The sequence below is a fragment of the Nerophis lumbriciformis genome, linkage group LG14, assembly GCF_033978685.3.
Source record: "Nerophis lumbriciformis linkage group LG14, RoL_Nlum_v2.1, whole genome shotgun sequence".
NCBI lineage: Eukaryota > Metazoa > Chordata > Actinopteri > Syngnathiformes > Syngnathidae > Nerophis > Nerophis lumbriciformis.
This window is the reverse complement of record NC_084561.2, coordinates 42,129,699-42,201,787: the sequence shown is the minus strand read 5'-3', so window position 1 is coordinate 42,201,787 and position 72,089 is coordinate 42,129,699. Positions and strand designations below refer to the sequence as shown.

Here is a 72,089-nt window from a genome sequence, read left to right as displayed (position 1 = left end):
CAGGGAGGCGCTATAAGAGCATCAAAGCAAGGACAAATAGATTGAAAAACAGTTTCTATCCTGTTATTGCCCTAAACTCTACACCATGGGTGCTCACACTTTTTCTGCAGGCAAGCTACTTTTCAATTGATCAAGTCGTGGGGATCTACCTCATTCATATATATAATTTATATTTACTTATTTATGAAGCATATGTTTTTGTTAACAAGTTAAAGGTGTTTAATGATAATACAAGCATGTTTAACACATATAGTTAATATTGTTAAGAAATTAAAGGTGTTTAATGAAAATACAAGTTTGTTTAATACATATAGTTAATATTGTTAACAAGTTAAAGGTGATTAATGATAATACAAGCATGTTTAACACATATAGTTAATATTGTTAAGTTAAAGGTGTTTAAAGATAATGCAAACATGTTTAACACATATAGTTAATATTGTTAACAAGTTAAAGATGTTTAGTGATAATGCAAGCATGTTTAACACATATAGTTAATATTGTTAATAAATTAAAAGTGTTTAATGATAATACAAGAATGTTTAACACATAGTTAATATTGTTAACAAGTTAAAGGTGTTTAAAGATAATACAAGCATGTTTAACACTTATAGTTAATATTGGTAATAAGTTAAGGTGTTTAAAGATAATACAAGCATGTTTAACACATAGTTAATATTGTTAACAAGTTAAAGGTGTTTAAAGATGATACAAGCATGTTTAACACTTATAGTTAATATTGGTAATAAGTTAAAGGTGTTTAAAGATAATACAAGTATGTTTAACACATATAGATTCCTTTCTTTCATGAAGACAAGAATATAAGTTGGTGTATTACCTGATTGTGATGACTTGCATTGATAGGAATCAGACAGTAGTGCTGATAAGGTCCGCATTTTCGAATGGAGGAGAAAAAAAGTCCTCCTTTCTGTCCAATACCACATGAAAGTGGTTGGTTTTTGGCATTTTATTTATCCAGCTTCCGTACTCCTTTGTATACACTTTACAAGAAATACATTGTCGGCAAACTCCGTAGCTTGCTAGCTTGTGCACGCCAGCTTTCTGAGACTCTTATTTTGGTAGCGCAGGCAGGATGAAGAAGCGCTTTTATTGTGCAACTGTGCAGTCAGTCTTTGGAGCTTTGACGACAGGTACGGCGCCAGAGTCTGTTCAAATAAAGTGTTTCTCGCCTTCCAGTCGGTAATTTTAATGAGCTGGCAGCAGCCAGCGTCATCTCAGAAGACCCTCGGGTGCCGTGAATGTCAATCAAGTGACGTCATCGTGAAGATTTATGATCGCTCATGTTTAGGACTATTTTTTTAATGGCTGGCTGGCGGTCGACTGACACACCCTCCGAGATCGACCGGTAGCTCGCGATCGACGTAATGAGCACCCCTGCTCTACACGTACCTGAACACTCACCACTTTATTAACTTGCTTAGCTCTGATAGAGATCTGCTGTGCAAGATGTTTTTAACATTTTATTATGTTTTTAAATTTTACATTTTTTTTTATTATTGTTTGTTGTCTTAAGACTATTTTATGTAGGTTGTTTTAAAAGCACTGAGCTGGATTGCTGTCCAATTTTGTTGTTTCCATACAATGACAATAAAGGTATTCTGATTCCAAAATAAATAACAGCCCCACTTTGCATTAACTTGGTGTGCTTAGTTGAATAACTTTTATGGTAGTTGTATTGATAAAAATATGTGATATTTCGCTCTACTTTAATTTTCTGAACTTCTGCTTCTTGTTTTCTGACCACACAACCTCCGTAAGCTGCCGATTGACATCCCCCACAGTTACAACATTTAACAGTGACATTGCATCCACATTTTCCATAATCGTGTTCTCCTCCACACCGTCCACAACGTTGATTAGATCGACATACTCTCGCTATGTGTCCATATCTTTGACAATTATAACACCTCACATTAGGTGTGGCGAAATTATTCTCTGCATTTGACCCATCACCCTTTGATCACCCCCTGGGAGGTGAGGGGAGTAGTGAGCAGCAGCGGTGGCCACGCCCGGGAATCATTTTTTGGGTGATTTAACCCCCAATTCCAACCCTTGATGCTGAGTGCCAAGCAGGGAGGTAATGGGTCCCATTTTTATAGCCTTTGGTATGACTCGGCCGGGTTTGAATTCACGACCTACCGATCTCAGGGTGACAATCATTGGTACTTTAACTTTTTAACTTTAACCTTGTCGGCAGTGGAACATACGGTCGAACGTATCCTGTTATAATGCGCCTTGGCAATACTTCTTCCTCAAAACGCAACATCAATAACTCACTTTGTTATTTTTCGCTCTCTCAACGCAAACAGTTTCTTAATTTCAGTGACATGTCCCGCTTTGATTTCCTCTCTTATTTCTTCCAGTTTGGCTTGTACAGGGATGCCTGTCACCACCATAATAATAGATTTGATTTGTAAAAATCACTTTATATTGAGTAAACAATCTCAAAGTGCTACAGTGTATTAAAAAAAATAACAAAATAAATAAAAAGAAAATAGAGAAATAAATAAAAATAAAAACTAGAACAGCCAAATAGCTATAACTAGTATGCATACAGTGGGGCAAAAAAGTATTTAGTCAGCCACCAATTGTGCAAGTTCTCCCACTTAAAATGATGACAGAGGTCTGTAATTTTCATCATAGGTACACTTCAACTGTGAGAGACAGAATTTGAAAAAAAAATCCAGGAATTCACATTGTAGGATTTTTAAAGAATTTATTTGTAAATTATGGTGGAAAATAAGTATTTGGTCAATAACAAAAATTCAACTCAATACTTTGTTATTGCCAACAAAGGTTATATTACAGAGGTCAAACGATTACTATAGGTCTTTACCAGGTTTGCACACACAGTAGCTGGTATTTTGGCCCATTCCTCCATGCAGATCTTCTCGAGAGCAGTGATGTTTTGGGGCTGTCGCCGAGCAACACGGACTTTCAACTCCCTCCACAGATTTTCTATGGGGTTGAGGTCTGGAGACTGGCTAGGCCACTCCAGGACCTTCAAATGCTTCTTACGGAGCCACTCCTTCGTTGCCCGGGCGGTGTGTTTGGGATCATTGTCATGCTGGAAGACCCAGCCACGTTTCATCTTCAAAGCTCTCACTGATGGAAGGAGGTTTTGGCTCAAAATCTCACGATACATGGCCCCATTCATTCTTTCCTTAACACGGATCAGTCGGCCTGTCCCCTTAGCAGAAAAACAGCCCCAAAGCATGATGTTTCCACCCCCATGCTTCACAGTAGGTGTGGTGTTCTTGGGATGCAACTCAGTATTCTTCTTCCTCCAAACACGACGAGTTGAGTTTATACCAAAAAGTTCTATTTTGGTTTCATCTGACCACATGACATTCTCCCAATCCTCTGCTGTATCATCCATGTGCTCTCTGGCAAACTTCAGAGGGGCCTGGACATGCACTGGCTTAAGCAGGGGGACACGTCTGGCACTGCAGGATTTGATTCCCTGTCGGCGTAGTGTGTTACTGATGGTAACCTTTGTTACTTTGGTCCCAGCTCTCTGCAGGTCATTCACCAGGTCCCCCCGTGTAGTTCTGGGATTTTTGCTCACCGTTCTCATGATCATTTTGAACCCACGGGATGAGATCTTGCGTGGCGCCCCAGATCAAGGGAGATTATCAGTGGTCTTGTATGTCTTCCATTTTCTGATAATTGCTCCCACAGTTGATTTTTTCAGACCAAGCTGCTTGCCTATTGTAGATTCACTCTTCACAGTCTGGTGCAGGTCTACAATTATTTTCCTAGTGTCCTTTGACAGCTCTTTGGTCTTGGCCATAGTGGAGTTTGGAGTCTGACTGTTTGAGGCTGTGGACAGGTGTCTTTTATACAGATAACAAGTTCAAACAGGTGCCATTAATACAGGTAACAAGTGGAGGACAGAAGAGCTTCTTAAAGAAGAAATTACAGGTCTGTGAGAGCCAGAAATCTTCCTTGTTTGAAGTGACCAAATACTTATTTTCCACCATGATTTACAATTAAATTCTTTAAAATTCCTACAATGTGAATTTCTGGATTTTTTTTTCACATTCTGTCCCTCACAGTTGAAGTGTACATATGACGAAAATTACAGACCTCTGTCATCATTTTAAGTGGGAGAACTTGTTCAATCGGTGGCTGACTAAATACTTTTTTGCCCCACTGTATATCTAAAAAAAAAAAAAAAAGGCTTTTTTAAAAAGAAGGGCTTTTAAGCCCTTTTTAAAAGCATCTACAGTCTGTGGTGCCCTCAGGTGGTCAGGGAGAGCGTTCCACAGACTGGGAGCGACGGAGCAGAAAGCCCGGTCTCCCATTGTTTGTTCGTTGTTAGTTCCTCTCCTTTCACCCACAACCTTGCTTTCTATCACTTCCTTTCGAAAAAATGTTTTTAAGGTTCATCGCTCTATTTCATTTTTACATTTCATCAGCAGATTGCCATCTCCTATAACTTTCCCTGTTTAAACTTCTCCTGTTTCCTTCTTCACTCTCTTAGTCTTACTCACTGGGCTTAGTGCTAAAAAACTGACTTCAAATTTTAGGATGACTTTGTCCCTCGCAATCTTCTTCCTTGCATCTCCTTTCAAATTTTCCTCCTAAGCTCTCTTTTCACATTTTTTTCTTCTCTCGTTACTTCCGCCACCTTTTCTTCCACTCGCCAGTCTCGTCCAGTCCTTTCCCCCCTCTTCCAACCAACTCTGACATCGCCTCCACCCTGGTATCAGGTCGTGGGGTTTTCAGCTGATAACGCTTTTCAGCTGATTGGGCCAAATTAGATGCAGTTGTGAAACCTGCACAATGTAGAGGGAAAATGGGTGAGAAGAAGAGAGTTGGGGAGGGAGTGGAGGTGGCCAAGCAGGCTTCCACTCTGAACCTATTCCCATAAGGCTCCCACAAGGCCTAGGCCATACCAATTATATAGAATATCTGTCAGAATAATTGTATCTAAGTTATCACAAAACTTTGTGTTGCCATAAGTTCCCGGCGAGAAGACAAAAGCTGTCTTTGATCCTACCAAGAAGAAGGCTTGTAAAACTCCACTGTTTAGGATGGGAAGCAACATGAAGGTGTTCTGTTTCTTTGAACTGTTTGTAATCAAAAGCGGCGGCTGTTTACGACCCCCCCTCCCTTTAGAAACAGCTGTTGCCATGTAATCAGGGAAAGTCCAAATAAAAGAGGAGTCGTACAATCTTTCGTCAGAGCGTGGTGGAACTGTACAAAGTGTACAGTCCAGACGTTTCTCCTGAATTGAGCCAAATTGAATTCTGTCTGTTTAATTCCTTGCTTCTTGTCTTGTTTAATAGATGTCATCAGTGTTTGAACCTGACAATATCTCTATTTTGGACTGCGGTATATCAGACTTTGAGTGTATTTAATTCTCACTGCTTCTCAGCCAAACATGCAGACCGCAGCTTCTCCATATTCTCGTGGATAAATGTCCGCCGTTTATATCTCTATTTTGGACTGCGGTAAATCAGACTTTGAGTGTATTTAATTCTCACTGCTTCTCCGCCAAACACGCAGACCGCAGCTTCTCCATATTCTCGTGGATAAATGTCCGCCGTTTAGATATTCTTGATTCCGTCTTTTACTTTTCTAAGCCCTTGCTGTATTTACCAGGTCAGAGTTTTTGGAGAAGCAACACTTACAATCTAGTACTATAAGGCTGTGCTTCCACCTTTTCGTTGTCATACTTTTTGTTAGTAGAAAGCAATCTCGTTTTTTCAACAAAGCATCATGTCCATGCCTATTTATATAACAATTAACTTGTGTGGTTCTGTGTGAAGGTCCAGATGCGGTTCCTTGTGGACCAAATGAAAAGACCCGATTACATGGACGCGCTACAGAATTTCACATCTCCTCTCAACCCTGCGAACCAACTGGGCAGTCTGAGGTTAGGGGCGTGTGAATGGGTGTGAAAGGATAGAACACAATATAATAGAATACCTTGGATGTGTAGTGCGTCTAAGAGACAGGTACAACAAAGGGACACATAAATAATGCATGATTATTTCTGCACAGGTTAGATGAATGCAGGATCATGTCATCTGCAAAAAGACCATTGTGGCTCAACTGGGAAAATCCAGACATAATGTCTGAGTTGCTCTTTCAGAACAATGAGATTATCTTCAAAAACGGAGATGGTAAAAATACATGAGCTACATAATAAAACCAATAATACACACATATCCTAAAATATCGTAAATATGTAACAGCAGTTTAAGGGCTGGTATCATTTTTGTTATCAAACATTAATTATGACTGTCCTTGTGTTGTAGATCTGCGACAGGATATGCTGACTCTACAGATTATCAAAATCATGGAGAATATTTGGCAGAATCAGGGACTGGACCTACGGTACATGCTCTCTATCTTTGCCACTGTGTATACAGGTAAAAGCCAGTAAATTAGAATATTTTGAAAAACTTGATTTATTTCAGTAATTGCATTCAAAAGGTGTAACTTGTACATTATATTTATTCATTGCACACAGACTGATGCATTCAAATGTTTATTTCATTTAATTTTGATGATTTGAAGTGGCAACAAATGAAAATCCAAAATTCCGTGTGTCACAAAATTAGAATATTACTTAAGGCTAATACAAAAAAGGGATTTTTAGAAATGTTGGCCAACTGAAAAGTATGAAAATGAAAAATATGAGCATGTACAATACTCAATACTTGGTTGGAGCTCCTTTTGCCTCAATTACTGCGTTGGCGGGCCAATTTAGAACAGAAATACCATGGTCCGTCAACCAGGCACGGGTAGATTTTGCGCTGTGTGCAGGCGCCAAGTCCTGTTGGAACTTGAAATCTCCATCTCCATAGAGCAGGTCAGCAGCAGGAAGCATGAAGTGCTCTAAAACTTGCTGGTAGACGGCTGCGTTGACCCTGGATCTCAGGAAACAGAGTGGACCGACACCAGCAGATGACATGGCACCCCAAACCATCACTGATGGTGGAAACTTTACACTAGACTTCAGGCAACGTGGATCCTGTGCCTCTCCTGTCTTCCTCCAGACTCTGGGACCTCGATTTCCAAAGGAAATGCAAAATTTGCATGGTTGGGTGATGGTTTGGGGTGCCATGTCATCTGCTGGTGTCGGTCCACTCTGTTTCCTGAGATCCAGGGTCAACGCAGCCGTCTACCAGCAAGTTTTAGAGCACTTCATGCTTCCTGTTGCTGACCTGCTCTATGGAGATGGAGATTTCAAGTTCCAACAGGACTTGGCGCCTGCACACAGCGCAAAATCTACCCGTGCCTGGTTTACGGACCATGGTATTTCTGTTCTAAATTGGCCCGCCAACTCCCCTGACCTTAGCCCCATAGAAAATCTGTGGGGTATTGTGAAAAGGAAGATGCAGAATGCCAGACCCAAAAACGCAGAAGAGTTGAAGGCCACTATCAGAGCAACCTGGGCTCTCATAACACCTGAGCAGTGCCAGAAACTCATCGACTCCATGCCACGCCGCATTAACGCAGTAATTGAGGCAAAAGGAGCTCCAACCAAGTATTGAGTATTGTACATGCTCATATTTTTCATTTTCATACTTTTCAGTTGGCCAACATTTCTAAAATTCCCTTTTTTTGTATTAGCCTTAAGTAATATTCTAATTTTGTGACACACGGAATTTTGGATTTTCATTTGTTGCCACTTCAAATCATCAAAATTAAATGAAATAAACATTTGAATGCAGCAGTCTGTGTGCAATGAATAAATATAATGTACAAGTTACACCTTTTGAATGCAATTACTGAAATAAATCAAGTTTTTCAAAATATTCTAATTTACTGGCTTTTACCTGTATATCTCCCACTAAGAAATGATCTCATGTGTGGACTTGCGTGTTTGTTTTTGCCCCCAGCATGCTGCCATACGGCTGTCTGTCATTAGGAGACTGTGTGGGACTCATTGAAGTGGTTCGTAGCTCACACACTATCATGCAGATTCAGTGTAAAGGTGGCTTGAAAGGGGCTTTGCAGTTTAATTCAAACACTCTGCATCAGTGGCTCAAAGATAAGAACAAGGGCGAGATGTAAGTCCTTTCCACATTTTTAACCACATCATTTCACTGCACCATGTCCATCTCTGTGGCCTAATCATGCTTTGATGTTCCATTTTTTTTGTTATTTGTATGTAATTGATTGCAGGTATGATATGGCGGTGGATCTTTTCACAAGGTCATGTGCTGGCTACTGCGTAGCTACGTTTATTCTTGGTATTGGAGACAGGCACAACAGCAACATTATGGTCAAAGACGATGGACAGGTAACCACACACACAACTGTAATGTGTTACCATTTTTTTTTTTTCCCCCCAACTTTTTTTATTGGCATTTTCAAATAGACAGAAAAAAGTGCAAGTCGAAATAGTACAATTTTGAAGTCAGTAAATTATTCACACCCTTTCCCTTAAAACCCAAACCACCCACCCACCCACCATCCCACCCCACTCAGGTCCCACCAATGAGGGACAAATGGCACACTTATATAACAAGACAAAGACAGACACATTCTCACACACACACACACACCTATACGAGGCCAGAGACAGACAGACGGGCTGAAAAGGAGAGAGAGGGAGAAAAAAAAAAAAATATATATATATATATATAAAAAATATATAATAATAATAATAATAAAATAAAAATGTAATAATAATAATAATAATATATAGTAAAATAAAAATAGAATAAAATAATAATAATAAATAAAAGGGAGATTATTCCTCATCTGCATCTGGTCATAGGTCAAGAGAGTTGACATACAGCAAAAAAGGACTCCATGAGCTTTCAAATGCTTGAGCCGAGCCTTTTAGCGAAAACCTAAGTTTTTCCAGTTTTAGATTGTAGAGAAACTCTCTAATCCAACGGCCGTGTGATGGAGGGCGAGCCAGCTTCCAATTGAACAAGATCAATCGCCTGGCCAGCAAGGTCGTAAAAGCAACAACGCGTATTAGTGGTACCGGGCACATGTTATCGGGGCATACGCCAAAAATAGCTGATAATGGGTTGGGAGGAAAATTTTGACCGTATGCTTTTCCAATTGTGTCAAAAATGTCCTCCCAAAAGGAACATAGTTTAGAGCAGGACCAGAACATATGGACGTGATCAGCAGGAGATTGTTTGCATCTATTGCAGGTATTGCTAACAGTGGGGTAGATTTTGGATAGTTTTGAATTAGTGTAGTGAATTTTATGGATTACTTTGCATTGGATGAGACTATGACGGGCACATATTGAGGAGGAGTGAACCAATTTCAGGGCAGAGTTCCAGTGTTGATCGGATATGTTGGTATTAAGATCGCTCTCCCACGAGGCTCTTATCACTGATAGAGAGTTTGGAGCAACTGAACTTAAGGAGGTATATAACACGGAGATATTAATTTTGAAATTATTGATACCAGATTGAAATTTGCTCCCAAGTCAAATTCCTTGTGTGTTAATAAACATACTTGCTTGACAATAAATCTTATTGTGATTCTGATTAAATGTCTCCTATTGTACAATTTTTCAATGATTTTAAGTAGGCCTCTGAGGTCCCACAATGGTGAATTCAACGTTGATTGCCTAAACAATAACCTTGATGCTGGAATTCAGACAATTTTAAAGTTTGTACTAGGAACATGCTGTTTGTGTGTCTGTGGCTTTAAAGGCCTACTGAAATACGATTTTCTTATTTAAACGGGGATAGCAGGTCCATTCTATGTGTCATACTTGATCATTTCACGATATTGCCATATTTGATTGTTTTGAGGTTGTGGAGCTCCTCACATCTGCACATTGTTTACAATCATGGCCACCAGCAGCGAGAGCGATTCGGACCGAGAAAGCGACAATTTCCCCATTAATTTGAGCGAGGATGAAAGATTTGTGGATGAGGAAAGTGAGAGTGAAGGACTAGAGGGCAGTGGGAGCGATTCAGATAGGGAAGATGCTGTGAGAGGCGGGTGGGACCTGATATTCAGCTGGGAATGACTAAAACAGTAAATAAACACAAGACATATATATACTCTATTAGCCACAACACAACCAGGCTTATATTTAATATGCCACAAATTAATCCCGCATAACAAACACCTCCCCCCTCCCGTCCATATAACCCGCCAATACAACTCAAACACCTGCACAACACACTCAAGCCCACAGCCCAAAGTACTGTTCACCTCCCCAAAGTTCATACAGCACATATATTTCCTCAAAGTCCCCAAAGTTACGTACGTGACATGCACATAGCGGCACGCATGTACGGGCAAGCGATCAAATGTTTGGAAGCCGCAGCTGCATGCGTACTCACGGTACCGCGTCTGCGTATCCAACTCAAAATCCTCCTGGTAAGAGTCTCTGTTGTCCCAGTTCTCCACAGGCCAATGGTAAAGCTTGACTGTCATCTTTCGGGAATGTAAACAATGAAACACCGGCTGTGTTATCCGGCAAAACAGTCAGGGGGTGCATTCTACGGCGGGGGTGCGTTATCCAGCACAACACCTGCCGCAATACACCGCTTCCCACCTACAGCTTTCTTCTTTGCTGTCTCCATTGTTCATTGAACAAATTGCAAAAGATTCACCAACACAGATGTCCAGAATACTGTGGAATTTTGCGATGAAAACAGACGACTTAATAGCTGGCCACCATGCTGTCCCAAAATGTCCGCTACAATCTGTGACGTCACGCGCTGACGTCATCATACCGAGACGTTTTCAGCAGGATATTTCGCGTGAAATTTAAAATTGCACTTTAGTAAGCTAACCCGGCCGTATTGGTATGTGTTGCAATGTTAAGATTTCATCATTGATGTATAAACTATCAGACTGCGTGGTCGGTAGTAGTGGCTTTCAGTAGGCCTTTAATGCTCATGAGCTGTGTTTGTCCATGCCTGTCTCTGACAGTGTGTGGCTACATGAAGCACTGTTGTGTTCATAATCCACTTTTTACTACTGTATTTATTCAATGTAATAGTTGCCATGTATCTACAGAGCCCCTAAAGCAGGGGTGTCAAACTCAAATACAGAGTGGGCCAAAATTTAAAACTGAACAAAGCCGCGGGCCAAGGTTGAACAAATTAACCTTTTAATAGGGACCCAAACAAGTTTTGCATTGAATATTGAACAAGCAAGGCTTATATAACTTTATAGTGACATGCAAAATCCAGTTTCAAATAATAATAATTAAAAAATATCAATGGCATATCAAATACAATTTAAATAAAAATTGAATGCCTCTTTTCTATTTGCAGCCTTCTGAGGTAAATATCAACATTAACTTTTTCCACAGGCTAATAAATGTGAAAATAAAATAATAAATAACGGGCCTGAGTTTGACACCCATGCCCTAAAGCAGGGGTGCTCATTACTTCGATCGCGAGCTACCGGTCTATCTCGGAGGGTATGTCAGTCGATCACCAGCCAGGCATTAAAAAAAATAGTCCTAAAAATGAGCGATCATAAATCTTCACTATGACATCACTTTCGTCACTTTATTGACATTCACGGCACCCGAGGGTCTTCTGAGATGACGCTGGCTGCTGCCAGCTCATTAAAATTACCGACTGAAAGGCGAGAAACACTTTATTTCAACAGACTCTGGCGCTGTACCTGGCGTCAAAACTCCAAAGACCGACTGCACAGTTGCACAATAAAAGCTCTGCTTCATCCTGCCTGCGCTAACAAAATGAGTCTCAGAAAGCTGGTGTGCACAAGCTAGCAAGCTACGGAGTTTGCCGACAATGTATTTCTTGTAAAGTGTATACAAAGGAGTACGGAAGCTGGACAAATAAGATGCCAAAAACCAACCACTTTCATGTGGTATTGGACAGAAAGGAGGACTTTTTTTCTCCTCCATTCGAAAATGCGGACGTTTTTAGCACTACTGTCTGATTCTAATCAATGCAAAAGTCATCAGAATCAGGTAATACACCAACTTATATTCTTGTCTTCATGAAAGAAAGGAATCTATATGTGTTAAACATGCCTGTATTATCTTTAAACACCTTAACTTGTTAACAATATTAACTATATGTGTTAAACATGCTTGTATTATCTTTAAACACCTTAACTTGTTAACAATATTAACTATATGTGTTAAACATGCTTGCATTATCTTTAAACACCTTTAACTTATTAACAATATTAACTATATGTGTTAAACATGCTTGTATTATCATTAAACAGCTTTAACTTGTTAACAATATTAACTATATGTGTTAAACATGCTTGTATTATCTTTAAACACCTTTAACGTATTAATAATATTAACTATATGTATTAAACACGCTTGTATTATCATTAAACACCTTTAACTTGTTAACAATATTAACTATTATGTATTAAACATGCTTGCATTATCTTTAAACACCTTTAACTTGTTAACAATATTAACTATATGTATTAAACATACTTGTATTATCATTAAACACCTTTAATTTATTAACAATATTAACTATATGTATTAAACATTCTTGTATTATCATTAAACATCTTTAATTTATTAACAATATTAACTATGTGTTAAACATGATTGCATTATCATTAAACACCTTTAATTTATTAACTATATGTGTTAAACATGCTTGCATCGTTTAAATTTAGAGTTGGTATAAAATCTCGTGGTCATGTTGTGGTCAAAGATTTACTTTGTTGTCCCCCAGTTGTTCCATATAGACTTTGGACATTTCCTGGATCACAAGAAGAAGAAATTTGGCTATAAGAGAGAGCGAGTGCCCTTTGTATTGACCCAAGACTTCCTCATTGTCATCAGTAAGGGTTCCCAGGAGTGTGCCAAAACCAAAGAGTTTGAAAGGTACTCTTCCTTGTCACACCATTTTTAAATACAAACCAGTGAGCAATGAGCATGTTATTTTATTAATACTGTCTGGTCTTGCTGAGGGTGAAACATTGGCTTTGTAGTGTTACCTGATTGAATCATTAATGTGTCTTAACCCTCCAGGTTCCAGGAAATGTGTTATAAAGCTTACCTTGCAATCCGGCAGCATGCTAACCTGTTCATCAACCTATTCTCCATGATGCTGGGTTCCGGCATGCCTGAGTTGCAGTCATTTGATGACATTGCTTACATTAGGAAGACACTTGGACTGGAAAAAACTGAACAGGTATAATATTCATGATAACATTGTCTTTTGTCATTTGTCTTTTTTTTTGATTAATAATAAACATGCCAAATGTGATACAGCCCTGCTCCTGTACAATATACTGCAGCAAATTGACCTGAGTTGTTACCTTGCTAGTTGCCATCAAGTAATTAACGCCATTATGCCTCTATTTCTGGCTTCCTCCCACCTCCAAAGACATTAACTTGGGGATAGGTTGATTGGCATATACACACAAATATATCAACACTGAATTGGCCCTAGTGTGAATTAGGGATGTCCCGATCCAGGTTTTTGCACTTCCGATCCGATACCGATATTGTTTTTGCACTTCCGTTCCGATACCGATACTGACCGATACTGGCCTATCCGAGCATGTATTAAAGTTTAAAGTTATTTAGCATACTTAGTTGTCAGAATCATGTTGAAAAGGGTTTTAAGTACTCTTGATAACAACTAGCCAGCTGAATTAGGGGAGTTTGAATAATACACAATGGTTGGTAACAAGAAACTGACCTGTTTATTCAAGGATAAACACAAAATAGACAAAATTATACATGACAAACAGAAATGGCATCATTGAACTAGGGCTGGGCGATATGGCCTTTTTTTAATATTGCGATATTTTAAGGCCATATTGCGATACACGATATATATCTCGATATTTTGCCTCAGCCTTGAATGAACACTTGATGCATATAATCACATCAGTATGATGATTATATGTGTTTTAATTGATTGACTGAGACTTTTATTAGTGGGTTGCACAGTGAAGTACATATTCCGTACAATTGACCACTAAATGGTAACACCCCAATAAGTTTTTCAACTTGTTTAAGTCGGGGTCCACTTAAATTGATTCATGATACAGATATATACTATCAGATATATACTATCATCATAATACAGTCATCACACAAGATAATCACATTGAATTATTTACATTATTTATAATCCGGGGTGTGGAGGGGGGCGCCGGATGTAAGTGTCAAAAAGACAGCCATAAGACTTTGATATGAGAGTAAATCTAAAGTTAAAATATAGGGTAGAAATGCACCCATTTGCAGGAAATGTAGTCTTGATTTTCAAAATTGTCTTTCAAGGCTTGCGTGTCTACATTAAAACATTCTTCTTCATACTGCATTCATATATGCTACTTTTAAACTTTCATGCAGAGAAGGAAATCACAACTAAATAGATCACTAATTTTTTCAGACGGTGTTGATCTTGAAATTTTTGCCTCAGCATTTTGATGGTGTGGACGTGTGGCACCGAACGGAGATAAGCGTCTCGACAGACATTACAATATTTGAACAATGGTGACGAAAACGGTTTTCTCTGACGTGTCCGTGTGTCGAAAATTGTTGTGCGCTTATTTTTTTATTTGATTTTGTGCGTGGCATAGATTTGCCGTGCGCAGAGGACGTTTGAGCAGGCGCGCACCTTAGCGGCTGCGCTAGCATCACAGCTAACGTTAGCCATGCTGCTACCTCTCTGCTCGGGGAGGACGTATACGTATGTGACGTATGACGTGACAGTATGTGACGTATGACGTGACAGTATGTGACGTGTGTAAGAAGGTGCGCTCGCTGTCTGTGAGAGGGAGACACAGGAAAGAGTGAGAAGAGCCTGTCGTGTAATGCCAGCAGCTAAAAGCAACTGCGTGAGATTCCACAGACCTGTGGATGTGTTGAAGGTGTGCTGGAAAATGCGGAACGGAAATTACGGAGCAGCAGAAAATTGGAATGTATTATTTAAATCGGTGCGTTGAAAAACACGGACCCGAGTTCTTTTTTTAAACTGGATCTGGATCGGCATTTTCCCATGCCTTGCCGATACGCATTTTTTTGGCAAATATCGGCGGCCGATCCGATCCAAATATCGGATCGGGACATCCCTAGTGTGAATGTGAGTGTGAATGTTGTCTATCTGGGTTGGCCCTGTGATGAGGTGGTGACTTGTCCAGGGTGTACCCCGCCTTCCACCTGAGTGCAGCTGGGATAGGCTCCAGCACCCCGTGATAGAGACAAGCGGTAAAAAATGGATGGATGGATGGATGGATGCTTCAAGGTCGAAAAAAAAAAGCAGGACATCAATCAGATCCAGTGCATATTATCACCAAAAAAAACGAAAACTTTTATTAACCCAATTTCAGAAAATCATTGTACCGCCTGTTACTCCTGTCTCTCTGTTTTTGTTCCTGATGCAGGAGGCGTTGGACTATTTTATGAAACAAATGAATGACGCTCACCACGGGGGGTGGACCACTAAGATGGACTGGATTTTTCACACTATCAGACAACACGCACTAAACTGAGCCGCACACCAACCATTTCCATTCGCCGCTACGTGGTCCTCTCCTCGCTTGCAGGTTTGACGTGTCACTGAATTTTTTGGTCATACCGGTGTTCTCCAGTGTGTTGTTATCTGTGTTGGAGCCTCAATATACTGGAAGTTCCTTCATCGAGGCTGACCGAATGCATTCTTTGTTTTTGTTGATAGCTCTAGAACAGGGGTGTCAAACTCGAATACAGAGTGGGCCAACATTTTAAACTGAACAAAGCCACGGGCCAAGGTTGAACAAATTAACCTTTTAATAGGGACCCAAACAAGTTTTGCATTGAATATTGAACAAGCAAGGCTTACAGGTAAAAGCCAGTAAATTAGAATATTTTGAAAAACTTGATTTATTTCAGTAATTGCATTCAAAAGGTGTAACTTGTACATTATATTTATTCATTGCACACAGACTGATGCATTCAAATGTTTATTTCATTTAATTTTGATGATTTGAAGTGGCAACAAATGAAAATCCAAAATTCCAGGTCAGCAGCAGGAAGCATGAAGTGCTCTAACCATCACTGATGGTTTGGGTTGGTTTGGTTTGCATTTCCTTTGGAAATCGAGGTCCCAGAGTCTGGAGGAAGACAGGAGAGGCACAGGATCCACGTTGCCTGAAGTCTAGTGTAAAGTTTCCACCATCAGTGATGGTTTGGGGTGCCATGTCATCTGCTGGTGTCGGTCCACTCTGTTTCCTGAGATCCAGGGTCAACGCAGCCGTCTACCAGCAAGTTTTAGAGCACTTCATGCTTCCTGCTGCTGACCTGCTCTATGGAGATGGAGATTTCAAGTTCCAACAGGACTTGGCGCCTGCACACAGCGCAAAATCTACCCGTGCCTGGTTTACGGACCATGGTATTTCTGTTCTAAATTGGCCCGCCAACTCCCCTGACCTTAGCCCCATAGAAAATCTGTGGGGTATTGTGAAAAGGAAGATGCAGAATGCCAGACCCAAAAACGCAGAAGAGTTGAAGGCCACTATCAGAGCAACCTGGGCTCTCATAACACCTGAGCAGTGCCAGAAACTCATCGACTCCATGCCACGCCGCATTAACGCAGTAATTGAGGCAAAAGGAGCTCCAACCAAGTATTGAGTATTGTACATGCTCATATTTTTCATTTTCATACTTTTCAGTTGGCCAACATTTCTAAAAATCCCTTTTTTGTATTAGCCTTAAGTAATATTCTAATTTTGTGACACACGGAATTTTGGATTTTCATTTGTTGCCACTTCAAATCATCAAAATTAAATGAAATAAACATTTGAATGCATCAGTCTGTGTGCAATGAATAAATATAATGTACAAGTTACACCTTTTGAATGCAATTACTGAAATAAATCAAGTTTTTCAAAATATTCTAATTTACTGGCTTTTACCTGTATATAGGTATATAGATAATGTTGAGGTAAATATCAACATTAACTTTTTCCACAGGCTAATATATTTGAAAATAAACTGTGGACTGGACTTTCGCTGATGTGTTGGATCCACTATGGACTGGACTTTCACAATATTATGTCAGACCCACTCGACATCCATTGCTTTCTGTCTCCCCTAGAGGGGGGGGGGGGGGGGGGGGGGGGGGGGTTACCCACATCTGCGGTCCTCTCCAAAGTTTCTCATAGTCATTCACATCGACGTCCCACTGGGGTGAGTTTTCCTTGCCCTTATGTGGGCTCTGTACCGAGGATGTCGTTGTGGCTTGTGCAGCCCTTTGAGACACTTGTGATTTAGGGCTATATAAATAAACATTGATTGATTGATTGAAAATAACAATGAATAAACCAACCATTCAGGACTTTAAACTGCTCAGTTTGCAACACACTGATCTAATCTGGTGTGCCCAAGCCGGATACCTGGCATCTTTTCTTGGATGCTAGTTCATTAATGTCGGGGCTCAGGCTTTGAGCTGAGGCAACCTTCATTATCGAACTAAGGTGTTCATCAGTCATTATATTTCGCAGTCCACCCGGACCACAGTCTTGGGGGCGTGCCTTAAAGGCACTGCCTTTAACGTCCGCTTTTCATCCATTTTAACGACGTGCCGGCCCAGTCTCAAGATATGTGCGGCTTCTGTACGCACACTAGAGATGCGCGGTTTGCGGACACAACCGCGGAGTCCGCGGATTATCCGCGGATCGGGCGGATGAAATTAAAAAAAATAAGATTTTATCCGCTCGCGGGTCGGGTCGGGCGGATTAATTAGATATTTTTTTATTTTTTTATTTTTTTATTTTTTTTTGCGGGTGGCAGTTAAACCAATTCGGAAATATATATACATAGTTAAATGTTGTTACCCACATACGAAAAACGAGCAGGCACCTGCTGCATATGCCACAACAGAAGAAAAAAAAAAAAGAGATGGACACTTTTACGGAGCGGAGAAGGGACGCCTCGCCGGGGTCCGGGACCGAGGCCCCTTCCCCCGAGAGGGCCCCACCGGGAGCCGTAGCTGAGGCGATCCGCGAGAAGGGCCCGACGCACGTCCAGGGTCACTACCGCGCCCACCGCACCGACACCCCGCCTCGTCCGCTTTCGCCGCGGCCGGCGTCACGCGCAGCAGGTAAGCAGCTTACCTGCCCGCCACCCCCGTGGCCGGGGGCTCGTAACATGGGTCACTCCGCGCGCTCCGCCCGCGCAGCTTACCTGCTTGCCACCCCTGTTGCCGGGGGCGCGTAACAGGGGTCACTCCGCGCGCAGTGCGCTCACGAAAGGGGTGGGGCTCACCCTGGTTGATATAGAGAGCAGGACGGTGGCCATGGAATTTCATTTAAGGTTTGTGATAAACCATCAAACTCATTCGTTAAAAGGACTCTATAGTAATATAAAGCAAATTTTTCTGGACATTATCATGCAAGAAAAGTTTATTTTTGGGATCGCGATCACCGCGTAATGATTTTTAAAGGTTGCATTACATTATTAACTGTCCCATGTGATCAGCCAGTGCGATTGGAAGTCCATGCTCAATTATTGCCTCCGTAAATAAAACTTCGGCCTTTATCACATCCAAAGAATCTGTTTGGGCGACGAAAAACGTTGAAAGTTTTCCACTTGTATCGCTAGCAACGGCATTAGACTTGTGTTTTTTTGTCCCAACGTGGTCTTTTACATCGCTAATTCCTCCGTGTCCGATCGAAAAATCTTGTCTGCACAAGGTGCAATTCGCGTAGTTTTCACCCTTTTTTTTTTTTAATTAATATTAGATATATAACAACGGGCGGATGGCGGGCGGGTGCAGTTCTGATCAAACGTTACATCGGGTGGATGGCGGATGGTTGACGACTTTCTGACGCGGTTGCGGATGAAAGAAATTGCCTATCCGCGCATCTCTAACGCACACGCACGTGAATGCAACGCATACTTGATCAACAGTGATACAGGTTACACTGAGGGTGCCCGTATAAACAACTTTAACACTGTTAGAAATACACGCCACACTGTGAATCCACACCAAACAAGAATGACAAACACATTTCGGGAGAACATCCGCACCGTAACACAACAAACACAACAGAACAAATACCCAGAATCCTTTGCAGCACTAACTCTTCCGGGACGCTACAAAATACACCCCCGCTACCACCAGAACTCCCCCCCCCCACACACACACACACACACACTTTATGTGACTGGGCAAGCACTCGTCGGACTGAATGAAAAGCAGACGTGATGATTTTTGGGAGGGGCACTGAAATTTGGGAATCTCCCGGGAGGGTTGGCAAGTATGAGAATTAGCGGTGAATGCGGTGTTACCGCGGCACCGCCGCCGCATATAATCGGCGGGCCAGCTCTAGTGTTAATTTGATATCGCCTCAAGGGCCAAGGGAAATTACACGGCGGGCCAAATTTGGACGGCGGGCCAGAGTTTGACACCAATGCTCTAGAACATGGAGAATGGACATTGCTCCTTAAATGTGAGAGTAATCCATACTGTGTGTGTGCCTGTGTGTGTGTGTGCGTATTGTCCTGCTGCAAAAGGAGAGGCTTGGCAGGAAAACTTTTTCTAACCAGTGCCAAAAAGCTGGATGGCACAAAAAAATGATCAAAATCGGATAATGGTGTTTTACTTCAGTAGTGGGACCTGTGTGATGGCTGCCACTGCACATTGTTTTTAGTCTTCCGCCATGTTTGTGGTATAACAAGCTAAAGCGGGGACACGCCTTTGCCACTTTTAGTAACCTTTTGCATATGCAGAGCTCGTCATTTGCAACTTACCAGTATCCCCCCCCAGCCTTAAAGAGAAAGCACTGCATTTGTTGGTGGTGCACTCGAGTACTTTTGAACCAACTTTCAGGGTTATGTTGCGTCCTTAAAAGCCACCATTTGGAATTACTGGAACAATAATTATTATAACTTTCTGAAGGTTTTATGTATGTCTTTTTATTCATTGTTACTGTGGCAAGCCCTCTCTTGCTATTGTTTGTGTCACTTTCTGTTGATGGGTTCCAGACAAGTGACAAAGGCAATTTGTTTACAGTTTTCACTTCGGGGCAAACATTTCAATATAGCCACTGTTTAGTTTTTTATTTTCAAGTTTCTACAGACATTGACAAAGCAGTCACTGCAAACTTTAGCGTGTTCGGACTCGGCTCCACCCGAAGAGAGCGACAGGCTCAGCGCTGCGATTCTTTTTTGGTTGTTTTGTGTACTTGTGTTCCCTATGTGAAGGACTGATTAAGGAACTCTGTAATAACGTCCCTATTGGAATAATATCCACAGACGAAAGCAGCCCATGCATTTGGCAATTTAGCTCTGAATTTTACTTGACTACTTACTGTGACTGCACTTGTTTGCCCCCTAGAGTCCACAGAAACTGGACGTGAGACATTCATAGCGGGCCGTGCATTTTGTACCGGGGCCTTCAGTTGGGACTTGGATAATTTAATCCACCTTTTAACACTACTATCATGCCCCATTGATAATGTACAAAAATGCAGTAGAACAAAACAAGGCTTTTTTTAATCTATGGGACTGATGATACCATCATAACATAAGGAAAGGTGGTCATCCATCCATCTTCCGCATATCCGAGGTCGAGCCCAGACTTCCCTCCGAGGCGTTCCCAGGCCAGCCGGGAGACAGTCTTCCAAATGTGTCCTGGGTCTTCCCCGTGGCCTCCTACCAGTCGGACGTGCCCTAAACACCTCCCTAGGGAGGCGTTCGGGTGGCATCTGGCTACTCTCGATGTGGAGGAGCAGCAGCTTTAGTTTGAGCTCCTCCCGGAGGGCAGAGCTTCTCACCCTATCTCTAAAGGAGAACCCCGCCACCCGGCGGAGGAAGCTCATTTCAGCCACTTGGACCCGTGATCTTGTCCTTTCGGTCATAACCCAAAGCTCATGACCATAGGTGACGATGGGAACGTAGATCGACCGGTAAATTGAGAGCTTTGCCTTCCGGCTCAGCTCCTTCTTCACCACAAAGGATCGATACAGCGTCCGCATTACTGAAGACGCCGCACCGATCTGCCTGTCGATCTCACAATCCACTCTTCCCTCACTTGTGAACAAGACTCCGAGGTACTTCAACTCCTCCACTTGGGGTAGGGTCTCCTCCCCAACCCGGAGATGGCACTCCACCCTTTTCCGGGCGAGAACCATGGACTCAGACTTGGAGGTGCTGATTCTATTCCCAGTAGCTTCACACTCGGCTACGAACCAATCCAGTGAGAGCTAAAGATCCTAGCCAGATGAAGCCATCAGGACCACATCATCTGCAAAAAGCAGAGACCTAATCCTGCAGCCACCAAACCAGATCCCTTCAACGCCCTGACTGTGCCTAGAAATTCTGTCCATAAAAGTTATGAACAGAATTGGTGACAAAGGGCAGCCTTGGCGGAGTCCAACCCTCACTGGAAACGGGTCCGAATTACTGGCGGCAATGCGGACCAAGCTCTGATACTGATCATACAGGGAGCGGACCGCCACAATCAAACAGTCCGATACCCCATACTCTCTGAGCACTCCCCACAGGACTTCCCGAGGGACACGGTTGAATGCCTTCTCCAAGTCCACAAAGCACATGTGGCTCTCAATTACCAAATTATACACCTTAATTAAAATTAATTATGAACTATGTGAGCATATAGAAAATAGCAGAAGTAAGTTCTTACAACATACTAATTAAATATGAGTTCACACAGCTCTTTAATTTGTCCATGTTGGGAGTTAAAGGAAATATGTGGGTGAGAAGTGAATTCCGTATGTAGAAAGAGTGATGGAGATATGTGTTAGACCTTGGTACAGTGAGTCTGTAGGGGTGTGCAGTTGCAGAAGATTATGTCGTTCGAACATTGAAGGCCAATAGGGGGAGAATTCCAGACAGCTCAAGGGACGGTTTGAGGAAGAAGTGACTGTAGAAGGTGCAAAGGGATGCTCCAGTGGATAAATACCAACGTTGGTAGGGTCATCTATTCTTCGGAAGCGGAGGGCTTTCCTCTGTAGCCTGTCCAGAAGTCCAAGTCCAGTGGTACCATCTCCAGTTCATATCGGAAATGCATACTCCATTAAGAGCCTAGTGTAAGCTTTGTAGATGGTGACTCTTAGGGATGAATACAATGAATACTAAAGCAAGAAACCCAGTTTCTTGCTTTATCTTCCAATACTTTGTTGCTGAGTTACAATTCTGCTTGTAACTAAAAGCATTACAGTGTGTAACTTTCAACGCCAATCACTGGTGGAAACTGCCTGTAAATTTGGCGCTGGACCAAAAAGCACTCGGCGAGCGCAGACTTCCATCCTCTTTATTATTGGGTCGATGGTGCATCGACCCAATAATAGAGTTCTTTAAAAAAAAAAAAAATTAATCGAGACGGTGATTCAGATTGCTCCCAAAATCTAATCATTTGTTCTTTATCTAATTTCTGATATTTCCTGAAAGTTAAATAAAAAAAAGAGCAGAATTAAAGGCCTACTGAAATGCGATTTTCTTATTTAAACGGGGATAGCAGGTCCATTCTATGTGTCATACTTGATCATTTCGCGATATTGCCATAATTTTGCTGGAAGGATTTAGTAGAGAACATCGACTATAAAGTTCACAACTTTTGGTCGCTGATAAAAAAGCCTTGCCTGTACCGGAAGTAGCAGACTAGTAGCGTGACGTCACAGGTTGTGGAGCTCCTCACATCCGCACATTGTTTACAATCATGGCCACCAGCAGCGAGAGCGATTCGGACCGAGAAAGTGACGATTTCCCCATTAATTTGAGCGAGGATGAAAGATTTGTGGATGAGGAAAGTGAGAGTGAAGGACCAGAGGGCAGTGGGAGCGATTCAGATAGGGAAGATGCTGTGAGAGGCGGGTGGGACCTGATATTCAGCTGGGAATGACTAAAACAGTAAATAAACACAAGACATATATATACTCTATTAGCCACAACACAACCAGGCTTATATTTAATATGTCAGAAACTAATCCCGCATAACAAACACCTCCCCCCTCCCGTCCATATAACCCGCCAATACAACTCAAACACCTGCACAACACACTCAATCCCACAGCCCAAAGTACCGTTCACCTCCCCAAAGTTCATACAGCACATATATTTCCCCAAAGTTACGTACGTGACATGCACATAGCGGCACGCACGTACGGGCAAGCGATCAAATGTTTGGAAGCCGCAGCTGCATGCGTACTCACGGTACCGCGTCTGCGTATCCAACTCAAAGTCCTCCTGGTAAGAGTCTCTGTTGTCCCAGTTCTCCACAGGCCAATGGTAAAGCTTGACTGTCATCTTCCGGGAATGTAAACAATGAAACACCGGCTGTGTTATCCGGCACAAAAGTCAGGGGGTGCATTCTACGGCGGGGGTGCGTTATCCGGCACAACACCTGCCGCAATACACCGCCTCCCACCTACAGCTTTCTTCTTTGCTGTCTCCATTGTTCATTGAACAAATTGCAAAAGATTCACCAACACAGATGTCCAGAATACTGTGGAATTTTGCGATGAAATAGACGACTTAATAGCTGGACACCATGCTGTCCCAAAATGTCCTCTACAATCCGTGACGTCACGCGCAGGCGTCATCATACCGAGACGTTTTCAGCAGGATATTTCGCCAAAATTTAAAATTGCACTTTAGTAAGCTAACCCGGCCGTATTGGCATGTGTTGCAATGTTAAGATTTCATCATTGATGTATAAACTATCAGACTGCGTGGTCGGTAGTAGTGGCTTTCAGTAGGCCTTTAAATAAACAGAGTGAACCCTCTTGTCAGTCATCCACTCTCTGTGGGTGGAGGCGGGGAGGCTAACATACATAGAGCAGTTCAGTCTCGTAACATGGTAGAAATGATCTGACTCACCCCCATAATCTAAACACCTGTTCCTTGCCCTGTATCTGACATTTTCTGAAAGTTCATGAAAACACGCCAATTTTTGAGCTATGTTGCTATCTTAACCGACAGGCAGATAAGCCCCAGTGAATAATTAATAAGATAAAACGATTGAGTGATAAATGTTTCAGACATCTCAATTCATCTGGAACAGCTCAGAATCAATATCTATCTAATAACATGACACAAACTTCAATCAATCAATCAATCAATGTTTACTTATATAGCCCTAAATCACAAGTGTCTCAAAGGGCTGCACAAGCCACAACGACATCCTCGGTTCAGATCCCACATCAGGGCAAGGAAAAACTCAACCCAGTGGGATGACAATTAGAAACCTAGGAGATCATTCAAATTAAATTCATCATACTCACCAGAGATGCGAATTATCTAAAATTCGATTTAGCGGGTCGAACAGTTTTGCTCTGATCAACCAATCAGAGGATTGAAAAATGCAGCCATTCTCGTACGCCATTATTAGCTGGCTCACTGCGCCATTGCTAATAGTTTAGGCCAGCACTACTGATTCTGAAGGCCTTGGGTTGAGTAATTTGACGTGGCCGCACCGTTTTTTTGTCCAATCAGATTTCAGCTTCGAACACATACTGGTAGCAGTGCAGCCAGCAGACAAGCTACAAAATGAACATGTTACTGTAAACTGTTAGGATTCATGAGTAAGGTTGCAAAGGGGTGGAAAGTTTCCAGTAAATTAAGCTTGGGAAGTTTGGAAATATTGACCATTTTTTGATTATTCAAAGTTGGACACCGTCCATGGGAATTAATGGGAATATATGGGAATTAATGGGGAATTACAATAATGATATATTATTGGACACTTGTCTATATGCTGCTGCATCTTTGTGGCATTTTTGACGTAGCTCTTTGCACAGTATTTGCAAATGTACACATCCTTTATGCCTACATTGGTTGGGGTGAAATGTCTCCACACATCATACGTGGCATTATTCTGTTTGTATGTATTTATTCTTGTAAACCACTAATGCAATGTCACACACAGATATAAATAGTCAGCTAAACAATTGGAGAAGTCTTTAAAAATATTTGACTGATGGACAAATGAATAGAAATAGGCCAGTTGAATAAATGAACACTAAATCAGCATGCTAAATCAAACTAACCTACATTCTTGTAAGACAACAGAATGGCTAGCAGAACAGAAGGCAGAGAAAACTACACGTTTTGATTTAGTATTTGCTAGTTGAACTTTACAGATCACAAAAAAGGTCAATTCGCATCGCTAACATTGTTAGCATAAATGAATGGGATTTAACATGGAGAAAATTAGCATCACGGCTAACGGAGAAACATTTTCGGTTCATTATGAGACTGTGGTGGTACATAAACCTAGCTAGCTAGACATATTGGCCCCAAAATCAGCTTGAGTGGAAGTCTGCTGGAGTAGTCTACAGTCATACAGTAACAAGCAATTACACCTCTATTACACTTAAATACCATAGATCAAATATATTTACCCCAGTAATATCATCAACACTTACCTGACTGGCTTGAGCTCAAATACTAGTGTGGCCTCAATAGCCCTGCTGTAGTGTGTAGCATGCTGGGAATTATCTGTGCATGTGATGGAGGAATGCACAGTGCAGGGTTGAAATTCTACTGAATTTGCAAACCTCTAAAGGCTTAGTGGCCACATGCGTGGACAGCACCTTTTAGCTCTTATTTCCAAAATTGTGTACACTACTGAATTGGGGTCTTATGGACGCTTATGTGGACACTTATACTGCCATCTGATGGTGTCAGAAGAGTATAACATACAATGGAATTTGGAAAAAAAAATTGTAAAAATAAGAATTAGCATATTCCCGTTAATTCCCATGGAAAGTTTCCAAGTTTGAATAATCCCGGAATTTTGCAACCCTATTCATGATGAGTACAATTTCATGGGACAAGTGCTAGTATTTAAGTTGTAAATGTAGGTCAGTGCGTCTGATAGCGTTTATTAGACCGCGGCCTGCCACTTACATGCATCAGGTGGAAGTGTGTAAATGTTTTTTGTGTTGCAAAATGGAAAAGGGTAACAGTTCGAGTCTCATCTTTTTGTAACCTAATGAGACCCAGGGCAATGTCATGTCCTCCCGTTGATAAAAAAGGCCTTTTTGTAAAAGCGTAAAACGTTATTGCACACGGCTTCAGCAATGTTACTATCACTGTTGCCAACCGTAGCACTCAAAACATTGATTTAATTAGCCTCTTTTAACAGTGCCCTTACTATGTCTGTGTGGAAGTCGCTTCCTCGCAGTTCCACTGAAGACACGGCACAAGAGCCCAGCGTGCAGTTATTAACAAAGGTTTTAATGTACATAGTCTTTTTCCCCCAGAACGTGACTTTTCAGTCTCCGTCCGTATCCTCTCTCTTCTTCTGCTCCCGGCCGCTTACTGTTATAGACAACAGATGATTAGATTAACACGTACCACCTGTGAAATTTAATCACCCGTGTCTCGCCGTCAGCACTGCCACGCCCCCCCGTCTGATGGTGCTCTGTCCTCAGCGCCATGGACAGAGGCGGTGACTTTTGCTCCTGCAGGCATCGCTGGCTACATCTCCCCCCACGGAGTTTGTTGAATATTTTAAGTAGCTTTATTTTTATTAGTTACTATATTTACGCACACTTAACTAACTTTTGTCTCTCCTATAACAAAACAAAGCACTCATGCCTTTTAGTGGTGATCCACTTTAAAGAATCTTTGAGGTGTGCTAAGGACGCACATTGTATAAGACAACTATCGTTCGGGTATACATGGTCAACTTGTCAACACTCAAAACTGTCAGTCCAGTGGTTGATTGTACTGGAACTGTGATGATGGCTAGAATGTATTGAACTGCTACCACAGGCCTTTACTGTATGTGCACTCGTTATTTATGTCAGGTCTTAATGTTTTTTGATATTTTTTCCATGCCGCTCAAAATTCCTCACGCAGTTGGTCCAATTTAAAAAAAAAATATATATATATTTGTTGCAGACTTTGCAAGAAAGAAAACTGTGCACTTAAAAGTTGTTGAACACAATGCCTTTCCGTCCAAAAGTGCAGGTAGAAATCCCACTTTTTTTTTTTTTTTTTTGCATGCTTCTAAAGCCTCACTACATGCAAAATATTTAGTAGAAGGTCCAGACCAGGGGTCGGCAACCTTTACCAGTCAAAGAGCCATTTTGACCAGTTTCACAAATTAAAGATAACTATGGGAGCCACAAAATTTTTGGGAAATTTAAAATGAAATAACACTTGTTTTTTTTTGCTTTGTGCTATGTATAAACCAGGGCTCTCAGACACGCTGCCCATACCTTAATATGGAATTTGAATGCTGGTGCGGCACGCGGGTTAGCGCGCGGGTTTTATATGAATGGCGCTTGTCAGCGTCATGCGTGCCGTGTTGGTACAGCATATAGCACCCACTACAACCAGCGTGCCTGATCAGCCACACCTTGTCTGGGGCTTCCGCTTGCTCACGTAGGTGACAGCAAGGCATACTTGGTCAACAACCACACAGGTTACACTGACGGTGTTGGTATAAAAAAATAAAAATAAAAAATAAAAAAAACTTACTAATAATGCGCCACACTGTGAACCCACACTAAACAAGAATGATAAACACATTTCGGGAGAACATCTGCACCGTAACACAACATAAACACAACAGGACAAATACCCAGAATCCCATGCAGCCCTAACTCTTCCGGGCTACATTATACACCCCCGCTACCAAAACCCGCCCACCTCAACTGACGCACAGAGGTGGGGTTGATGTGTGAGGGAGCAGGGTTGGGGTGGGGGCGGGGTTTGGTGGTAGCAGTGGTGTATAATGTAGCCCGGAAGAGTCAGGGCTGCATGGGATTCTGGGTATTTATTCTGTTGTGTTTATGTTGTGTTAAGGTGCAGATGTTCTCTCGAAATGTGTTTGTCATTCTTGTTTGGTTTTGGTTCAAAGCGTGGTGCATTATTAGTAAGAGTGTTAAAGTTGTTTTATATGGTCACCGTCAGTGTAACCTGTGTGGCTGTTGACCAAGTATGCCTTGCTGTCACTTGCGTGTGCAAGCAGAAGATGCATTTAACAAGTGGCTGGGCTGGCACGCTGTTAATACAGATTGTAGAGGGTGCTAAATACTGTACCATCATGGTACGCTCTTATTGTTATTGTAAGAGTGAAAATCGGAGAATATTAATCCCGAGAGTTTTCTGCAAGACGCACTGAAATCCGGAAGTCTCCTGGGAAAATCGGGGGGGGGGGGTTGGCAAGTAAGCTGCTGAGCCGCATCAGAGTGATCAAAGAGCCGCGGGTTGCCGACCCCTGGTCCAGACCAACAACTTGTGTGTATTGTAGTCCTGAATGTCCTTGCCGTGTGTGCATGTGTTCTTATGTCTGCACGGGCTGCAGAACATCACTGGCAGGTCCCAGTGACAACCCACTATGAATTTCTACTTGTGTGTGTGTGTGCGTGTGTGTGTGTGTGTGTGTGTGTGTGTGTGTGTGTGTGTGTGTGTGTGTGTGTGTGTGTGTGTGTGTGTGTGTGTGTGTGTGTGTGTGTGTGTGTGTGTGTGTGTGTGTGTGTGTGTGTGTGTGTGTGTGGTCATTTGTCACTCACTCATTCCTTGCATAGTAATCTTGTTTAATTTAACAAGAGTAAGGAATTGTAAAATGAGAAAAATGCAAATGTGTTTTTTCGACCGACATTTTTTGCATTTCATGTTTCTACAAATTGATTTTAAACCCAATTGTGTGTATGGAGAAATGATGATTGCAAATACGGTCACATGGTCTAACACTGAGCACCCCCAAAACATAATGCAATCCAATGCAAATGCAAATACAGGATATGTGAAATGAACAATTCATGTTTAGGTGCTATGTTTTTGATTGTGTTTCTGTCTAATCGTTTAAACATATTTCCCTCTATTGGAGCTACTGTAATTGTGAGTGTGACTAAATGTGCTCTCGGGCCTTTCAATGGACTTTAAACTGAATGGATATTGAGGGTTGTGGAAATACACTAATTCCTGTTTAGATCAAAATATTGTTGATGTTTTATTACATATCATCCTTCTGAAATGACCCAGAGTAATATAGATGCAGTGATTTACATGTTGTCTTTGTTTTTATATACATGACAAAACCTTAGCCGTTACTATGAATGTGCAGTGCCCCAATGTATTGTTTTTTCACATCCTAGCTGCATGAGATTGTATAAAGGTTAAGTGTTTACCATGCAAAGCAGTTACAAAGATTCATAAACGAATGCCTTAATTTCCCCCCTCTTGACAGGTTCATCTTCTCATTAACATGTTTTATTTATAACTACTGTATAATGTAATGTTTTTTTCCTTGTTCAAGTTTGCACCCAGACTGACTGACTGACCATACGAGTGTTTTGTGAAGATGTACAAATACATTTTGGTAAACATTCACCTGGCTTTGTGTGTGCTTGTGTGCACGGTGCAATACTTCTGGCCCCTTCATGAAATATCTAACCTAATAAGGCTCAATGTAATCATCACATAGCCTTATTTACTTTGCACATTATATATGTCTATACATTTATAGTGCTAAATAGAAGTGCATACACAAAGTACATCCGTACATGACAAGGATAGTAAGAATTTAAAGGGGAACATTATCACAATTTCAGAAGAGTTAAAACCATTAAAAATCAGTTCCCAGTGGCTTATTTTATTTTTCGAAGTTTTTTTCAAAATTTTACCCATCACGCAATATCCCTAAAAAAAAAAGCTTCAAAGTGCCTGATTTTAACCATCGTTATATACACCCGTCCATTTTCCTGTGACGTCACACAGTGATGCCAACACAAACAAACAGCAAGGTATAGCGACATTAGCTCGGATTCAGACTCGGATTTCAGCGGCTTAACACTGTCTTATAAGATAATTACTAACAACTATGAACTAGGTTTACAGCATATGAAGTACATTTGGCAATAACATGCACTTTGAGAGTGCAGACAGCCCATTTCAGGCGCGCTAAGAACATATATTTTTCCACGATTTCAGCACTCAGGTTAATACCATACCTAAATAGACACAAAATACTGCATTACACAAGACTACCCGAATGTACCGTATTTTCCGCACCATAAGCCGCCCTGGGTTATAAGCCGCGCCTTCAATGAACGGCATATTTCAAAACTTTGTCCACCTATAAGCCGCCCCGTGTTATAAGCCGCATCTAACTGCGCTAAAGGAATGTCAAAAAAACAGTCGGATAGGTCAGTCAAACTTTAATAATATATTAAAAACCAGCGTGATGTGGGCGCGCATGGAGTCGTATATCAACATGGACGGAGCTGCGTGAAAAAAGCCACCCGGCCTCTTCGCGTAAACTTACCTTAACCACTCGCTCATCTTTTCTTCATCCATCCCTTCGAGTTAGCTTTTATGATGACGCCGGCTGGAAAGGTCTCTTTTGGCAAGGTCTTCCTTTTGAATATCACCATGGGTGGAAGTTTCTGGCCATTAGCATGGCAAGCTAAAACCACAGTGAAGGATGACTTCTCATTCCCTGTGGTGCGAATATTCACTGTACGTGCTCCCGTTGTATCCACAGTGCGGTTCACAGGAATATCAAAAGTCAGTGGAACCTCGTCCATGTTGATAATGTTCTCTGGCCGGATCTTTTTTTCAGCTATCTTGTTTTTACAATATGCACGGAAAGTAGCCAGCTTTTCTTGAAAGTCTTTAGGCAGTTGCTGTGAAATAGTAGTCCGTGTGCGGATGGAGAGATTGCGTCTTTTCATGAACCGGAAACCTGTCGCTTAGTAGGAGCCATTTTGTGGTCTTTACAGATGTATACACACAAAGGAAATGAAACGTAATATCCGCGCGCTTCTTCTTCTTCTACCGGGGCGGGTGGTTGCTTACAGTAGAAGAAGAAGCGCTTCCTGTTCTATGGGGGCGGGTGCTTACCTTGGCGGTTGCTTGCGTAGAAGAAGAAGCACTTCCTCTTCTACGGGGAAAAAAGATGGCGGCTGTTTACCGTAGTTGCGAGACCGAAACTTTATGAAAATGAATCTTAATATTAATCCATATATAAAGCGCACCGGGTTATAAGCCGCACTGTCAGCTTTTGAGTAAATTTGTGGTTTTTAGGTGCGGCTAATAGTGCGGAAAATACGGTACTCGAATGATTGGAAAAAATAAATGTTTTTAAGCTAAATTATTGGTAAACACAGTTTATGTATAATAATTTACGTAAAACAGCGAGTAATGAATAAAGTTTTCATCAATTAATATATTCTGTAGACATACCCTCATCCGCTCTCTTTTCCTGAAAGCTGATCTGTCCAGTTTTGGAGTTGATGTCAGCAGGCCAGGGAAGCTAGGGTCGACATTCTTCTCTTGATCATCTTCGGTGGCATAAGGGACCGTAGAAGCGGTGTGAGCCAAGACATCCAGGTGGTTTAGCTCGCTCGTCTGCGGTAACAAACTGCCGCCATTGCTTGCCGTGCTACCGAGGTCCTTTGTCCCTGAATTGCTCACACACTCCGGCAGATTCAATGGGGGTCTGGCGGCAGATTTCTTTGACTTTATCGTTGGAAATGCATCTGCTTTGAGTGTCGCAGGATATCCACACATTCTTGCCATCTCTGTCGTAGCATAGCTTTCGTCGGTAAAGTGTGCGGAACAAACGACTGACCATTTTGTCGGCTTTCCCCACACCCTCGTATTTTGAACAAATTTCGTCCAATTTCTTGCCACTTTCGCATCTTTGGGCCACTGGTGCAACTTGAATCCGTCCCTGTTCGTGTTGTTACACCCTCCGACAACACACCGACGAAAGTGAGAAAATGGCGGATTGTTTCCGACGTTGTGACGTCATCGCTCCGAGAGCAAATAATAGAAAGGCGTTTAATTCGCCAAAATTCACCCATTTAGAGTTCGGAAATCGGTTAAAAAAATATATGGTCTTTTTTCTGCAACATCAAGGTATATATTGACGCTTACATAGGTCTGGTGATAATGTTCCCCTTTAAATAGTCTTGATTGCTAAAACAAAGCAGGTGTGGGGAATAGCGCTTAGGGAAGAAATTAATCTGCTACAGGAAAACACCAACAAAACAGGAAAAGCCACCAAAAGACAAGAACTAAAACACTACACAGGAAAACAACAAAAAAACTAAGTCGCGGCGTGATGTGACAGGTGGTGACAGTACACCTACTTTGAGACAAGAGCTATAGTGATGCATGCTTGGTTATGGTTTGAATTCATATCCAACACTTGCGAGAACAACTTTTTACTGTCAATATCTGCTGAGTTTCATTTTTTAAATGTTTTCTGGTGGTGGTGTGCCTCCGCATTGTTTCAATGAAGCTCTCTGCGTACTGTACGTGGGCTAATTGGAAGGTCACATGAAGTTTGGAGCTCTGTAGCAACTGACTGTGCAGAAAGTCTTTGCACAATGCGCTTCAGCATCCGCTGACCCCTCTCTTGTCAGTTTACGTGGCCTACCACTTGGTGGCTGAGTTGCTGTTGTTCCCAAACTCTTCCATTTTCTTATAATAAAGCCCACAGTTGACTTTGGAATATTTAGGAGCGAGGAAATGTCACGACTGGATTTGTTGCACAGGTGGCATCCTATGACAGTTCCACGCTGGAAATCACTGAGAGCGGCCCATTCTTTCGCAAATGTTTGTAGAAACAGTCTCCATGTCTAAGTGCTTGATTTGATACACCGGGCCAAGTGATTAAGGACACCTGATTCTGATTATTTGGATGGGTGGCCAAATACTTTTGGCAATATAGTGTATGTTACTGCCCAATTTACTGAGCTTCCACTCCCCTACTCAACAGAAGTTTTTCCAAAAAGTGTGTATTTTACAATTTTTATAAACTACTGGTTTGGAAAAGTATCCACTAACCATGTCAAATGATACAACTTTTATGCATTCACATCGTTCTTTGACTAAATTAGAAACTGCCCTTTTTTTATCTTAGCTTGGACTATGGTGACACATTTGTAGGCACGTCATTAAATAAACTTGCATTTCGCAGTATTAAAGGGGAACATTATCACCAGACCTATGTAAGCGTCAATATATACCTTGATGTTGCAGAAAAAAGACCATATATTTTTTTAACCGATTTCCGAACTCTAAATGGGTGAATTTTGGCGAATTAAACGCCTTTCTATTATTCGCTCTCGGAGCGATGACGTCACATCTGGAAGCAATCCGCCATTTTCTCAAACACCGAGTCAAATCAGCTCTGTTATTTTCCGTTTTTTCGACTGTTTTCCGTACCTTGGAGACATCATGCCTCGTCGGTGTGTTGTCGGAGGGTGTAACAACACGAACAGGGACGGATTCAAGTTGCACCAGTGGCCCAAAGATGCCAAAGTGGCAAGAAATTGGACGTTTGTTCCGCACACTTTACCGACGAAAGCTATGCTACGACAGAGACGGCAAGAATGTGTGGATATCCTGCGACACTCAAAGCAGATGCATTTCCAACCATAAAGTCAAAGAAATCTGCCGCCAGACCCCCATTGAATCTGCCGGAGTGTGTGAGCAATTCAGGGACAAAGGACCTCGGTAGCACGGCAAGCAATGGCGGCAGTTTGTTCCCGCAGACGAGCGAGCTAAACCCCCTGGATGTCTTGGCTCACACCGTCCCTTATGCCACCGAAGATGATCAAGAGAAGAATATCGACCCTAGCTTCCCTGGCCTGCTGACATCAACTCCAAAACTGGACAGATCAGCTTTCAGGAAAAGTGAGCGGATGAGGGTATGTCTACAGAATATATTAATTGATGAAAACTTTATTCATTACTCGCGGTTTTACGTAAATTATTATACGTAAACTGTGTTTACCAATAATTTAACTTAAAAACATTACAACACTTAAAAACAAACACCAATCGTTGGTTAGAAGGCGATCGCCGAATTCGTCCTCGCTTTCTCCCGTGTCGTGTCGTTTTCGTCGTTTTCGTTTGCATACGGTTCAAACCGATATGGCTCAATAGCTTCAGTTTCTTCTTCAATTTCGCTTAAGCCGCTGAAATCAGAGTTTGAATCCGAGCTAATGTCGCTATAGCTTGCTGTTCTATGCGCCATGTTTGTTTGTGTTGGCATCACTATGTGACGTCACAGGAAAATGGACGGGTGTATATAACGATGGTTAAAATCAGGCACTTTGAAGCTTTTTTTAGGGATATTGCGTGATGGGTAAAATTTTGAAAAAAACTTTGAAAAATAAAATAAGCCACTGGGAACTGATTTTTAATGGTGTTAACCCTTCTGAAATTGTGGTAATGTTCCCCTTTAATTGAAAAGGTCCGTTATTTAAAAATAATTTACGCTGATGTGAATGCACTTGCGTTGTTATTTTGTTACATTTCCTGCAAAATTGTTATGTTTGCGCATGCACGTTGCAGCTCAGATTAAGCAATTCAGTAAATAGGGACAAAAATAAATATTTTTTCAATTTCATTACATTTTTAAACCATAACATTTGAATTATTTCATGCTTGTATCATCTTTTGAACGACTGTTACACTTATTTGCAATGGTTTGAAGGGGAAGAATACCATATTTTAAAGGGGAACATTATCACCAGACCTATGTAAGCGTCAGTATATACCTTGATGTTGCAGAAAAAAGACCATATATTTTTTTAACCGATTTCCGAACTCTAAATGGGTGAATTTTGGCGAATTAAACGCCTTTCTATTATTCGCTCTCGTTGTGACGTCACATCGGGAAGCAATCTGCCATTTTCTCACTTTCGTCGGTGTGTTGTCCGAGGGTGTAACAACACCAACAGGGACGGATTCAAGTTGCACCAGTGGCCCAAAGATGCCAAAGTGGCAAGAAATTGGACGAAATTTGTTCAAAATACGAGGGTGTGGGGAAAGCCGACGAAATGGTCAGTCGTTTGTTCCGCACACTTTACCGACGAAAGCTATGCTACGACAGAGATGGCAAGAATGTGTGGATATTAGAGATGCGCGGTTTGCGGGCACAACCGCGGAGTCCGCGGATTATCCGCGGATCGGGCGGATGAAATTGAAAAAAATTAGATTTTATCCGAGGGTCGGGTCGGGTCGGGCGGTTGAAATAAAAAAAAATTAAATTTTAAATAGATTCAGGCGGGTGGCAGTTAAACCAATTGGGAAATCTATATACATAGTTAAATGTTGTTACCCACATACGAAAAACGAGCAGGCACCTGCAGCATATGCCACAACAGAAGAAAAAAAAGAAAAAGAGATGGACACTTTTACGGAGCGGAGGGACGCCTCGCCGGGGTCCGGGACCGAGGCTCCTTCCCCCGAGAGGGCCTCACCGGGAGCCGTAGCTGAGGCGATCCGCGAGAAGGGCCCGACGCACGTCCAGGGTCACTACCGCGCCCACCGCACCGACACCCCGCCTCGTCCGCTTTCGCCGCGGCCGGCGTCACGCGCAGCAGGTAAAGCAGCTTACCTGCCCGCCACCCCCGTGGCCGGGGGCTCGTAACATGGGTCACTCCGCGCGCTCCGCCCGCGCAGCTTACCTGCTTGCTCGCAAAATGATTATTAGCATTCAGACAGGTTAAAATGTTGCTAAAACCATCACTTTTCTATCAGTCACAGTGACTTTTCAAAACAAAAATATTACAGCAAAAATCATATGGGTTGATTGACATGTTTATTCTGTAAGCTAACTTCAATAGTTTGAAATTATTTTGACAGTTAATGCCAGTTATCCTGTCAACCTTTCACAAGACTTCAATTTGTTAATTGAAAGTATAAATAGTATAAACACTTTTAACAGTATGTCGTGCTGTGAAATACAGCCGACAGGATGGCGCACCAAACACAAAGCAAGGCCATGGTGCAGGAGAACAAAGGACTTCTTTCATTTAAGGTTTGTGATAAACCATCAAACTCATTCGTTAAAAGGACTCTATAGTAATATATAAAGCGAATTTTTCTGGACATTATCATGCAAGAAAAGTTTATTTTTGGGATCGCGATCACCGCGTAATGATTTTTAAAGGTTGCATTACATTATTAACTGTCCCATGTGATCAGCCAGTGCGATTGGAAGTCCATGCTCAATTATTGCCTCCGTAAATAAAACTTCGGCATTTATCACATCCAAAGAATCTGTTTGGGCGACGAAAAACGTTGAAAGTTTTCCACTTGTATCGCTAGCAACGGCATTAGACTTGTGTTTTTTTTGTCCCAACGTGGTCTTTTACATCGCTAATTCCTCCGTGTCCGATCGAAAAATCTTGTCTGCACAAGGTGCAATTCGCGTAGTTTTCACCCTTTTTTTTTTTTTTTTATTAATATTAGATATATAACAACGGGCGGATGGCGGGCGGATGCAGTTCTGATCAAACGTTACATCGGGTGGATGGCGGATGGTTGACGACTTTCTGCCGCGGTTGCGGATGAAATAAATTGCCTATCCGCGCATCTCTAGTGTTAACCCTTCTGAAATTGTGGTAATGTTCCCCTTTAATTGAAAAGGTCCGTTATTTAAAAATAATTTACGCTGATGTGAATGCACTTGCGTTGTTACTTTGTTACATTTCCTGCAAAATTGTTATGTTTGCGCATGCACGTTGCAGCTCAGATTAAGCAATTCAGTAATTAGGGACAAAAAGATATTTCTTTTAAATTTCATTACATTTTTAAACCATAACATTTGAATTATTTCATGCTTGTATCATCTTTTGAACGACTGTTACACTTATGTGCAACAGTTTGAAGGGGAAGAATACCATAGTTTAAAGGGGAACATTATCACCAGACCTATGTAAGCGTCAATATATACCTTGATGTTGCAGAAAAAAGACCATATATTTTTTTAACCGATTTCCGAACTCTAAATGGGTGAATTTTGGCGAATTAAACGACTTTCTATTATTCGCTCTCGGAGCGATGACGTCACAACTGGAAGCAATACGCCATTTTCTCAAACACCGAGTCAAATCAGCTCTGTTATTTTCCGTTTTTTCGACTGTTTTCCGTACCTTGGAGACATCATGCCTCGTCGGTGTGTTGTCGGAGGGTGTAACAACACCAACAGGGACGGATTCAAGTTGCACCAGTGGCCCAAAGATGCCAAAGTGGCAAGAAATTGGACGTTTGTTCCGCACACTTTACCGACGAAAGCTATGCTACGACAGAGATGGCAAGAATGTGTGGATATCCTGCGACACTCAAAGCAGATGCATTTCCAACCATAAAGTCAAAGAAATCTGCCGCCAGACCCCCATTGAATCTGCCGGAGTGTGTGAGCAATTCAGGGACAAAGGACCTCGGTAGCACGGCAAGCAATGGCGGCAGTTTGTTCCCGCAGACGAGCGAGCTAAACCCCCTGGATGTCTTGGCTCACACCGTCCCTTATGCCACCGAAGATGATCAAGAGAAGAATATCGACCCTAGCTTCCCTGGCCTGCTGACATCAACTCCAAAACTGGACAGATCAGCTTTCAGGAAAAGAGAGCGGATGAGGGTATGTCTACAGAATATATTAATTGATGAAAACTTTATTCATTACTCGCGGTTTTACGTAAATTATTTTACATAAACTGTGTTTACCAATAATTTAATTTAAAAACATTACCACACTTAAAAACAAACACATACCAATCATTGGTTAGAAGGCGATCGCCGAATTCGTCCTCGCTTTCTCCCGTGTCGTGTCGTTTTCGTCGGTTTCGTTTGCATACGGTTCAAACCGATATGGCTCAATAGCTTCAGTTTCTTCTTCAATTTCGCTTAAGCCGCTGAAATCCGAGTCTGAATCCGAGCTAATGTCGCTATAGCTTGCTGTTCTATGCGCCATGTTTGTTTGTATTGGCATCACTATGTGACGTCACAGGAAAATGGACGGGTGTTTATAACGATGGTTAAAATCAGGCACTTTGAAGCTTTTTTTAGGGATATTGCGTGATGGGTAAAATTTTGAAAAAAACTTTGAAAAATAAAATAAGCCACTGGGAACTGATTTTTAATGGTGTTAACCCTTCTGAAATTGTGGTAATGTTCCCCTTTAATTGAAAAGGTCCGTTATTTAAAAATAATTTACGCTGTTGTGAATGCACTTGCGTTGTTATTTTGTTACCTTTCCTGCAAAATTGTTATGTTTGCGCATGCACGTTGCAGCTCAGATTAAGCAATTCAGTAAATAGGGACAAAAAGATCTTCTTTTTTCTATATCATTACATTTTTAAACCATAACATTTGAATTATTTCATGCTTGTATCATCTTTTGAACGACTGTTACACTTATTTGCAATAGTTTGAAGGGGAAGAATACCATATTTTAAAGGGGAACTTTATCACCAGACCTATGTAAGCGTCAATATATACCTTGATGTTGCAGAAAAAAGACCATATATTTTTTTAACCGATTTCCGAACTCTAAATGGGTGAATTTTGGCGAATTAAACGCCTTTCTATTATTCGCTCTCGTTGTGACGTCACATCGGGAAGCAATCTGCCATTTTCTCGCTTTCGTCGGTGTGTTGTCGGAGGGTGTAACAACACGAACAGGGACGGATTCAAGTTGCACCAGTGGCCCAAAGATGCCAAAGTGGCAAAAAATTGGACGAAATTTGTTCAAAATACGAGAGTGTGGGGAAAGCCGACGAAATGGTCAGTCGTTTGTTCCGCACACTTTACCGACGAAAGCTATGCTACGACAGAGATGGCAAGAATGTGTGGATATTAGAGATGCGCGGTTTGCGGGCACAACCGCGGAGTCCGCGGCTTATCCGCGGATCGGGCGGATGAAATTAAAAAAAATTAGATTTTATCCGCGGGTCGGGTCGGGTCGGGCGGTTGAAATAAAAAAAAATTGATTTTAAATAGATTCAGGCGGGTGGCAGTTAAACCAATTGGGAAATATATATACATAGTTAAATGTTGTTACCCACATACGAAAAACGAGCAGGCACCTGCAGCATATGCCACAACAGAAGAAGAAAAAAAAAAGAGATGGACACTTTTACGGAGCGGAGAAGGGACGCCTCGCCGGGGTCCGGGACCGAGGCCCCTTCCCCCGAGAGGGCCCCACCGGGAGCCGTAGCTGAGGCGATCCGCGAGAAGGGCCCGACGCACGTCCAGGGTCACCACCGCGCCCACCGCACCGACACCCCGCCTCGTCCGCCTTCGCCGCGGCCGGTGTCACGCGCAGCAGGTAAGCAGCTTACCTGCCCGCCACCCCCGTGGCCGGGGGCTCGTAACAGGGGTCACTCCGCGCGCTGCTCCGCCCGCGCAGCTTACCTGCCCGCCACCCCTGTTGCCGGGGGCGCGTAACAGGGGTCACTCCGCGCGCAGTGCGCTCACGAAAGGGGTGGGGCTCTCCCTGGTTGATATAGACAGCAGGACGGTGGCCATGGAAGTCGGAACCCGCTAAGGAGTGTGTAACAACCCACCTGCCGAATCAATTAGCCCTGAAAATGGATGGCGCTGGAGCGTCGGGCCCATACCCGGCCGTCGCCGGCAGCGAGACGCGCTTGGAGGTGCGCTCAGCGCGGCTCCCATATGATTGCGCACTGGTGTGCGTCTGGGTCGTGACAGCGTGGCACGCGAATGTCTGTGCTGCATTGGATCAGTCTCCTTTCTTTAACAGGCAAAAGCTTTATAACCTCACTAATGCCTTGCATCGTCTATATTAGATATATAACAACGGGCGGGTACGGGCGGGTGCGGTTCTGATCAAATGTTACATCGGGTGGATGGCGGATGGTTGACGACTTTCTGATGCGGTTGCGGATGAAATAATTGCCTATCCGCGCATCTCTAGTGGATATCCTGCGACACTCAAAGCAGATGCTGACATCAACTCCAAAACTGGACAGATCAGCTTTCAGGAAAAGAGAGCGGATGAGGGTATGTCTACAGAATATATTAATTGATGAAAACTTTATTCATTACTCGCGATTTTACGTAAATTATTATACATAAACTGTGTTTACCAATAATTTAGCTTAAAAACATTTATTTTTTTCAATCATTCAAGTACATTCGGGTAGTCTTGTGTAATGCAGTATTTTGTGTCTATTTAGGTATGGAGTGCTGAAATCGTGGAAAAAATATATGTTGAAATGGGCTGTCTGCACTCTCAAAGTGCATGTTGTTGCCAAATGTATTTCATATGCTGTAAACCTAGTTCATAGTTGTTAGTTTCCTTTAATGCCAAACAAACACATACCAATCGTCGGTTAGAAGGCGATCGCCGAATTCGTCCTGGCTTTCTCCCGTGTCGCTGGCTGTCGTGTCGTTTTCCTCGGTTTCGCTTGCATACGGTTCAAACCGATATGGCTCAATAGCTTCAGTTTCTTCTTCAATTTCGTTTTCGCTACCTGCCTCCACACTACAACCATCCGTTTCAATACATGCGTAATCTGTTGAATCGCTTAAGCCGCTGAAATCCGAGTCTGAATCCGAGCTAATGTCGCTATAATTTTCTGTTCTATCCGCCATGTTTGTTTGTGTTGGCATCACTATGTGACGTCACAGGAAAATGGACGGGTGTATATAACGATGGTTAAAATCAGGCACTTTGAAGCTTTTTTTAGGGATATCGCGTTATGGGTAAAATTTTGAAAAATAAAATAAGCCACTCGGAACTGATTTTTAATGGTTTTAACCCTTCTGAAATTGTGATAATGTTCCCCTTTAAAATGGATTTTCCACAGGTGGCTGAGATACATTTTTAATTCCATGAGAAACACACACACAAAAATAATAATGTACCTGTTGGGGTGGACTATGCAGTCAAACAATAACTTCTACTGAGAAATACAGCATTCCATATATTCTACAGAGCAAAAGTATATTACATTTCTCGTTTGAATTAGTTCAAATATTAGTTTCACTCCTAATAGAAGTCAACCCCTCTCTTGATTTTGTATAATTTCCAGTCATTTAGTGACATTACAAGACATATTGTAATTGATAGTTTTGCATTACACTCATCAAATATTACAATATTCTGTAGAATGTGATGGAAGGGATTATTTCCTATGATAGGCCCGAAGAAGCTTTCATGCCAACAAGTCTTCATCGAGGAGAGGCCTGTTTGTGGGAGGTGGTGGTGGGGCCGCCATGGTGGGAGCTACAGGCTGGACCGGGTGGAACTTTTTCCAGGGCTTGGATGGACAGTGGAAGGGGTTGTCGTTTTCAGCTTCGGCGGCTCCGGCAGTGGGAGAAGCTGTCGCATCCTCTTCAGATGATTCCTCCTTGCCCGATGCCACCGGGGGGGGAGGTGTGACCACCGTGGCATCCCTAAACGGAGTCCAGCCAGCGGGAAGGCGCCTGCTGAACGACCCAGCCTTCAACAAATAGGTAAGTCATTAGAGGTTTTATTTTACCACATCACATCTTCTTTTTAAAAGGTTTGGTTTCCAGTGGAAAAACATTATACAGAAATATACATTTCTCATATTCATCGTTATATTTAGGAAATGTTTATTTGACTTTTCACAAGTTTCACAATTTCATTGAGCATTTATACATTTTATTTCCTGGTTACCAAAGTGGCACTAATTTGGTGAAATGCTCCTTATATGCTGTTTGTGAGTCGGCTATTTAATTAAAATGTACTTGTAATGTGAATTAGGGGCATACGGATAAAACATCTTCACTTCCGATACAATACCAATATTAGAGGCTTAAGTACCGGCCTATACCAATATTAATCTGATACAATATCAGCATAATCATAGTACTGAACATACTTTTGTAGTGTGGGATGTTCGAAAAGGTTTGATTAAATAAAATTACTCGGGAGAACTATGGTAGGTATGAAAAGAAACTAACCAAGGTATGACAGACTTATAGTGCCGTGGAGGGAAAATGTTGTTTTGGCAGGAAATTGCATGATGTGTACTAGAGATGTGCGGATAGGCAATTATTTCATCCTCAACCGCATCACAGAAGTCGTCAACCATCCGCCATCCACCCGAACTAACATTTAATCAAAACCGCACCCGCCCGTTGTTATATATCTAATATAGACGATGCAAGGCATTAGTGAGGTTATAAAGCTTTTGCCTGTTAAAGAAAGGAGACTGATCCAATGCAGCAGAGACATTCAATGCGTGCCACGCTGTCACGGCCCAGGCGCACACCAGTGCGCAATCATCTGGGAGCCGCGCTGAGCGCACCTCCAAGCGCGCTCGCGCCACTCAAACTGCTGCAGGCAGCTGCGTTCTATCTTGTTTTAACATCCTGTGGCACTCTTCTGGGATCACGGCGGACGAAACTGCTCATGCTCAGGGTGTTTGTGGAGGTTCGGGGTTTTGCACAAGTGTGATGCACCATGTTAGATGTCCCGGTTTTGTGACTGTCGTAGACATAAACAGCGTCGCAGCTCTTGCAAATCACGTAGCCAGCATTACTATCATCCTGATTTACAACCTCATAAAAACGAGTCCACGCTGAACTTTTCTGGCCTTTTTTTCCCCTGGTCTTTAGTATTCCCTTTTTTAGTTTGTCGCGTACCACGTTTTTTTTTCTTCTTCTATTGTGGCGTGCTGCAGGTGCCTGATGATAAATAATTGCCTGTTTCAAAGAGTGCTGCTCGTTTTTCGTATGTGGGTAACAACATTTAACTATGTATATATATTTCCCAATTGGTTTAACTGCCACCCGCCTGAATCTATTTAAAATCTAATTTTTTTTTATTTCAACCGCCCGACCCGACCCGCGGATAAAATCTAATTTTTTTTAATTTCAACCGCCCGACCCGCGGATAATCCGCGGTTGTGTCCGCAAACCGCGCATCTCTAATGTGTACACGTTTGTTACTGGATACTTTCGAATAGGCTTCTACCTTGGACAGTATGTGTAACTAATATGCAACTGCAATTATTTGATACTTATTTATATCGACAAATGCCACGTCTGAGACTATGATTTTGTTTAATTAGGACACTTGTAATGCGGACGCTGTATCGATCCGTTGTGGTGAAGAAGGAGCTGAGCCGGAAGGCAAAGCTCTCAATTTACCGGTCGATCTACGTTCCCATCCTCACCTATGGTCATGAGCTTTGGGTTATGACCGAAAGGACAAGATCACGGGTACAAGCGGCCGAAATGAGTGGGGCTCTCCCTTAGGGTGAGAAGCTCTGCCATCCGGGGGGAGCTCAAAGTAAAGCCGCTGCTCCTCCACATCGAGAGGAGCCAGATGAGGTGGTTCGGGCATCTGGTCAGGATGCCACCCGAACGCCTCCCTAGGGAGGTGTTTAGGGCACGTCCCACCGGTAGGAGGCCGCGGGGAAGACCCAGGACACGTTGGGAAGACTATGTCTCCCGGCTGGCCTGGGAACGCCTCGGGGTCCCACAGGAAGAGCTGGACGAAGTGGCTGGGGAGAGGGAAGTCTGGGCTTCCCTGCTTAAGCTGCTGCCCCCGCGACCCGACCTCGGATAAGCGGAAGAAGATGGATGGATGGAGGTGGCATCCTATGACAGTTCCACGCTGGAAATCACTGAGAGCGGCCCATTCTTTCACAAATGTTTGTAGAAACAGTCTCCATGCCTAAGTGCTTGATTTGATACACCGGGCCAAGTGATTAGGACACCTGATTCTCATCATTTGGATGGGGTGGCCAAATACTTTTGGCAATATAGTGTATGTCTAGCTTGTGTGTTGTTAGCTCCTTTTATCCATGTTTGCCTTTTCTAAATGACTTGACTCAAATACAATACATGCTAATTGGAGGACAGTTAGATTTTAACTGGCTGTCCAGCTTTGCTCAAGTAAACACGCAAGCATCGGACTTTGAAATAATGTTGTTATAGTTTCCTACCTGAATAAACAGGCCACCTTTCTCACATTTTATGTGGACTTGTGGGGCTTCGAATCTCCACGGTGCTACGTCCACTGTGGAATTACAGTTGATGAACTCCTGAGTGCGTGAAAACACAACCAGAGTTGGCAGGTGACAAACCCACATTGCAAGTGTTACACTACAGAAGAGATGACAACGTTGTTGTGTTTACAATTTCCTCCTCGTCATGCACACAGAGGTCACTGAGCTCGCTGTGTTCCGCCTTGGCACAGGTGGTCTTCCTCATATCGAATCTCAGTTTGAATCTGAAACCCGCCACCACCTTAAGGCCCACACACAGATTAGAAGGAGAAAGACCCAGGTTTTAAGCGTGTGATATTTCTTGCTCTGTACGTCAAAGATGAACATGGTCTACCTGTCTGGTGGCGCTTTCCACGTTGTTGAGATTGAACAGGTGTGTAGAGTTGGAGATGGCGTTGTACTTAACGATGGAGACGGATAGAGGAACCTTAAGGTCCTCAGCGTTCTCATCGATTGGCATCGCGCATCCCAGACAGGGAGCTCTCTCTGGGAGGATGTAGTCATCTTGCCAAAGATTGTGAAAAAGAAGAACTTGGTTGGGTTCAGTTCCAATCAGTAAGAGGCAAGGCTGGTTTAGTTATAGAGCACAATTAATGCACATCGCAATTCAACGTCCTTTACATACAATTACAAGTATAGGCAAAAATAACAATTTAAAATGATCAATCAATCAATGTTTATTTATATAGCCCTAAATCACGAGTGTCTCAAAGGGCTGCACAAGCCACAACGACATCCTCGGTTCGGATCCCCCCCAGGGCGACCGGAGCAATGGATGTCGAGTGGATCTAGCATAAAATTATGAGAGTCCAGTCCATAGTGGATCTAACATAATAGTGAGAGTCCAGTCCATAGTGGATCTAACATAATAGTGAGAGTCCAGTCCATAGTGGATCTAACATAATAGTGTGAGTGCAGTCCATAGTGGATCTAACATAATAGTGAGAGTCCAGTCCATAGTGGATCTAACATAATAGTGAGAGTCCAGTCCATAGTGGATCTAACATAATAGTGAGAGTCCAGTCCATAGTGGATCTAACATAGTAGTATGAGAGTTCAGTCCATAGTGGATCTAACATAATAGTGTGAGAGTTCAGTCCATAGTGGATCTAACATAATAGTGAGAGTCCAGTCCATAGTGGATCTAACATAATATTATGAGAGTCCGGTCCATAGTGGATCTAACATAATAGTGTGAGAGTCCAGTCCATAGTGGATTTAACATAATAGTGAGAGTCCAGTCCATAGTGGATCTAACATAATATTATGAGAGCCCAGTCCGTAGTGGATCTAACATAATAGTGAGAGTCCAGTCCATAGTGGATCTAACATAATAGTGAGAGTCCAGTCCATAGTGGATCTAACATAAAAATGTGAATGTCCAGTCCATAGTTGATCTAGTATAATAGTGTGAGAGTCCAGTCCATAGTGGATCTAACATAATAGTGTGAGAGTCCCGTCCATAGTGGATCTAACATAATAGTGAGAGTCCAGTCCATAGTGGATCTAACATAATATTATGAGAGCCCAGTCCATAGTGGATCTAACTTAATATTATGAGAGTCCAGTCCATAGTGGATCTAACATAATAGTGAGAGTCCAGTCCATAGTGGATCTAACATAATATTATGATAGTCCAGTTCATAGTGGATCTAACATAATAAGAGTCCAGTCCATAGTGGATCTAACATAATGAGAGCCCAGTCCATAGTGGATCTAACATAATAGTGTGAGAGTCCAGTCCATAGTGGATCTAACATAATAGTGTGATATTATGTTAGATCCACTATGGACTGGACTCTCACACTATTATGTTAGATCCACTATGGACTGGACTCTCACTACTATTATGTTAGATCCACTATGGACTGGACTCTCACACTATTATGTTAGATCCACTATGGACTGGACTCTCACACTATTATGTTAGATCCACTATGGACTGGACTCTCACTATTATGTTAGATCCACTATGGACTGGACTCTCACACTATTATGTTAGATCCACTATGGACTGGACTCTCACACTATTATGTTAGATCCACTATGGACTGGACTCTCACTATTATGTTAGATCCACTATGCACTGGACGCTCAATATTATGCTAGATCCACTCGACGTCCGCTGGTTGCCCAGGGGGGCAATGGGGGTCCCCACATCTGCGGTCCCCTCCAAGGTTTCTCATTGTCATCCCATTGGGTTGAGATTTTTCTTGCCCTGATGTGGGCTCTGAACAGAGGATGTCGTTGTGGCTTGTGCAGCCCTTTGAGACACTCGTGATTTAGGGCTATATAAGTAAACATTGATTGATTGATAGATACTTTTGCATTTGAATATTTTGTCCTGTTCTTCTTATCGTTAAAATAACGAAACACGTTGACTCACCTAACCGGCAGTGCACACGCTCAGTATCTGTGTCGGCCTCTGTCATGTGGACTGTAGCGTTGCATGAGAGGAGATTCTAGGAAACATCAGGATATTTGTTTGGGAGCAGACTGGGACAATGATTTACTGATGCCTAATGCACACAATACACAGTCTTAAAAGGAGAAGTCCACTGGTTTAGAGTGGCAAAGGCCTACAGTAGATGTGTGTGTTGAAGTTAAAGAACATGGCTATTTATCTTCCCTTTGGGAGGCTTTATCAAGCCTCTAAGAATATTATGCATTTGAGAATTTGGGAAGGAAAAGTAGAAGATCTAAATGTTTTGAGCTTAATAGCAAGTAGGGTTGCAAAATTCCGGGAATATTCAAAGTTGGAAACTTTCCATGGGAATAAACATTGAATGCAACATGCTAGATCTTGCAGCATGATTATTTGCTAAAACAACCTGATTTCATGCAAATTCAGTAGAATTTCAACCCTGCACTGTGCATTCCTCCATCACATGCCCAGATAATTCCCAGCATGCTACACACTACAGCAGGGCTATTGAGGCCACACTAGTATTTGAGCCCAAGGACTTCATCCAGTCAGGTAAGTGTTGATGATATTACTGGGGTAAATATATTTGATCTATGGTATTTAAGTGTAATTGCTTGTTACTTTATGACTGTAGACTACTCCAGCAGACTTCCACTCAAGCTAGCTAGCTGTTCCTGTACTTGTTAAATGATTTTGGGGCCAATATCTCTAACTAGCTAGGTTTATGTACCACCACAGTCTCATAATGAACCGAAAATATTTCTCCGTTAGCCGTGATGCTAATTTTCTCTTTCATTCATGCTAACGTTAGCGATCCGAATTTACCTTTATCGTGATCTGTAAAGTTCAACTAGCAAATACTAAATCAAAAGGTGTAGTTTCCTCTGCCTTCTGTTCTGCGAGCCATTCTGTTGTCATACAAGAATGTAGGCATACTTGCCAACCTTGAGACCTCCGATTTCGGGAAGTGTGGGCGTGGTTAAGAGGGGAGGAGTATATTTACAGCTAGAATTCACCAAGTCAAGTATTTCATATATATATATATATATGTATATATGTATATATATATATATATATATATATATATATATATATATATATATATATATATATATATATATATATATATGTATATATAAGAAATACTTGACTTTCAGTTAATTCTAGCTATACATACAGGTAAAAGCCAGTAAATTAGAATATTTTGAAAAACTTGATTTATTTCAGTAATTGCATTCAAAAGGTGTAACTTGTACATTATATTTATTCATTGCACACAGACTGATGCATTCAAATGTTTATTTCATTTAATTTTGATGATTTGAAGTGGCAACAAATGAAATTCCAAAATTCCGTGTGTCACAAAATTAGAATATTACTTGAGGCTAATACAAAAAAGGGATTTTTAGAAATGTTGGCCAAGTGAAAAGTATGAAAATGAAAAATATGAGCATGTACAATACTCAATACTTGGTTGGAGCTCCTTTTGCCTCAATTACTGCGTTAATGCGGCGTGGCATGGAGTCGATGAGTTTCTGGCACTGCTCAGGTGTTATGAGAGCCCAGGTTGCTCTGATAGTGGCCTTCAACTCTTCTGCGTTTTTGGGTCTGGCATTCTGCATCTTCCTTTTCACAATACCCCACAGATTTTCTATGGGGCTAAGGTCAGGGGAGTTGGCGGGCCAATTTAGAACAGAAATACCATGGTCCGTAAACCAGGCACGGGTAGATTTTGCGCTGTGTGCAGGCGCCAAGTCCTGTTGGAACTTGAAATCTCCATCTCCATAGAGCAGGTCAGCAGCAGGAAGCATGAAGTGCTCTAAAACTTGCTGGTAGACGGCTGCGTTGACCCTGGATCTCAGGAAACAGAGTGGACCGACACCAGCAGATGACATGGCACCCCAAACCATCACCCAACCATGCAAATTTTGCATTTCCTTTGGAAATCGAGGTCCCAGAGTCTGGAGGAAGACAGGAGAGGCACAGGATCCACGTTGCCTGAAGTCTAGTGTAAAGTTTCCACCATCAGTGATGGTTTGGGGTGCCATGTCATCTGCTGGTGTCGGTCCACTCTGTTTCCTGAGATCCAGGGTCAACGCAGCCGTCTACCAGCAAGTTTTAGAGCACTTCATGCTTCCTGCTGCTGACCTGCTCTATGGAGATGGAGATTTCAAGTTCCAACAGGACTTGGCGCCTGCACACAGCGCAAAATCTACCCGTGCCTGGTTTACGGACCATGGTATTTCTGTTCTAAATTGGCCCGCCAACTCCCCTGACCTTAGCCCCATAGAAAATCTGTGGGGTATTGTGAAAAGGAAGATGCAGAATGCCAGACCCAAAAACGCAGAAGAGTTGAAGGCCACTATCAGAGCAACCTGGGCTCTCATAACACCTGAGCAGTGCCAGAAACTCATCGACTCCATGCCACGCCGCATTAACGCAGTAATTGAGGCAAAAGGAGCTCCAACCAAGTATTGAGTATTGTACATGCTCATATTTTTCATTTTCATACTTTTCAGTTGGCCAACATTTCTAAAAATCCCTTTTTTGTATTAGCCTTAAGTAATATTCTAATTTTGTGACACACGGAATTTTGGATTTTCATTTGTTGCCACATCAAATCATCAAAATTAAATGAAATAAACATTTGAATGCATCAGTCTGTGTGCAATGAATAAATATAATGTACAAGTTACACCTTTTGAATGCAATTACTGAAATAAATCAAGTTTTTCAAAATATTCTAATTTACTGGCTTTTACCTGTATATATTTTATTATATATATATATAGATACTTGAATTTCAGTGTTCATTTACTTACACAAATACTTGTTGAGTTAAGAGTTGAATTGTCCATCCTTGTTCTATTCTCTGTCACTATTTTTCTAACCATGCTGAACACCCTCTCTGATGATGCATTGCTGTGTGGCACGCAACAAAAGTGCTTTCATCAAATGCACTAGATGGCAGTATTGTCCTGTTTAAGAGTGTCACAACATTGCTGTTTACGGCAGACGAACTGCTTTACGGTAGACGAAAACGTGACTGCTGTTGTTGTTGTGTGTTGTTAACGCGCTGGGAGGACGTTAATGAAACTGCCCAACAATAAACCCACATAAGAAACCAAGAACTCGCCCTCCATCATTCTACAGTTATAACGTGATTGGGCAGGCACGCCGTTTATATTGTGGGAAAGCGGAGTCCGCCTGAATTTCGGGAGATTTTCGGGAGATAATTTGTGCCGGGAGGTTTTCAGGACAGGGGCTGAATTTCGGGAGTCTCCCGGAAAATCCGGGAGGGTTGGCAAGTATGAATGTAGGTTATAGTTTGATTTAGCATGCTGATTGACTGTTCATTTATTCATCTAGCTTATTTCTATTAATTTGTCCATCAGTCAAATATTTTTAAAGACTACTCCAATTGTTTAGCTGACTATTTATATCTGTGTGTGGCATTGTATTAGTCTTTTACAAGCTTCTCATCTTATTCTACAGAATAAGATGAACAGTGTCCAACTTTGAATAATCAAAAAAATTGTCACAATTTCCAAACTTCACGTGGTAAATTTCCGGAAATTTACCGGAAACTTTTCACCCCTTTGTAACCCTATAGCAAGCAATGATTTTTTTTAAAGTCGCTTTGCAGCCAACAGTGGCGGAATTACAGAATGAGAAATGTCTTTCATACGTTGCGTTCATGTGGCAAATAGTTGCAGTCTGTCCAAGGTTTGGGACTTCCTGCCACGCAGTCACTCCTCCTGCTAGTGAACTGCAGCGCGTAGACGTTGTCTGAACCATTCTCCGACTGAGGGGAGACACAAACGTTTATATGTATGAGCATGTTATTTATTGTACACTCGTTTTTGCTACTCCCTTATACTGATTATTGTCATGCCTGGTGACTATCATTACCATTTTCTTGGTTACATTTTTCAACTCTTCAGAGTATTCCCAAAGTGAAGCCTAGCTTTTGTCTATTTTCCAAAAATACGATGCAGGAATGACATTGTCTCTGAAGCTGCTTTACCTTGCTGGCCGTTAGTATCTGATAGAGGGCCAACTTGTATCCAGTGTTCAACCTTTCATTGAACTCTTGCAGAGCGCTGCTCACGGCCTTCTCAACAGAAGGGTCGTCGCAAAAGATGTGAACGCCGGATTGGAGGTCCACTGCGTCCTTCAAAAAAGACAAAAAAAAACAGGACTTTCATGGAAATATTACTTGGGGAATTGGAAAGAATACTGATTTTTGACAAAGCATAAAACTCACTGAAGAGACAGTCAAGTATTACAGTTTATTGATTTTTTTACTTGTGACTTGGATCTATCGTATTACCGTTGCGATGCGTGGGTTCATTTATTATTTGTGCAAGACCACAGCTATCAATTATAGTCTGGAGCGCCACGCACGGAGGGTTTGATGGGGTATTCATATGGATATTAAAATCCCCCATTATAATTATATTGTCAGCGTGCGTCACTCTGAAAATTCACTGATAAAGTCCGAATGGGGCTCAGGGGGGCGGTAGATAACAGCCAGGTTGAGAGGCAGCGGTGCGACAGACCTCGTAGTAAGCACCTCAAATGATTTATACATTTTTGACAAAGCATAAAACTCACTGATGATACAGTCGAGTATTACAGCCCAGTTTATCTATTTGTTTTACCGTATTTTTCGGACTATAAGTCGCAGTTTTTTTCATAGTTTGGCCGGGGGTGCGACTTATGTGTGAAATTATTAACACATTACCGTAAAATATCAAATAATATCATTTAGCTCATTCACGTAAGAGACTAGACGTATAAGATTTCATGGGATTTAGCGATTAGGAGTGACGGATTGTTTGGTAAACGTATAGCATGTTCTATATGTTATAGTTATTTGAATGACTCTTACCATAATATGTTACGTTAACATACCAGTTGGTTATTGACCACAGCTATCAATTATAGTCTGGAGCGCCACACACGGAGGGTCTGATGGGGTATTCATATAGTTATTAAAATCCCCCATTATAATTATATTGTCAGCGTGCGTCACTCTGAAAATTCACTGATAAAGTCCGAATGGGGCTCAGGGGGGCAGTAGATAACAGCCAGGTTGAGAGGCAGCGGTGCGACAGACCTCGTAGTAAGCACCTCAAATGATTTATACATTTTTGACAAAGCATAAAACTCACTGACGATACAGTCGAGTATTACAGCCCAGTTTATCTATTTGTTTTACCGTATTTTTCGGACTATAAGTCGCAGTTTTTTTCATAGTTTGGCGGGGGTGCGACTTATGTGTGAAATTATTAACACATTACCGTAAAATATCAAATAATATCATTTAGCTCATTCACGTAAGAGACTAGACGTATAAGATTTCATGGGATTTAGCAATTAGGAGTGACGGATTGTTTGGTAAACGTATAGCATGTTCTATATGTTATAGTTATTTGAATGACTCTTACCATAATATGTTACGTTAACATACCAGTTGGTTATTGACCACAGCTATCAATTATAGTCTGGAGCGCCACACACGGAGGGTCTGATGGGGTATTCATATGGATATTAAAATCCCCCATTATAATTATATTGTCAGCGTGCGTCACTCTGAAAATTCACTGATAAAGTCCGAATGGGGCTCAGGGGGGCGGTAGATAACAGCCAGGTTGAGAGGCAGCGGTGCGACAGACCTCGTAGTAAGCACCTCAAATGATTTATACATTTTTGACAAAGCATAAAACTCACTGATGATACAGTCGAGTATTACAGCCCAGTTTATCTATTTGTTTTACCGTATTTTTCGGACTATAAGTCGCAGTTTTTTTCATAGTTTGGCCGGGGGTGCGACTTATGTGTGAAATCATTAACACATTACCGTAAAATATCAAATAATATCATTTAGCTCATTCACGTAAGAGACTAGACGTATAAGATTTCATGGGATTTAGCGATTAGGAGTGACGGATTGTTTGGTAAACGTATAGCATGTTCTATATGTTATAGTTATTTGAATGACTCTTACCATAATATGTTACGTTAACATACCAGTTGGTTATTGACCACAGCTATCAATTATAGTCTGGAGCGCCACACACGGAGGGTCTGATGGGGTATTCATATAGTTATTAAAATCCCCCATTATAATTATATTGTCAGCGTGCGTCACTCTGAAAATTCACTGATAAAGTCCGAATGGGGCTCAGGGGGGCAGTAGATAACAGCCAGGTTGAGAGGCAGCGGTGCGACAGACCTCGTAGTAAGCACCTCAAATGATTTATACATTTTTGACAAAGCATAAAACTCACTGACGATACAGTCGAGTATTACAGCCCAGTTTATCTATTTGTTTTACCGTATTTTTCGGACTATAAGTCGCAGTTTTTTTCATAGTTTGGCCGGGGGTGCGACTTATGTGTGAAATTATTAACACATTACTGTAAAATATCAAATAATATTATTGATCTCATTCACGTAAGAGACTAGACGTATAAGATTTCATGGGATTTAGCGATAAGGAGTGACAGATTGTTTGGTAAACGTATAGCATGTTCTATATGTTATAGTTATTTGAATGACTCTTACCCAGAGGTGGGTAGTAACGCGCTACATTTACTCCGTTACATCTACTTGAGTAACTTTTGGTATAAATTGTACTTCTAAGAGTAGTTTTAATGCAACTTACTTTTACTTTTACTTGAGTATATTTATAGAGAAGAAACGCTACTTTTACTCCGCTACTTTTATCTACATTCAGCTCGCTACTCGCTACTAATTTTTATCGATCTGTTAATGCACGCTTTGTTTGTTTTGGTCTGTCAGACAGACCTTCAAAGTGCCTGCGTTACTGGTGACGTTTCACTCCGTTCCACCAATAAAATGCAGTCACTGGTGACGTTGGACCAATCAAACAGAGCCAGGCGGTCACATGACCTGACTTAAACAAGTTGAAACTTATTGGGGTGTTACCATTTAGTGGTCAATTGTACGGAATATGTATTGTACTGTGCAATCTACTAATAAAAGTTTCAATCAATCAATCAAAAGTGTGAAGGAAAAAAGACACGTTTTTATTTCAACCGTACATCCCGTCAAAAGCCTAAAGACTGACTGCACAGTTCCTGTCTTCACAATAAAAGTGCCGCTCCATCGCGCCTGCACTTACAAAATAAGAGTCTCCGAAAGCCAGCGCAAACAAGCTAGCAAGCTACGGAATTTGCCGCCAATGTATTTCTTGTAAAGTGTGTGAAAACGAATATGGAAGCTGGACAAATAAAAAGCCAAAAACCAACCACTTTCATGTGGTATTAGACAGAAAGGAGGAACTTTTCTTCTCCTCCATTTGAAAACGTGGACGCTATCAGCACTACTGTCTGATTCCAATCAATGCAAGTCATCAGAATCAGGTAATACACCAACTTATATTCTTGTCTTCATGAAAGAAAGGAATCTATATGTGTTAAACATGCATGTATATTCATTAAAACACCTTTAACATGTAAACAAAAACGGCAAACTAAATAAATATAAATTGTATATATCAATTTATGTGTATATAAATATATATATATATATATATATATATATATATATATATATATATATATATATATATACATATATATATATATATATACATATATATATATATATATACTTATATATATATATATATATATATATATATATATATATATATATATATATATATATATGTATATATATATATACATACATATATATATATATATATATATATATATATATATATGATATGTGTGTGTATGTTACTCATCAGTTACTCAGTACTTGAGTAGTTTTTTCACAACATACTTTTTACTTTTACTCAAGTAAATATTTGGGTGACTACTCCTTACTTTTACTTGAGTAATAAATCTCTAAAGTAACAGTACTCTTACTTGAGTACAATTTCTGGCTACTCTACCCATCTACTCTTACCATAATATGTTACGTTAACATACCAGTTGGTTATTTATGCCTCATATAACGTACACTTATCCAGCCTGTTGTTCACTATTCTTGATTTATTTTAAATTGCCTTTCAAATGTCTATTCTTGGTGTTGGCTTTTATCAAATACATTTCCCCAAAAAATGCGACTTATACTCCAGTGCGACTTATATATGTTTTTTTCCTTCTTTATTGTGCATTTTCGGCAGGTGCGACTTATACTCCGAAAAATACGGTACTTGTGACTTGGCCCTAGTGTGTGAATGTTGTCTATCAGTGTTAGCCCTGCGATGAGGTGGCGACTTGTCCAGGGTGTACGCCGCCTTCCGCCCGAATGCAGCTGAGATTGGCTTAATGTTTTTAACCACTCTAACATCACACACAGTTTGAACTAACACCGTGTTTGAATATAAGAAAATAAAGCACTATATTTCAATCAAGTGATTCTTTGAGAATAAATACCCTAGAGCAGGGGTGCTCACACTTTTTCTGCAGGCGAGCTACTTTTCAATTGATCAAGTCGTGGGGATCTACCTCAGTCATATATATCATTTATATTTACTTATTTATGAAATATATGTTTTTGTTAAGTTAAAGGTGTTTAATGATAATGCAAGCATGTTTAACACATATAGTTAATATTGTTAATAAATTAAAGGTGTTTAATGATAATACAAGAATGTTTAATACATATAGTTAATATTGTTAATAAATTAAAGGTGTTTAATGATAATACAAGTATGTTTAATACATATAGTTAATATTGTTAACAAGTTAAAGGTGTTTAAAGATAATGCAAGCATGTTTAATACATATAGTTAATATTGTTAACAAGTTAAAGGTGTTTAATGATAATACAAGCATGTTTAACACATATAGTTAATATTGTTAATAAGTTAAAGGTGTTTAAAGATAATGCAGGCATGTTTAACACATAGTTAATATTGTTAACAAGTTAAGGTGTTTAAAGATAATACAAGCATGTTTAACACATATAGTTAATATTGTTAATAAGTTAAAGGTGTTTAAAGATAATACAAGTATGTTTAATACATATACTTAATATTGTTAACAAGTTAAAGGTGTTTAAAGATAATGCAAGCATGTTTAATACATATAATTAATATTGTTAACAAGTTAAAGGTGTTTAATGATAATACAAGCATGTTTAACACATATAGTTAATATTGTTAATAAGTTAAAGGTGTTTAAAGATAATGCAGGCATGTTTAACACAGTTAATATTGTTAACAAGTTAAGGTGTTTAAAGATAATACAAGCATGTTTAACACATATAGTTAATATTGTTAACAAGTTAAGGTGTTTAAAGATAATACAAGCATGTTTAACACATATAGTTAATATTGTTAATAAGTTAAAAGTGTTTAAAGATAATACAAGCATGTTTAACACATATAGATTCCTTTCTTTCATGAAGACAAGAATATAAGTTGGTGTATTACCTGATTCTGATGACTTGCATTGATTGGAATCAGACAGTGGTGCTAAAAACGTCCGCATTTTTGAATGGAGGAGAAAAAAAGTCCTCCTTTCTGTCCAATACCACATGAAAGTGGTTGGTTTTTGGCATCTTATTTGTCCAGCTTCCGTACTCCTTTGTATACGCTTTACAAGAAATACATTGTCGGCAAACTCCGTAGCTTGCTAGCTTGTGCACGCCAACTTTCTGAGACTCGTTTTGTTAGCGCAACTGTGCAGTCGGTCTTTGGAGTTTTGACGACAGGTACGGCGCCAGAGTCTGTTGAAATAAAGTGTTTCTCGCCTTCCAGTCGGTAATTTGAATGAGCTGGCAGCAGCCAGCGTCATCTCAGAAGAATGTCAGTCAAGTGACGAAAGTGACGTCATAGTGAAGATTTATGATCGCTCATTTTTCGGACTATTTTTTTTAATGCCTGGCTGGTGATCGACTGACACACCCTCCGAGATCGACCGGTAGCTCGCGATCGACGTAATGAGCACCCCTGCCCTAGCGTATGTACCCAGTGGCGGTTCAAGTGTAAACGGCACAGGGTGAAAGAATTCTTGCCAATTTAACCAAACCCCTCCAAAATATGCGCAATCTCCCAACTTTGTTCAATCCCCACAACTTTCCAGCACATTTTGTCCAATCATTGTTATTTTGCCCAGTCTAATTGATTTAAAGGCGCACACCAACTATCTAACCAATTAAAATATGTCCCCGCATCACACTTACGTCCTATATTCCTTGTTTACATCGACACAGATGTCCATTTGTGGTGATAATCTCTCATTGTCTCAGTTCACGTGAGCGCTCTTCTGACACAAATACATTTGCCCCCCGCCCCTATGGTTGGGGTTCCCCTTTGAGAAAGACAATTGCTAATGTGGGCCATATCAAAATCCACCACTGATCCAATCACTTTAAAATTGAACTCTGTACTAAAAGGACAGGCAACAAATAATTGTGAAAATCATGAGTTAACCATTCCATATGGTTGAAGCTCGGAGGCAAAGTTTGTTAAATCGCCTTAATTACGGTTCGATTTTTTGGCTGAAAACCGACATTTACTGGAATTTACCTCAATTTAAATCCAACTTGCCGAAATACTGTTTGTTAACTGCAGCGATAGTCACAACACCCTACTCTCCGACAGTTGCAGTTTGGGTCGTGGCTAGTGTGGGTTAGTATGTAAATACAACCAGTGACGTGCGGTGAGGTGGATGGCTGATTTTACAGTCAGATTTCCAAACATATGAACCCTAAAGAGTATCTTATTCACCATTTGATTGGCAGCAGTTAACGGGTTATGTTTAAAAGCTCATACCAGCATTCTTCCCTGCTTGGCACTCAGCATCAAGGGTTGGAATTGGGGGTTAAATCACCAAAAATTATTCCCGGGCGCTGCTGCCCACTGCTCCCCTCACCTCCCAGGGGGTGAACAAGGGGATGGGTCAAATGCAGAGAATAATTTCGCCACACCTAGTGTGTGTGTGACAATCATTGCTACTTTAACTAAACTTTAACTTTACACATACAAACTGTAACGCACAAAAAAGCATATTTAATAAAAATAACGTCATTATGGTCTTACCTTTACTTATAAATGAAGTCCATGCGCCCCTCCTTCTGAACAATAACTTGTTTATAGAAGTCTTCCTTATCTTTCTTCAGTTTTAAAAGTCTCGATGGAGATCTTCCTTTAATTATTACATACCTGCCAACTACTCCGGTTTTCCCGTAATTAGTACGGTTTTCATCAACCTATTCCGGGTTACGGTTGCAGTGATAAAAAATACGGTTTTTCATTAATTAAAAAAAATAAAAATGTTTTAAGTTTTATTCACGAAATCGCGTAACAACAATGACAATCGACACTGCTTCCCGTAACTTCCTATCGAGCCATTCCGAATGCCATGCGCGAGGCTATTTATAGCACCGCTGCCAAAGCACGAGGCACCAGTTGCCATTGTTTCCAAACAGAGCGAACGATCATGGAATCAGCCGGAGAAAAATCGCAAACGAGTCTTAAACCGAAAAGAAAACTGCAGTCATTCCGTGAAGAATATTCAAAAGCCTATCCGGGAATAATTATCCGTTCCAAAAAGGGTGAAAACTACGCGAATTGCACCTTGTGCAGACAAGATTTTTCGATCGGACACGGAGGAATTAGCGATGTAAAAGACCACGTTGGGACAAAAAAAACACAAGTCTAATGCCGTTGCTAGCGATACAAGTGGAAAACTTTCAACGTTTTTCGTCGCCCAAACAGATTCTTTGGATGTGATAAATGCCGAAGTTTTATTTACGGAGGCAATAATTGAGCATGGACTTCCAATCGCACTGGCTGATCACATTGGACAGTTATTTCGGAAAATGTTTCCCGACTCGAAAATCGCCAAAAAATATCGATGTGGTCGAACCAAAACATCAAACATTATTCAGCGTCTTGGAACGGAATCCTCAAAAAGTATCGCCGATGTCATGAAGACGGAACCATTTAGCATGTCGACTGACGGCAGCACCGATTATGACGATGTGAAACTGTACCCCATTTGTGTTCGATATTTCGATGACGACATTGGAAAAGTATTGTCAGGATAACTGGCATTAACTGTCAAAATAATTTCAAACTATTGAAGTTAGCTTACAGAATAAACATGTCAATCAACCCATATGATTTTTGCTGTAATATTTTTGTTTTGAAAAGTCACTGTGACTGATAGAAAAGTGATGGTTTTAGCAACATTTTAACCTGTCTGAATGCTAATAATCATTTTGCGTCGGGGGCATTCGCCCCCCTAGACCCCCCACCAGGACTTTGTCCTGGACCTACCGTGGCCTGCGGTCCCTGGACCCTGGCTACTAGGTTTTTCTGATTTCAAAATTTGGCAGGTATGTTATTACCTCCTGCTTCGATTGAAAGTCCAGTTTAGAAAACTGTTTTATTTTAGATATGTAATCCTCCATGTTAAAAGTCCAGGCGAGAGGAAAAAATAAACGATCGCTGCTTGTTGTCACTTCTTCTGCAGCCGAGTAGTCGCATGAATGATCTCTGGGATCACTAGCGCCCTCCACCACCAGGAGGCGGGATTACTCCGAGCCTCAGCCAGTGCGTCTTCGCAGCAGTTTTATGATTGCTCAGCACAAGAAATACGTTACACACATACAGTTGTTGACAAAATGCATTGTACATTATATACCTCAGCTAACTAAAATATGGAAATGTATAATATAATTCATATAGCAATACGGTCTCACTGCACAGCAGGCCAGCAGTTAGCCGAGTCGTTGCGCAATCCATGGTGAGGCACAACTGGCTGGTGCCTCACCGCAAGTCTCTTCTCAGTATTTGAACGGCAAATGTGAAAATTCAGCGATTTTGAATAAAAATAATCTAAAACTGGTGAAGTTAAATGGAAAATAACGTTATAGTATAATCACTGGATACATATCACAATTAAATTTTTTTTTTTCTTTTTACATTTTTTTTCTTTCCATGATGAGGCCCCCGCCTCACCTGCCTCCCCTGACTGCACGTCACTGAATACAACCTATAGTTATTTCATTTAGTTTATTAAGGATCCCCATTAGTCGACACCGCAGTGGAGACTATTCTTCCTGGGGGGGGGGACCAGTCAACAAAACATCACACAATCACACAACAAAAGATTACAATGCAGTACAACATGATCAATAATGAAATGTTGTAATACAAAAATAGCAACAACAAAAAAAAAATACTTTGAGTTTACATAATAATGTTCATACCAAAGATAAAAAGAGCAATATAAAAATAGATGTATATTTTTGCAAGAATAACACAAAAAAACAATGACCTATAACGGGTCGGGAACCTTTTTGGCTGAGAGAGCCATGTAAGCCAAATAGTTTAAAATATATTTCCGTGAGAGCCATATGATATTTTTTAACACTGAATACAACTAAATGTGTGCATTTTTAAGTAAGACCAACATTTTTAGAGTATAATAAGTCTCTTATTCGTTTGAATAACATTGTTATTCTGAAGCTAACCATTACTTCTTACCATTAATGCGACTTCCTGAACAGGTGCAGTAGAAAACGGATGGATGCTATTAAAATGCATGAGAATGTTTTATATTTTGAACGTTATTTTTAAGCGAAATTATTCATTACTTATCATGTTAAGCAATGTCAGCTAAGATTGATCTGAGAGCCAGATGCAGTCATCAAAAGAGCCACATCTGGCTCGAGAGCCATAGGTTCCCTACCCCTATAATGTACACATTAGTGTACCAAAGACAAACAATAAGTGACAAAAAAGTACCATCCATCCATTGTCTACTGCTTGTCCCATAATCAATAAAATAGTTAATAATCAATAAAACCAGGTACAATCTAGAACAGGGGTGCTCATTACGTCGATCGCGAGCTACCGGTCGATCTCGGAGGGTGTGTCAGTCGATCACCAGCCAGGCATTAAAAAAATAGTCCTAAAAATGAGCGATCATAAATCTTCACTACGACGTCACTTTCGTCACTTGATTGACATTCACGGCACCCGAGGGTCTTCTGAGATGACGCTGGCTGCTGCCAGCTCATTAAAATTACCGACTGGAAGGCGAGAAACACTTTATTTCAACAGACTCTGGCGCCGTACCTGTCGTCAAAACTCCAAAGACCGACTGCACAGTTGCACAGTTGCGCTAACAAAATATAAGTCTCTGAAAGCTGGCGTGCACAAGCTAGCAAGCTACAGAGTTTGCCGACAATGTATTTCTTGTAAAGTGTATACAAAGGAGTACGGAAGCTGGACAAATAAGATGCCAAAAACCAACCACTTTCATGTGGTATTGGACAGAAAGGAGGACTTTTTTTCTCCTCCATTCGAAAATGCGGTCGTTATCAGCACCACTGTCTGATTCCAATCAATGCAAGTCATCAGAATCTTGTAATACACCAACTTATATTCTTGTCTTCATGAAAGAAAGGAATCTATATGTGTTAAACATGCTTATATTATCTTTAAACACCTTTAACTTGTTAACAATATTAACTATATGTGTTAAACATGCTTGTATTATCTTTAAACACCTTTAACTTTTTAACAATATTAACTATATGTGTTAAACATGCTTGTATTATCTTTAAACACCTTTAACTTGTTAACAATATTAACTATATGTGTTAAACATGCTTGTATTATCTTTAAACACCTTTAACTTGTTAACAATATTAACCATATGTGTTAAACATGCTTGTATTATCTTTAAACACCTTTAGGTTGTTAACAATATTAACTGTGTTAAACATGTTTGTATTATCATTGAACACCTTTAACTTGTTAACAATATTAACTACATGTGTTAAACATGCTTGCATTATCTTTAACCACCTTTAACTTGTTAACAATATTAATTATATGTATTAAACATACTTGTATTATCATTAAAAACCTTTAATTTTTTAACAATATTAACTATATGTGTTAAACATGCTTGCAATATCATTAAACACCTTTAAGTTGTTAACAAAAACATATATTTCATAAATAAGTAAATATACATTATATATATGAATGAGGTAGATCCCCACGACTTGATCAATTGAAAAGTAGCTCGCCTGCAGAAAAAGTGTGAGCACCCCTGATCTAGAATAATCTCTTTCCGCAGTACTTCTTCTCTTAGTCTATTCTTAAAACCCACTCTGCTGGTGATTGATACCAGATATTGTAGAATCCATTCCAGTAAGTGATTGCCCGATACATAACAGTCTTTTTCAAAACTTAGGGCTAGCCTAGTACCATAGTTGTGACTGTCACTAGCAAGCAACAGCTGAGAATACAGATAAGCAGGTTTATGGTATGTATAGATTAGAATCAAACTACAAGCTAGTCTTTCACCAAATGTTTTTTTTATACAATCAATATTAGTACTATCAGGGCCCCAAAAAATCGGATTAAAACTGACTATCATGTCGATGATTTTCTTACCTGGCCAAGAACAAGACTTAGCAGAGCCAGCAGACCTAACCCCCACATACCTACTCCAGTCCTCATTGTATTTGGTTGTGGTCAGCTCTGAAAGCAAAGATGAGGCAAAAGTCACACAGATACATACACACACTGACCAACAATTTCAGCATCCCTTGTATCAACACACACAACCCTGTTTGTCCCCAAGAAACTAATAGCCCTTAGAAAAATGATCTTACAGTTCACGAGTTGATCCGATTGCACTTGACTCCTCTTCAGGCTGGAATGGATGACTGAATGAAGTATTCCTGTAAAATGTAGGCGGAAATTCTGAGAAGGATGATGACACTGCATGATCAACACACGGGACAGGAGGGCAGTTAGGACACACACACACACACACACACATTTTCTGGCTTAAAGGAGAGTAAATGTTTGCTTGTTTGTCTGACCTGTTCAGTCACAGTCCGTCAGGGTGAAGTAGCTTAAAATGAGTTGCACTAACTTCCATTATCATGGACTTTATAGGAGTTAGTGTGCATGTCTGCACTAAAACACACACTGCAGACCCTTCATTTACAATATAGTTATAAGTATTATCACTTGTCTGGCAAATCCTTTGCTCACTAAGTGTTTTAGGGGCTCTATTTACATGTGTGTTTTGTGTGTTTAGGAGGTACTTTGTCCCTGACAACCTTTGCCCTCTATCGCTGATATTTTTACTGTTTTACTATTTTTCTAAACTACTGCACTGCAAAAAGTCAGTGTTCAAAAACAATTAAAAAAAATAAAAAATAAAATAGGGGTATTTTATTTGAACTAAGCAAAAGTATCTGCCAATAGAACAAGAAAATGTGGATTGTCAAGACTTTCCAAAACAAGTAAAATTAAAGCTGCAAGCAGCGATGGACGGGACAGACTTTGACGGCACATAAAATCCAAACCGGAGCAGTAATTAAAACTCTTTGGTCAACTTTTAATCAGAAGGGTTCAATCTCTCTCCTGTGCTAGTTTGAAGCCGACACGACAAAACGCGCTCAGAGGATATAATGTTTGAAAAAGGTGACCGGTTTTTACAAAACTTTTGTTTTGAAGGGGGAATTACAAACTTCCTGTTGATTTTTGCTGGGGGTTGGCAATATATGAAATGTAGGTCTAAGTGAGACCTACATAGAGGTTTTTGTTTTATGTCTCTAAGACATTCCTACTGGAAGTTACAGGCAGTTTTGTCTTGAGTTTTCCTCCTAGGAGCAGTTGTGTCTGTTTTCTTCCTTGGGGGCGCTAGAGCGCAATTTTGAGTTTTGGAGTTGTTGTTTTTTATTAAATCGCAATTTTTGCCAGTCCTGATGTGTGTGTCCAGTTTGGTGAGTTTTGAAGCATGTTAAGGGGGTCAAATTACAGCTCAAAGAGGCAAAAGTGAAATTTTGTTTTGAAGGGGGAATTGCCAACTTCCTGTTGATTTTTGCTGAAGGATGTCAATGTATGAAATCTAGGTCTAAGTCAGGCCTACATAGAGGTTTTTGTTTTATGTCTCTACGACATTCCTACCGGAACTAACAAGCAGTTTTGTCTGTGTTTTTTCCTAGGGGGCGCTAGAGCGCAATTTTGAGTTTTGCGGTTGGATTTTTTATTAGATCGCAATTTTTGCCAGTCCTGATGTGTGTGTCCAGTTTGGTGAGTTTTGAAGCATGTTAAGGGGGTCAAATTACAGCTCAAAGAGGCAAAAGTGACTGTTTTTACAAAAAATTTGTTTTGAAGGGGGAATTGCCAACTTCCTGTTGATTTTTGCTGAAGGATGTCAATTTATGAAATGTAGGTCTAAGTCAGGCCTACATAGAGGTTTTTGTTTCATGTCTCTACGACATTCCTACCGGAACTAACAAGCAGTTTTGTCTGTGTTTTTCCCGAGGGGGCGCTAGAGCGCAATTTTTATTTTTTATTTTTTATTTTTTATTTTTTATTAGATGGCAATTTTCGCTAGTCCTGATGTGTGTGTCAAATATGGTGAGTTTTGAAGCATGTTAAGGGGGTCAAATTACAGCTCAAAGAGGCGAAAGTGACTGTTTTTACAAACATTTTGTTTTGAAGGGGGAATTACCAACTTCCTGTTGATTTTTGCTGAAGGATGTCAATGTATGAAATCTAGGTCTAAGTCAGGCCTACATAGAGGTTTTTGTTTCATGTCTCTACGACATTCCTACCGGAACTAACAAGCAGTTTTGTCTGTGTTTTTTCCTAGGGGGCGCTTGAGCGCAATTTTGAGTTTTGGGGTTGGGTTTTTTATTAGATCGCAATTTTCGCCAGTCCTTATGTGTGTGTCCAGTTTGGTGAGTTTTGAAGCATGTTAAGGGGGTCAAATTACAGCTCAAAGAGGCAAAAGTGACTGTTTTTACAAAAATGTTGTTTTGAAGGGGGAATTGCCAACTTCCTGTTGATTTTTGCTGAAGGATGTCAATGTATGAAATCTAGGTCTAAGTCAGGCCTACATAGAGGTTTTTGTTTCATGTCTCTACGACATTCCTACCGGAACTAACAAGCAGTTTTGTCTGTGTTTTTTCCGAGGGGGCGCTAGAGCGCAATTTTGAGTTTTTTTATTTTATTTATTTTTTTATTAGATGGCAATTTTCGCCAGTCCTGATGTGTGTGTCAAATATGGTGAGTTTTGAAGCATGTTAAGGGGGTCAAATTACAGCTCAAAGAGGCAAAAGTGACTGTTTTTACAAACATTTTGTTTTGAAGGGGGAATTACCAACTTCCTGTTGATTTTTGCTGAAGGATGTCAATGTATGAAATCTAGGTCTAAGTCAGGCCTACATAGAGGTTTTTGTTTTATGTCTCTACGACATTCCTACCGGAACTAACAAGCAGTTTTGTCTGTGTTTTTTCCTAGGGGGCGCTAGAGCGCAATTTTGAGTTTTGGGGTTGGGTTTTTTATTAGATCGCAATTTTTGCCAGTCCTGATGTGTGTGTCCAGTTTGGTGAGTTTTGAAGCATGTTAAGGGGGTCAAATTACAGCTCAAAGAGGCAAAAGTGACTGTTTTTACAAAAAAATTGTTTTGAAGGGGGAATTGCCAACTTCCTGTTGATTTTTGCTGAAGGATGTCAATTTATGAAATGTAGGTCTAAGTCAGGCCTACATAGAGGTTTTTGTTTCATGTCTCTACGACATTCCTACCGGAACTAACAAGCAGTTTTGTCTGTGTTTTCTCCCTAGGGGGCGCTAGAGCGCAATTTTGAGTTTTGGGGTTGGGTTTTTTATTAGATCGCAATTTTTGCCAGTCCTGATGTGTGTGTCCAGTTTGAGTTTTGAAGCATGTTAAGGGGGTCAAATTGCAGCTCAAAGAGGCAAAAGTGACTGTTTTTACAAAAAATGTTGTTTTGAAGGGGGAATTGCCAACTTCCTGTTGATTTTGCTGAAGGATGTCAATGTATGAAATGTAGGTCTAAGTCAGGCCTACATAGAGGTTTTTGTTTCATGTCTCTACGACATTCCTACCGGAACTAACAAGCAGTTTTGTCTGTGTTTTTTCCTAGGGGGCGCTTGAGCGCAATTTTGAGTTTTGGGGTTGGGTTTTTTATTAGATCGCAATTTTTGCCAGTCCTGATGTGTGTGTCCAGTTTGAGTTTTGAAGCATGTTAAGGGGGTCAAATTACAGCTCAAAGAGGCAAAAGTGACTGTTTTTACAAAAATGTTGTTTTGAAGGGGGAATTGCCAACTTCTTGTTGATTTTTGCTGAAGGATGTCAATGTATGAAATCTAGGTCTAAGTGAGACCTACATAGAGGTTTTTGTTTCATGTCTCTACGACATTCCTACCGGAACTAACAAGCAGTTTTGTCTGTGTTTTTTCCTAGGGGGCGCTAGAGCGCAATTTTGAGTTTTGGGGTTGGGTTTTTTATTAGATCGCAATTTTTGCCAGTCCTGATGTGTGTGTCCAGTTTGAGTTTTGAAGCATGTTAAGGGGGTCGAATTGCAGCTCAAAGAGACAAAAGTGACTGTTTTTACAAAAATGTTGTTTTGAAGGGGGAATTGCCAACTTCCTGTTGATTTTTTCTGAAGGATGTCAATGTATGAAATCTAGGTCTAAGTCAGGCCTACATAGAGGTTTTTGTTTCATGTCTCTACGACATTCCTACCGGAACTAACAAGCAGTTTTGTCTATGTTTTTTCCTAGGGGGCGCTAGAGCGCAATTTTGAGTTTTGGGGTTGGGTTTTTTATTAGATCGCAATTTTTGCCAGTCCTGATGTGTGTGTCCAGTTTGGTGAGTTTTGAAGCATGTTAAGGGGGTCAAATTACAGCTCAAAGAGGCAAAAGTGACTGTTTTTACAAAAAAATTGTTTTGAAGGGGGAATTGCCAACTTCCTGTTGATTTTTGCTGAAGGATGTCAATTTATGAAATGTAGGTCTAAGTCAGGCCTACATAGAGGTTTTTGTTTCATGTCTCTACGACATTCCTACCGGAACTAACAAGCAGTTTTGTCTGTGTTTTCTCCCTAGGGGGCGCTAGAGCGCAATTTTGAGTTTTGGGGTTGGGTTTTTTATTAGATCGCAATTTTTGCCAGTCCTGATGTGTGTGTCCAGTTTGAGTTTTGAAGCATGTTAAGGGGGTCAAATTGCAGCTCAAAGAGGCAAAAGTGACTGTTTTTACAAAAAATGTTGTTTTGAAGGGGGAATTGCCAACTTCCTGTTGATTTTGCTGAAGGATGTCAATGTATGAAATGTAGGTCTAAGTCAGGCCTACATAGAGGTTTTTGTTTCATGTCTCTACGACATTCCTACCGGAACTAACAAGCAGTTTTGTCTGTGTTTTTTCCTAGGGGGCGCTTGAGCGCAATTTTGAGTTTTGGGGTTGGGTTTTTTATTAGATCGCAATTTTTGCCAGTCCTGATGTGTGTGTCCAGTTTGAGTTTTGAAGCATGTTAAGGGGGTCAAATTACAGCTCAAAGAGGCAAAAGTGACTGTTTTTACAAAAATGTTGTTTTGAAGGGGGAATTGCCAACTTCTTGTTGATTTTTGCTGAAGGATGTCAATGTATGAAATCTAGGTCTAAGTGAGACCTACATAGAGGTTTTTGTTTCATGTCTCTACGACATTCCTACCGGAACTAACAAGCAGTTTTGTCTGTGTTTTTTCCTAGGGGGCGCTAGAGCGCAATTTTGAGTTTTGGGGTTGGGTTTTTTATTAGATCGCAATTTTTGCCAGTCCTGATGTGTGTGTCCAGTTTGAGTTTTGAAGCATGTTAAGGGGGTCGAATTGCAGCTCAAAGAGACAAAAGTGACTGTTTTTACAAAAATGTTGTTTTGAAGGGGGAATTGCCAACTTCCTGTTGATTTTTTCTGAAGGATGTCAATGTATGAAATCTAGGTCTAAGTCAGGCCTACATAGAGGTTTTTGTTTCATGTCTCTACGACATTCCTACCGGAACTAACAAGCAGTTTTGTCTATGTTTTTTCCTAGGGGGCGCTAGAGCGCAATTTTGAGTTTTGGGGTTGGGTTTTTTATTAGATCGCAATTTTTGCCAGTCCTGATGTGTGTGTCCAGTTTGGTGAGTTTTGAAGCATGTTAAGGGGGTCAAATTACAGCTCAAAGAGACAAAAGTGACTGTTTTTACAAAAATGTTGTTTTGAAGGGGGAATTGCCAACTTCCTGTTGATTTTTGCTAAAGGATGTCAATGTATGAAATCTAGGTCTAAGTCAGGCCTACATAGAGGTTTTTGTTTCATGTCTCTACGACATTCCTTCCGGAACTAACAAGCAGTTTTGTCTGTGTTTTTTCCGAGGGGGCGCTAGAGCGCAATTTTGAGTTTTGGGGTTGGGTTTTTTATTAGATCGCAATTTTTGCCAGTCCTGATGTGTGTGTCCAGTTTGGTGAGTTTTGAAGCATGTTAAGGGGGTCAAATTACAGCTCAAAGAGGCAAAAGTGACTGTTTTTACAAAAATGTTGTTTTGAAGGGGGAATTGCCAACTTCCTGTTGATTTTTGCTGAAAGATGTCAATGTATGAAATGTAGGTCTAAGTCAGGCCTACATAGAGGTTTTTGTTTCATGTCTCTACGACATTCCTACCGGAACTAACAAGCAGTTTTGTCTGTGTTTTTTCCTAGGGGGCGCTAGAGCGCAATTTTGAGTTTTGGAGTTGGGTTTTTTATTAGATCGCAATTTTTGCCAGTCCTGATGTGTGTGTCCAGTTTGGTGAGTTTTGAAGCATGTTAAGGGGGTCAAATTACAGGTCAAAGAGACAAAAGTGACTGTTTTTACAAACATTTGTTTTGAAGGGGGAATTGCCAACTTCCTGTTGATTTTTGCTGAAGGATGTCAATGTATGAAATCTAGGTCTAAGTCAGGCCTACATAGAGGTTTTTGTTTTATGTCTCTACGACATTCCTACCGGAACTAACAAGCAGTTTTGTCTGTGTTTTTTCCTAGGGGGCGCTAGAGCGCAATTTTGAGTTTTGGGGTTGGGTTTTTTATTAGATCGCAATTTTTGCCAGTCCTGATGTGTGTGTCCAGTTTGGTGAGTTTTGAAGCATGTTAAGGGGGTCAAATTACAGCTCAAAGAGGCAAAAGTGACTGTTTTTACAAAAAAATTGTTTTGAAGGGGGAATTGCCAACTTCCTGTTGATTTTTGCTGAAGGATGTCAATTTATGAAATGTAGGTCTAAGTCAGGCCTACATAGAGGTTTTTGTTTCATGTCTCTACGACATTCCTACCGGAACTAACAAGCAGTTTTGTCTGTGTTTTCTCCCTAGGGGGCGCTAGAGCGCAATTTTGAGTTTTGGGGTTGGGTTTTTTATTAGATCGCAATTTTTGCCAGTCCTGATGTGTGTGTCCAGTTTGAGTTTTGAAGCATGTTAAGGGGGTCAAATTGCAGCTCAAAGAGGCAAAAGTGACTGTTTTTACAAAAAATGTTGTTTTGAAGGGGGAATTGCCAACTTCCTGTTGATTTTGCTGAAGGATGTCAATGTATGAAATGTAGGTCTAAGTCAGGCCTACATAGAGGTTTTTGTTTCATGTCTCTACGACATTCCTACCGGAACTAACAAGCAGTTTTGTCTGTGTTTTTTCCTAGGGGGCGCTTGAGCGCAATTTTGAGTTTTGGGGTTGGGTTTTTTATTAGATCGCAATTTTTGCCAGTCCTGATGTGTGTGTCCAGTTTGAGTTTTGAAGCATGTTAAGGGGGTCAAATTACAGCTCAAAGAGGCAAAAGTGACTGTTTTTACAAAAATGTTGTTTTGAAGGGGGAATTGCCAACTTCTTGTTGATTTTTGCTGAAGGATGTCAATGTATGAAATCTAGGTCTAAGTGAGACCTACATAGAGGTTTTTGTTTCATGTCTCTACGACATTCCTACCGGAACTAACAAGCAGTTTTGTCTGTGTTTTTTCCTAGGGGGCGCTAGAGCGCAATTTTGAGTTTTGGGGTTGGGTTTTTTATTAAATCGCAATTTTTGCCAGTCCTGATGTGTGTGTCCAGTTTGAGTTTTGAAGCATGTTAAGGGGGTCGAATTGCAGCTCAAAGAGACAAAAGTGACTGTTTTTACAAAAATGTTGTTTTGAAGGGGGAATTGCCAACTTCCTGTTGATTTTTGCTGAAGGATGTCAATGTATGAAATCTAGGTCTAAGTCAGGCCTACATAGAGGTTTTTGTTTCATGTCTCTACGACATTCCTACCGGAACTAACAAGCAGTTTTGTCTATGTTTTTTCCTAGGGGGCGCTAGAGCGCAATTTTGAGTTTTGGGGTTGGGTTTTTTATTAGATCGCAATTTTTGCCAGTCCTGATGTGTGTGTCCAGTTTGGTGAGTTTTGAAGCATGTTAAGGGGGTCAAATTACAGCTCAAAGAGACAAAAGTGACTGTTTTTACAAAAATGTTGTTTTGAAGGGGGAATTGCCAACTTCCTGTTGATTTTTGCTAAAGGATGTCAATGTATGAAATCTAGGTCTAAGTCAGGCCTACATAGAGGTTTTTGTTTCATGTCTCTACGACATTCCTACCGGAACTAACAAGCAGTTTTGTCTGTGTTTTTTCCGAGGGGGCGCTAGAGCGCAATTTTGAGTTTTGGGGTTGGGTTTTTTATTAGATCGCAATTTTTGCCAGTCCTGATGTGTGTGTCCAGTTTGGTGAGTTTTGAAGCATGTTAAGGGGGTCAAATTACAGCTCAAAGAGGCAAAAGTGACTGTTTTTACAAAAATGTTGTTTTGAAGGGGGAATTGCCAACTTCCTGTTGATTTTTGCTGAAAGATGTCAATGTATGAAATGTAGGTCTAAGTCAGGCCTACATAGAGGTTTTTGTTTCATGTCTCTACGACATTCCTACCGGAACTAACAAGCAGTTTTGTCTGTGTTTTTTCCTAGGGGGCGCTTGAGCGCAATTTTGAGTTTTGGGGTTGGTTTTTTTTATTAGATCGCAATTTTTGCCAGTCCTGATGTGTGTGTCCAGTTTGGTGAGTTTTGAAGCATGTTAAGGGGGTCAAATTACAGCTCAAAGAGGCAAAAGTGACTGTTTTTACAAAAATGTTGTTTTGAAGGGGGAATTGCCAACTTCCTGTTGATTTTTGCTGAAGGATGTCAATGTATGAAATCTAGGTCTAAGTCAGGCCTACATAGAGGTTTTTGTTTTATGTCTCTACGACATTCCTACCGGAACTAACAAGGAGTTTAGTCTGTGTTTTTTCCTAGGGGGCGCTAGAGCGCAATTTTGAGTTAAGGGGTTTTTTTTTGTTTGTTTTTATTAGATGGCAATTTTCGCCAGTCCTGATGTGTGTGTCAAATATGGTGAGTTTTGAAGCATGTTAAGGGGGTCAAATTACAGCTCAAAGAGGTGGCGGAATAATAATAATAATAATAAAAGGGACATTGCGGTCCCTAATTAGCTAACCTCAATGGACCCAAAAATAGCTTAAAATAAGTATATTCTCACTAATAACAAGTGCACTTTTCTTGGTAGAAAAAAAACAAAAAAAACCTTTTTGCTCAATATGTTGTAAAATATTCTTAAATGAAGTAAAAGCTAGTGCCATTATCTTGACATAATGATATGCGCTAGGCATTACATTTCTTGAAACCAGCAAACTTATACTAAAAACTAATTTATTATTCTTAATGGAAATGCAACAAGTCAACATCTTGTTACTCTCGGGGTCTCCTAGCCGCTCAGGCAAATCATATTGTCTAAAAATGCATTTTTTCCATGGACAACATGACATCATCGCGCCAAGTGCGTGCTCTTTCAGTCAATTCGTGCGCATATATACAGCCCGGCCCCCGGCCAAATTTTTTTAAATTGTAATTTTGAAGAATTTATTTATTTATTTATTTATTTTTTTAGTGCCAGTTAAAAGGCGATCAGCAGTATTTTGGACTAACTGAAATCGGGCGATTGAGGCCTGGTTCATTCCATGGTAGAGGGAGTTGCAGTAGTCCAAACGTGATGAAATAAAAGCATGTATTACCTGCTCAAAGTCATTAAAAGATCAAAGTGATTTCATTTTATTTAAAAGTCTTGGATGAAAAAAACTAGAGTTAACCTGCTGCTCCAATTTAAAACCATTGTCCAACTTAAAACCAAGATTTGTGACTGTTGGTTTTAAGTGCGGCATCAGGGGGTCCAGGTCACTGGGGGGAGCATTCTGTTTGACTTTGGAGTACAATATAATGATTTCCGTCTTGTTCTCATTCTCATTAACCATGTCAAATAATACAACTTTTATGCATCGTTCTTTGTCTAAATTTGAAACTGACCTTTTTATCTTAGCTTGGACTCTAGTGACACATTTGTAGGCACATCATTAAATAAACTTGCATTTCGCAGTATTAACTGAAGAGGTCCGATATTTAAAAATAATGTGAATGCACTTGCGTTGTTATTTTGTAACATTTCCTGCAAAGTTGTTAGGTTTGTGTATGCACGTTGCAGCTCAGATTAAGCAAAAAGATATACATTTTTCTTCAATTTTTTTTATTTCATTACATTTTTAAAGACTCTGCAGCATCGCGTGGACATCGGGGGCGGTACCACTGGATTGGCAGACCGGGGTGGTGGTTCCTCTCTTTAAGAAGGGGAACCGGAGGGTGTGTTCTAACTATCGTGGGATCACACTCCTCAGCCTTCCCGGTAAGGTCTATTCAGGTGTACTGGAGAGGAGGCTACGCCGGATAGTCGAACCTCGGATTCAGGAGGAACAGTGTGGTTTTCGTCCTGGTCGTGGAACTGTGGACCAGCTTTATACTCTCGGCAGGGTCCTTGAGGGTGCATGGGAGTTTGCCCAACCAGTCTACATGTGTTTTGTAGACTTGGAGAAGGCATTCGACCGTGTCCCTCGGGAAGTCCTGTGGGGAGTGCTCAGAGAGTATGGGGTATCGGACTGTCTGATTGTGGCAGTCCGCTCCCTGTATGATCAGTGCCAGAGCTTGGTCCGCATTGCCGGCAGTAAGTCGGACACGTTTCCAGTGAGGGTTGGACTCCGCCAAGGCTGCCCTTTGTCACCGATTCTGTTCATAACTTTTATGGACAGAATTTCTAGGCGCAGTCAAGGCGTTGAGGGGATCTGGTTTGGTGGCTGCAGGATTAGGTCTCTGCTTTTTGCAGATGATGTGGTCCTGATGGCTTC

At 40.9% G+C, this 72,089-nt stretch overlaps 2 protein-coding genes across 4 annotated transcripts in view; one reads left to right on the top strand and one right to left on the bottom strand.

Annotated features, from left to right (window-relative positions):
* LOC133616357 (phosphatidylinositol 4,5-bisphosphate 3-kinase catalytic subunit alpha isoform-like) overlaps positions 1-15,774 on the top strand; it is a 75,526-nt gene extending 59,752 nt beyond the window's left edge. For all 3 annotated transcript variants that reach the window (XM_061975514.2, XM_061975512.2, XM_061975513.2), the window contains 8 exons: positions 5,799-5,905; positions 6,034-6,155; positions 6,291-6,369; positions 7,881-8,051; positions 8,167-8,284; positions 12,663-12,814; positions 12,962-13,124; positions 15,331-15,774. In XM_061975514.2, the coding sequence (XP_061831498.1) occupies positions 5,799-5,905; positions 6,034-6,155; positions 6,291-6,369; positions 7,881-8,051; positions 8,167-8,284; positions 12,663-12,814; positions 12,962-13,124; positions 15,331-15,438 (1,020 nt within the window). In that variant the 3' untranslated portion in view covers positions 15,439-15,774. The remainder of the gene's footprint in view (positions 1-5,798; positions 5,906-6,033; positions 6,156-6,290; positions 6,370-7,880; positions 8,052-8,166; positions 8,285-12,662; positions 12,815-12,961; positions 13,125-15,330) is intronic.
* A 24,709-nt stretch (positions 15,775-40,483) lies between these two features.
* Positions 40,484-61,794, bottom strand: kng1 (kininogen 1). The gene is made up of 9 exons (XM_061976334.2): positions 61,718-61,794; positions 61,497-61,583; positions 50,112-50,258; positions 49,773-49,889; positions 46,046-46,121; positions 43,994-44,163; positions 43,790-43,900; positions 43,597-43,695; positions 40,484-41,118 (listed from the first exon to the last, which is right to left on the bottom strand). Exons 2-9 carry the CDS (start codon positions 61,560-61,562, stop codon positions 40,831-40,833), a joined length of 1,074 nt encoding a protein of 357 aa, XP_061832318.2. The 5' UTR covers positions 61,563-61,583; positions 61,718-61,794; the 3' UTR covers positions 40,484-40,830.
* Between the last annotated feature and the right edge of the window lie 10,295 nt (positions 61,795-72,089).

Bases quoted from the DNA above. Each gene is read 5' to 3' on its own strand.
- kng1 (XM_061976334.2), bottom strand. From the start codon at position 61,562: ATGAGGACTGGAGTAGGTATGTGGGGGTTAGGTCTGCTGGCTCTGCTA. The intron at 49,890-50,111 runs GTAAAGCAGCTT...GTCTCCCCTCAG, and splicing joins AGATACTAACGGCCAGCAAG to TCGGAGAATGGTTCAGACAA. The intron at 44,164-46,045 runs GTGAGTCAACGT...ATCTTTGGCAAG, and splicing joins GCGTGTGCACTGCCGGTTAG to ATGACTACATCCTCCCAGAG.